The 54,368-nt window shown below is 38.1% G+C and overlaps 1 protein-coding gene across 1 annotated transcript; it reads right to left on the bottom strand.

Annotated features, from left to right (window-relative positions):
• Positions 1 to 11,126: 11,126 nt before the first annotated feature.
• Positions 11,127 to 43,264, bottom strand: LOC117972519 (E3 ubiquitin-protein ligase HACE1-like). Its single transcript, XM_059025655.1, has 5 exons — positions 43,127 to 43,264; positions 42,143 to 42,256; positions 26,986 to 27,131; positions 24,224 to 24,340; positions 11,127 to 13,459 (listed from the first exon to the last, which is right to left on the bottom strand). The coding sequence occupies exons 2-4, from the start codon at positions 42,189 to 42,191 to the stop codon at positions 24,284 to 24,286; spliced, it is 252 nt and encodes an 83-aa protein (XP_058881638.1). The 5' UTR covers positions 42,192 to 42,256; positions 43,127 to 43,264; the 3' UTR covers positions 11,127 to 13,459; positions 24,224 to 24,283.
• Positions 43,265 to 54,368: the final 11,104 nt, after the last annotated feature.

Genomic DNA, 54,368 nt, shown 5'->3' with positions numbered 1-54,368 from the left:
ACTCACATCACATCTTCCCCAACAGCCTGACACCGATCTGCTTTGGCAACAGCAAACAAAATACAATTTGTAGAATGTTTTAATTTCAGTGTTTTCTTTGTTTATGCGAAATGGCTGACTCTAAAAGTTGAAGTGACACTGATAGTGATACGTCGGTAAAGGAAGGACCCTATACAACTAGGCCTACTCCACCACAGAAAAAATGTAAGCACCTGTGCAAATTCAGAGAGTAATGCCGGGTTAGGTTGTTATATTGTTATATATATATGGTTCCTTTTCAGACAGGTAATTACATAGTAACATTTGATGTGAAAAAATGATCTAGTTACTATTTCATTACATTTAAAAAGGTCTGTGGTTAAGGCATAGAGTGGATATAAGAAAGTGATTCATCAGTCCAAGTCAAACCTTACATGTCACAGGAAAGCAGCTTTCAAATCATCTTGCTAGAAAATGGAGTCAGAGGAAGGAACTAGTGGGTTTGATAGCTAGATCTTAAAATAACATTTCGATTTTTAGCATGACCAAAGCGGGAAAAAAAATCTGTTGAATATAAACTGTGCCTGAGAAGCAAGTATTTGTAACTTTAACTATTTTTTGTTTTCAAATTAATAAGTTACTGTAACAAGTTACAATTTTGTGCAAGTAACTTGTGAAGGTTTATTTTTCCCAATACTGCATATACCCCAGGTTTGGATACTCAATAGCTTGTACTGAAGAATGGCACCTCATTATATTATTAGCCAGTAGCCATTTTTTTTAAATCTAATTTGTATAAACTTATTAGAGTTGTAATACATTTTATGAAAATTAAATCTTTATAAATATCGGGTGGGGGGGGGAGTGCAGAGAGTAGTTTCCTATACGGGCAAAATGATACGTATTATTAAAACCCGTAACTTAATATATATACTGTATATATATATATATATATATAGAGAGAGAGAGAGAGAGAGAGAGAGAGAGAGAGAGAGAGAGAGAGAGAGATGTACAGAGAGAGAATGTACAGATACATTCAATTGTAAAGGTTGAAGAATCGGACTATCAGCTTGTACCATCTCAATTGAGATCTATGACAGCCAGCTAATCTTAAAATAGGTCATTTCGCACAGGGTTGGTAAAACACCAGCTCCCCGACTGCGATGATTAGCCAACATTGGGCCAACACTGTATGCTATCTGGAAGCAATCTTATTGGCTAACAAGTGTTCCAACCTGCGTAGATATATCACCATACCAGCACAGCTTGGAACTTTTAAAACCATCTGCCTTATTTACTTGACAACCAATTCTCTTTCGGAGGGATGGGTTAAGGTAGGAAGTTACATCCACACGTCCAGAGGTGTTGTTCCTCTGCGAGGCAAAGGCAAGTTCCACTAAGTTACAAGTTGTTCTTTAGATACGCATGTGTGTAAAAAAAATAATAATTGTGAGTATAATGTAGGTTTAATCCCGTCATGTAAAACTGCCTGGACATCACTTCCCTCGTTAGTTACCTTGGTTACTGAGCTCCAGTTTCATTGATTTTACCATTAAGTGACCTTAGCTGTATAAATACACAATGCCCTGTCAATTTCAAAAGCAGACTGTGGGCCTCAAAGGAGAGGTGTTTGCCACGAGTTTCCCCAAAAGATACTGATGCACTGACCCCCCTCTATAGTGACCACTATGCATAACGCAACTAAACAGGCATAGCTGCATTTTACATTAGGTTATTCATAATGTAATAGTGTAATACTGTCTGGTGTGAGGTAAAACTGTCCAGAATGGTAACCATATCCCTTACAGCCCTCAGTGTAAAATAAATAAAGAGGCTAACTATATCAAATACATGCAGTCTTAATTTAAAGCCTAATCACCATTATTATAAATTGAGAATGATAATAATAATCCAATATAAATTCCTAAAAAAAAACAAAAAAAAAAACAGGACATTTCAGAGTGCCTGTGACAGGAAAAGTTTATTTTTCACTCAGTTTATAGAGCTACAGTAAATGTGTGAGGAAATTCATACTGTAAGAAATAGCAAAGACTGAGCTACTGGTTACAGGCAGTAAAAAAAAAAAAGATTATCCGAAAGTGGTGTCAAGAGCAATCAATGTAGCCAGGCAATTATTTAATATTTAATACAGGTAGGAACAAAAACAATCTGGAGCCGCCCCCCATTCCCCACTAGAACTGGCATACTGAGTGAATTAATAACCACTTCCCAGCAACTTCAGGGACTATACTTATAATCAGAATGCCGCAGCACATTAGTGATAGCACCACATTTGAATAACATATTGTAAACCCTGCTGCCTGTGTAAATTAAATCTGCTGTCCTATAATGGCAACTGTAACTGCCCACCACAGCTGGGAGGAGGGGGATAGTGCAAGGATTCTAGGACTGCCACCCTGCATAACCTGACACCTACTGTATGTTTCATTACATAAACTGTTTAAAGTAGTTTTAAACCAGGTTTAATAACACAAGTAATATTATCGCCATATCCTGGATAAAACATCTGATTCTTTTCTAATCTAACCTATGCAGCTACTTGAAATACAACACTATAGAAAAAAAGGTTGCTGCTTCTTCCTTTACCTAATTGCTTTCTGTGTTGCAGTTAAACTCTCAAATTAACCAACCAGAGTATGTACTTTTTAGCAAGGGTCACTGAGATTTTGTAATTTTAAACACAAACATTGACTTGAGAGCACAACAGGAACACATTTTAAGGTACCTGTGTTTGAACAAATATCCGAAAGGTGTGGCAGCAAAGCAAGGTTGTGGTCGTGATCTTCCTTGGCTGCATTACACACTGAAGAATGGCCACTATTCAAAGCTGTTATGAATCCCCTTGTTGAAGCAGGGCAAATGTGTAACCATTCAGCCAAGTTGATCCTCAGTGCAATTTCACAGCTATACAGTTTTGTAAATACAGAGGGGACGGCTGTGACTGTTAAGCTGCTATTTCTTACAGAAAACCTGACAGAGCTCTGGGAACAAGGCACACAGGTGCATGGAAATGTGTCCTTCAAGTCTCTTTGTATCACCTTTCCCAGGACCTTTCTGAATATTTTTTTTATTAGTTTTCCTGATTAAAAAAAAAAACCCCTTCTCTGGAATTAAAATACACCACATTATACATTTCAAGGTTTATTAATGGTAATTCTTCTACAACTTAACAATATATCACTGTCTTTGAAACATTTGTATTGCATATGCCTTTGACAACTTTAGATGTTCTTTTAGGGCACTTTGTTTAAGGGTCACAAGCTGATTGGATAAAAATCAGACCTGCCAATGACCTGAAAGTAATATAACCTACTGTGAACGTGTGGGTTGCAGTGCGTAGGTGAAAGGGTGATGCAGGTGCTCCAGACAACGACAAACACAAAGTTCACGGTTCAAGTTCTTTTATTTTCCTTTTGGTCTCCTTGACCGTTTAAATAATAATGCTGGCTCTACCCAACTATGGGTATTGCCAGCGTCAAAACCAAGGGGTTGCAGTCCCGAAATAATAATAACAAACACAGACACAAGACACAAACACAGACACATCTCTGGACAGTGCGTGCTCTCAGTGCAGGTGCAGTGCTGGAAACTGTGGTGCTGGTGTGTGTTCAGGTGCATTGCTATAAACAGTGGTGCTGGTGTGTGTTCAGGTGCAGTGCTATAAACAGTGGTGCTGGTGTGTGTTCAGGTGCAGTGCTATAAACAGCGGTGCTGGTGCGTGTTCATGTGCAGTGCTATAAACAGTGGTGCTGGTGTGTGTTCAGGTGCAGTGCTATAAACAGTGGTGCTGGTGCGTGTTCAGGTGCAGTGCTATAAACAGTGGTGCTGGTGCGTGTTCAGGTGCAGTGCTATAAACAGTGGTGCTGGTGTGTGTTCAGGTGCAGTGCTATAAACAGCGGTGCTGGTGTGTGTTCAGGTGCAGTGCTATAAACAGTGGTGCTGGTGTGTGTTCAGGTGCAGTGCTATAAACAGTGGTGCTGGTGTGTGTTCAGGTGCAGTGCTATAAACAGTGGTGCTGGTGTGTGTTCAGGTGCAGTGCTATAAACAGCGGTGCTGGTGCGTGTTCAGGTGCAGTGCTATAAACAGCGGTGCTGGTGCGTGTTCATGTGCAGTGCTATAAACAGTGGTGCTGGTGTGTGTTCAGGTGCAGTGCTATAAACAGTGGTGCTGGTGCGTGTTCAGGTGCAGTGCTATAAACAGTGGTGCTGGTGCGTGTTCATGTGCAGTGCTATAAACAGTGGTGCTGGTGTGTGTTCAGGTGCAGTGCTATAAACAGTGGTGCTGGTGTGTGTTCAGGTGCAGTGCTATAAACAGTGGTGCTGGTGTGTGTTCAGGTGCAGTGCTATAAACAGTGGTGCTGGTGCGTGTTCATGTGACATATCACACCGCTCAGAGTGGAGCCAAAGGAACACTCGGCTGAATCTACCTTGCCGGATTTTGGTGATCTTTCCCTGTACGGTGTGTCATAAAATACATGAAGGGTTGTAGCGCCAGATACCACCAAGTTTTCCAGGCGTTGCTATCCTTCATGATGCTTAACCATCTGAGTGGGGTGTGGTCAGTGATGAGATTGAATGAATGTCCCAAGAGGCACTAGCGTAAGGTCTGAGTGGCCCATTTAATGGCCAGACATTCCTTTTTTAGGACGGAGTAGTTGCGCTCCAGAGGGAGCATTTTCTTGCTTATATTATTTATTTATTATTATTATTTATTTCTTAGCAGATGCCCTTATCTAGGGCGACATAGAATTGTTACAAGATATCACATTATTTTTACATACAGTTACATTATTTTGTACACATTATTTTTTACATACAATTACCTATTTATACAGTTGGGTTTTTACTGGAGCAATCTAGGTAAAGTATCTTGCTCAAGGGTGCAGCAGTGTCCTGTCCCCCCTCCCCCGGATTGAACCCACGACCCTCCGGTCAAGAGTCCAGAGCCCTAACCACTACTCCACACTGCTGCCCTATATACAGGATAGGGTTTTCTACTCCATCGACCTGCTGGGACAAGACCGCCCCCAGACCAACATCTGAAGCATCGTGTAAAGGAGGAATTCCTTATCAAAATGTGGCGTGATCAGGACGGGGGCTCGGCAGAGTTGTTGCTTAATGGTATCAATTGCCCCCTGACATTCCCCTGTCCATTTAATTAAATTTGGTGCGCTCTTTTTAGTGAGGTTCACTAGAGGGTTCACCACTGTGGCGTACTGTGACCCTAGCCAAATGCTCTCGCCAGGTGGAGCTGTAGATAACAACATTATCAATATATGCTGCTGCATATTCATGATGTGGGCTTAAAACCTGGTCCATTAGTCTCTGAAAGGCAGCGGGCGCACCATGTAGCCCAAACTGCATGGTTGTGAAATGAAACAGACCATCAGGGGTAGAAAATGCAGTTTTCTCACGTGATCTGTGGGTTAATGGGATCTGCCAGTATCCCTTTGTCAGGTCCAAAGTTGAGATGAACCTTGCCATTCCCAGTCTGTTGAGAAGCTCATCGACCCGAGGCATGGGATATGCATCAAACTTGGCAATAGTGTTTACCTTGAGGAAATCAACGTAGAAGCGGTTAGTGCCGTCCTTTTTGGCGATTATCACAATCGGATTGCACCACTTGCTCCTGGAAGGCTCAATTACCCCAAGTTCGAGCATCACCCGTACCTCTTTGCGAACGCCACCTTGTCGACTTTCCGGGATCTGGTAAGGTCTCTCCTGAACCATGATACCTGGGGGAGAGATAATGTCATATTCAACGAGATTAGTTTTGCCGGGCACATCAGAAAAAAACATCCTTGAACTCCTCAATTAACTTGCTCAGATTTCTCTGCTGATCTGGGAGTAACTGCTCCCCCATCGGAATGTTCTGTATGCTAGGAGCCTCTATACAGGGTCCAAAATCATCCTCTACCTCGCCTGGGGCTATAAATAAGGCCTCCCTTAACTGCCAGGACTTTAATACATTGATATGGTAAATTTCCCTTTCATTGTGGCGATCAGGCTGCTGAATTTCATAATTGACTTTCCCTAATATGGTCCCTGCCATTTAGCATATAGCTTGGATTCCGATATGGGAAGCATTACCTTGTCCGAATTCATGCATTTTGGTTGTAATGCTGCTGTTGCCAGTGCTGAGCCAATTTTAGATTGTCCTGGGCCAAACGACCGACCAAATCCAGGCGATCACGGAGTAGGAGCACATGCTGCATTACATTTTTGGACAAGCCTTTGTGCTCTTCCCACCCCTCTCTCAACAGATCAAGGATGCCGCGAGGCTGTCGGCCGTACAAGAGCTCAAAGGGGGAGAACCCTGTTGAACTCTGCGGCACCTCTCTCACTGCAAAAAGGAGGTAGTGAAGGAGCGCTGCCCAATGTTTCTGCTCTTGATTCACAAATCGTCTCAGCATCTGCTTTAATGTTTGATTAAAACGTTCCACCAGACTGTCCGACTGTGGATGATAAACAGATGTCCGGATGGGACATATTTTTAATATTTAATACACCTGCTGTAGCGTTTGAGACAGAAAGTTAGTCTCATGATCAGTCAGTAAATCTTTGGGGATCCCTACTCTTGACATAACCTGCACTAGTTCTTTGGCTATTGCACCGTTGCATAATCCACCACTACTAATATATGCATATACCGGGAATCAGAAGGTTGCAAAGGGCACACTATGTCCACTGCAATGCACTCAAAGGGAGTGGAAATAACTCTCTTTGGTCAGTGGGACCAAAGGGGTGGGGCGCACTCGACCCAGCGCTACTCGCTGGCAGTCTGGGCATGTGGCTACATATTTCGACACTTCATTATGACGCCCTACCCAATAAAATTGAGCCAATATGCGTTCCCTCATCAAGTGTCCTGCAAAGGGGATGTCATGCGCCAGCCTCATGACCTCGGGCCGGCACAACTGGGGAACCATCAATTGTGTTACAGGCTGTCCTGTGACCGTGGCAGGGTTTACCCGATATAGTAATTGCCCCTTGATAATGAAGTGCGGATATACTAGTGCACCAGCATCTTCAACACCCTTACCTTCAATAGACCGGACCTGTCCCGAAGCGTGCACCAGTGTGGGGTCGTTTTTCTGGTCCCACACTAGGTCCGTGCTTGAACCCCACATGTCCGGTATATTGAGAGTGGCCGGAGTAACATCTGCCCTGGATGGCCCAGTAACCTTGCCCTCTCGGTCACAATGCATACCGACTCCCTTTGAGTGGCGTTTGATACCATCCGTGCTCTCTCCCACCAGTACCCAGCCTCATTTCAGAGATGCACCTTCCCATTTTTCGATCTGGTTCTCTTTATTTGTTATCCTAGGACGAAAAAGGGAAGAAAACAGGTCAGCTTGCAGGGGGAAAATCTCACCAATCATTTCCTCTGCTCTGTCTGCCACGGTTATCTGTGGGGTCGGGACTGCCAAATATATATATATATATATATATATATATATATATATATATATATATATTAGGGCTGCCAATCAATTACAATTTTTGATCATTTAATTTATGGGCATTAGTTGATTAATCAGTAGATTAATCCGTGCACTTTGAAAAAATAGCTACAGCAGATTACCATTTTTTAATTTAACATTGTTTTATCAGCTAAGCAGAGCATTTTATATTCATAAAATTACATTTTTAAAAGATATTGCAATTTAAAATCATGAATTAGCCAATAAAGATCAAATGAAAATCTACAATATACTTACACATTTTTGCAATTTATATTTACCCTCTGGTGTATGGATAAAAAAAAGCTTACAGAAAATAATTTTTAGGAGAACAAGAATAGTGTCAAGTTGTTTTGTTTGCTATTGCACACAAAACAAAGTTGGTGTCTGTTTTTTCTTGCCATGTATATTTACTGAATAAAAAGATAATGATTACTGTGTATATATATATATATATATATATATATATATATATATATATATATATATATATATATATATATATATATATTATAAGACAGCAGGGAAGGGGTTAAAACCTCCCTGCAGAAAACATGTGCGTGGGCACATTTGTTTCGTTTAGTTGTTTATTGTTTGATTTAATTTGTTAATTGTTTTATTGTTTAATTATCCCCTGCACCTGGTGATTATTATTAAATTAGAGCCAGGTGCAGGGTATAAAACAGAAGCAGTTATTTTGCTCAAGGTTGTTGAGTAGAAGGAGGTAGAACAGGTGCTCTGCTTCCGAGCAGTCGAGAGGAAAGAGTGTGCAGTTTAAACCTGTGTGGTTTGGGTGAAGCTTTTTGGTGCTACAGGTAAACGGCCTAGCTGTCCTGTATTAGTTAGGTTCCTGTGTGTCTAGTTAGTGCTCGTATAGAGCTAGGTGTTTATTTTGTGTTTTGTTTTGTTTATTGTGTTTGTTAAATTAAAAAATAGCGCAACCGCGCTTGGAAAAAACTCCATTCCTGTGTCCGGGTCTATTCTTAAAGGGGCAATGAACGACCGTGAGTGCCGGCCGGTTCATTATATATATATATATATATATATATATATATATATAGTATATAGTGTGTGTGTATATATATATATATATATATATATAATTATACTAAAACAGTAACTTGGAACAATTTGCAGAAAAGAAAAGAAAAATAAATAACTGGAATAGTTAACTGTTAAATAAATTGTTAACAAGTTTAATAAATTGGCTAAACACAAAGCTTTTCAAATAAACAAAATCCTATGGTGTATATGCCCCTTCAGTAGTAAAGTCACCCCACTATTAGGACCACATTTTGTTGGTCCCTTGCCTGTAGGTTTCACAGCAAGAATATGCCACTAGTCTCGCCATTAATATAACATTGTAATACAATTCTATCAAGTTATAGATAATCAAACTGAAGTGTGACAATTACAGTTATAACTCAAAAAGACAGATTCTGGTCTGGTTTTGTAATAGTTTCTTTACACTTTCTGCACTCCAGATTGCCCAGTGGATGTCTTTAAATTAAGAATGGTGTTTATGACTTTCCACCTCTCCAGCATATGCAGAGGACAAATGTATTGCAGGGAACATTTTGTAAACAGACCTATATTCTCTTTGCTTCATGTCATTCTGAGGGATGGTACAATTAGCTTTGGGCCAAAAAATGGTGCGACTCATATTGAGTGTGCATATGTTAGTTTTGTGTCCCTGTATGGAAAAGGCCTAAAAAACGAGACACAAATGTCACTAAAACAGAGGAAGTAGCAGCTGCATCCACAGCATCCCTATTATCCTAGGGACTCTGTCACCATGGTTTTGATGTTTTAATGCCTGCATAAACACTGTGTTGAATCACTTAGGCTCCACTGTACCAAAGGCAAGCTGTCACAGTGGAGTCACTTATTAGCAAAAAAAAAAAAAAAAGGATTGTGCAAAATTTTTCTTCAGAGGCAAATATTCTTCTTTTTATTTTCTCAGCAAGCAAACAGCTAGCCAACAGTGCCTGACCACTTTATTAGGAACTGCAATACAACCTTCACACAGTGTGACATAAGGTGCTGGAAGGTGTCATTCAGTCTATACTATTTTATGCACAGAGGCAAATATGCTTGATGGGATTGAGATCTGGAGATTTTGGTGGCTTTGGATCTGTCATGCTTCTTAAACCATCCACTCACAGTGCTAGCATGATGCTGGGTGTATTCTCTTCTTGAAAGTAGCCATCGCCATCAAGGTACAAGAGCAGCATTGTTGGGTGAACTTATTCTGCAACAATATTTGATTAAATTACGGCATTCATATTGCAGGACCAGATTGAGTAGCCCTGGTATATACCATCTGTGGGTGAGTAAGGAGAGGAAAAATGTAGTCCATGGGTTTGCTGCAGGACTACATACCCCAGATTTCAGTGGGGTTGGAGTAGAGCCAGAAGTGAAATCACCTGGCTCTACTTGATCAAGCAGGCAGGTGTGTAAAAGCAGGTCAAAAATGTTTGTCTGTAGTCTGTGTTAAGGCTGAAGCCTGCTGCACACAGCCCGACTCAAGCCGTCCTGACTGGCCGTACACAGTTTGGCTGAATCGTATCAGTGTGCATGCCCCTAAAACCAAGATTATCCAGATTTCAGTCAGGGTGGCTTCAGATTTGAAGATTGAACATGCTGAATCTTTTTCAGTCGCAATTTCGTTCAGATGTGATCAGTCTGTCTGTGTGCGGCGGTTGCCGACCAAGACTGTCTGAGACTGATTAGTCATAAGGGCGTCAACCAGTGGTGAAGCAGGTTTAAGTGACGTAGCTTGTCATGGGACTTGTCATACAAGATGGCGGAATATTGACAGCTTTAGTTCCACAGGTAAAAATAAGTGGACGTAAGTGGAGGATGCACACAGGTTTTGCTCACACATAAGTAACCAGGAGAAATTGCATTGGAGTATAGTTTAAACATAGTACTTAACAATAAAGACGATTTGACAGTTGTTTGGAACGTTATTTGCAAGTGGGCAGCAGTGTGGAGTCGTGGTTGGGGCTCAGGGCTCTGGACTCTTGACCGGAGGGTCGTGGGTTCAATCCCTGCTGTACCCTTGAGCAAGGTGCTTTACCTAACTTGCTCCAGTAAAAAACTGTATAAATGGGTAATTGTATGTAAAAATAATGTGTAAAAAATAATGTAATTGTATGTAAAAAATAATGTGATATCTTGTAACAATTGTAAGTCGCCCTGGATAAGGGCGTCTGCTAAGACAATTAATAATAATAGTGTATTCTGAAGTACTGTACAGTAGCTGTAACCACCTGAATTCACAAACCCACAATGCAGTTTATCAAACATTTTTAGTAATAAATACAATCTTCATGATACTTTACAAACACATTTAGCTCGTGTATGATTAGCATATGCAAAGTTCTCGAGAAGACGAAAAAAGTGGGGTTATCTGCAACATCAATCTGATAAAGGAAATACTGCAAACGAAACATTAATTTCCCTGCTGCCATCTTTGCATCATGGTAACTTACATATTCCAATGTGACTTTTATAGCAGCTTTAGGAAAGGACTTGAACAAGCTAATTAACATTTTCATGAGAAACTCGTGTTTACATGTGTAAGTGGGCATTGATTTCACAAGCTTTTCCTGGAATCTCACAAGAAATGGAGACTTTCACTGTAAAATATTGAGACCGATTTTTGGAAGACTTTCATAAGCATTCCCTGCCAAGTTTCACATGTATTGTCGATTCACGTGAAATAATCACACATGTAACCTGGCCTAATGTTGATGTATCTGTAATTAATACAGTTCTTATAATATTAGAATTCACAGAAATAATTCTAAAGTCAAGGTTAACAGTCAAGAGCCTTTTGGTATTTTTTGGTAAAATACATAATTTCATGTATTTGTATCTGATATACAGAAATTGCATATAAAGAAACAGTAGCTGTGTACAAATGCAGAACAAATATACATCTAAAACAACATACCGCTAGGTAGAATATAAATTGCAGCAAATCTTGATATATTTATATATACACACACCATTAAAAAAACACAAATATTTTACATTAATTTAATATAATGGCCTTCAGACATTTGGAGCCAAATTTTGATCACAGCGCAAAGTGAACACAAATGCTAATACCATAAATAGCACTTTCAGCTGGACCCTGCACAACAGGTGTTCCAAATTTGTGTTTTTCTGGCATCTGTGTTGACCTGTATAAAAACACCAGTACACAAGACATTTAAGGTCGGCTCTACTGAGTGAATGTTTTGAAAGTTCATGTTTTTAAAATATATATTTAGTTTTAAGAGGCCTATATACAACTTTTTGCAACTGCTATATATTCTTGAACACAAATTTGGCCCAGTGTCTTTCTTTCTTTTTTTTATAGCATTACATTTGGTTTACTGCATTCTCGTTGACAATATGCAGATATTTTGGTGTATAAATAAAAAAATAAAAATAAAAAATAGGAATATGATTCTGGTTAAATAAGACAGAATTAGGTTACAGGTTAGATATATAGGAGGCAGTGTGGTCCAGTGGTTAAAGTCCAGGGGCTTGTAACCAGAACGTCACCGGTATCCAGTAATCATTATCTTTTTATTCAGTAAATATACATGGCAAGAAAAAATAGACACCAGCTTTGTTTTGTGTGCAATAGCAAACAAACCAACTTGACACTATTCTTGTTCTCCTACAAATTATTTTCTGTAGGCTTTTTTAATCCATACACCATATTTGCATTATTAATCTTGTAGCCAGAGGGTAAATATAAATTGCAAAAATGTGTAAGTATATTGTAGATTTTCATTTTATCTTTATTGGATAATTCATGATTTTAAATTGTAATATCTTTTAAAAATGTAATTTTATAAATATAAAATGCTCTGCTTAGCTGATAAAACAATGTTAAATTAAAAAATGGTAATCTACTGTAGCTATTTTTTCAAAGTCTTGCCCTTTTAAATACACTGCATCACAACAGTTCTACAAAGTCCTGTATAATGTATAAACTCTTGTGCTGTGATAAAAATGTGGCCCATGATGTATTGTGATATATGATATGATTTTTGGCGTATTACTTTTCACACTCTAGCATGATATTTTTTCTGTCAGAATTAAAAAAAAATAAACCATAAAAAAATTAAATACAATAAAATAAATTCTAAACAATTAAAAAACAGAAATTACAACATGTATTTTTGGCACAGCAATCCCAAAACTTGTCACCTTTAAATATTGCTTATGCTCCTTTGTTTTCCTAAAATATTTCTTATATATGACACTATGTAGACAGTGCAGTCAAAAGGGTTTGCATCTCTTACAACAATGCCACGTCCCAATCAAAGACAAGGACTTCATGATAATGCTGATAACAGCATTCAGGGCACTGCAAGGAACACACTGGACTACTTCACAGGAAAACCCCCACACACTTCCTTCTGTATGCATAGTCTTTTATGAAATATTAATTTAACTCGTTCCACTTTTCCACAAGCGTCGTCCAACCAACCTGAATAACCTGGAGCAAATCTGCCAAGAAGAATGGGCCAAAATCACTCCGACACTGTGTGCAAAGCTGGTACATACTTACCCCAAAAGACTTAAAGCTGTTATTGCAGCGAAAGGTGGCTCTACCAAATATTAATGTGTGGGGGTTGAATACTTATGCAAGCAAGATATTTCAGTTTTTTATTTTTCTTAAAAATATTTCCCAACATAAAACCAATGTCACCTTACAATAATTGATTTTGAGTTTCAGTGTTTTAAAATAAAATATCAAACAGAACAAAATTTCAATGTACCATTTGTAATTCAGTAATATGAGAAAATTGGTCAGGGGTCTGAATACTTTTGCAAGGCACTGTATATATATATATATATATATATATATAGTCTTATGCAAAAATAGAGTTGGATCTGGTCTTGGAATTCACTATGCCATAGCGTATGCATAGCTCTCACAATGTAGCTTCTTTGCTTGGGTTTTCTGGAAGTTTTAGCATGTTGATGCTTGAAAAGGAGAGAGAAAAACAAAATCTAAATGTTATTTATTTCTATTTAAAAAAACAAAAACAAACAAAAAAAAACCAGTTGGACTTACAGTTAGATGGTCTATCAAAAGTCAGAGCTTCAAATAAACCAACACTTCTTCAGTCCAGAGGTTCCTATATTAATTAACTATACAGAATACATTTTATTTTTACTGTAAGGCTCACGGTTATAAAATGAAGGCTCCACCTGGAGGAGTTTCATGTATTAGGTGGGTTCCTGCTGTGTTGTGGTGGGAGGTTAAATGGACTTCACCAGTGAAGTCTGTAAAACTCAGATTTTACAGGAGAACATGAAAGAAAGTTATCACTCTGATGTGAGGTCAGAGGTCAAATATTTATAAAGGCTTGTTTATTACCCCATATAACCACATCTCTTTTTGTAAACAGTCTGCTTAGACTTACCAAGTACTTGACATGGGGAGCAGGTTTGAAGACCAGAGAGGGGGGGGGGGGGGGGGTAGTTTAAAGATTTAAATGATGGCACAAAATAATCCATTGTTGCTGAGATCATGGCAGCCCAACGGATGTCTCACTAAGCACCATAATATGGGTCTTAGCACCATAATATGGATTTAGCGTTGAAAAGCTGGACATCAGCAGTTCTTAGTTAATTTAGATCATGCAATGCAAACAGAAATCTTAATTTAGCCTGATGCAGAGCTGGAAAAAAATGGCTGAACCTCTTAATGTGTTGTGTAATGGTGTGGCCATGCCGTGTGTTATTGGGATGATAAACAATTAGAAAGTGGAGATGATATTCTATTTTTCTTTTTTCTTTTTTTTGCATCAGCAGCCTGTAGGTGGGGATTAAAAACAAGATTAACATTGCAAGCACCAATTTGTTTTTGTGCCAATTAATTTAAAACGAGCTTGAACAGAACCTGGGGCTATTTTATGTAAATATATATTATCATTTTTAATTATCCAATAAATATCAGTGAAGCTTATACTGACTCCCCTTAAACACTGCAATATCTCCTGAATTTCCAAATGCAGCCTTTGACAAGCGAAGTAACACTGGACTAGGCACGGCCTGCCCTGGGAGAACTGCCTTCCAATTCCCACTCCAGAGCAGCAGCAGCAGCCACATTTGAGGCCTGCAAAGGACAATCATTATAATCTGTTCTGTTTTTCATAGGGATGCACCGAATCCAAGTTTTTGAGATTTGGCAGAATATAGTTCCGGTCCCGGGCTTCAGTCAGAGTGCTGCATTTCTGTTCCTTCTTGAGTTTCCCTTTTTTAAAATGAATAAACACAGCACGCTGCCATCGAGACAGAACAGCAACTACCTTGACAGCCAAATAGTCCATAACAATAAAAGCTACAAAAACAGACAAAGGAAAAACTAGCTCACAAATATTTTATGCTGATTCCATTTCTAATCATTTTACTCTCACAATCACTCACAAAAGATTCGGCCGAATACCGACCTACAAAAACTGTCAAGAAAAACTGAACAAAACTGTTGAATGAAAAACAGACTGGCAGCGCAAAACAATTACATCCCAAAGGTAGACAATTCTAAATCTAAAACAAAATGGCCAAAATGGTTTAATAGATCAATTAAAAAAAAATATTCAGCGAAAAAAGGCACTTTACAGAGCGTTTAAAATGGACCAAAAACAAAGTACGCAGAAAGAGTACTTGGAACTGCAAACACAAGTCAAAAAGGAAGTTAGAAAGGCCAAGAGAGATAGAAATCAATATTGCTAAGGTGGCTAAAACCAATTCCAAAATGTTTTTCCAATATTATAACAGCAATAGAACATTCAAAGAGGAGGTTAAATGTCTAAGAGACACAAATGGCAAAATCATAGATGAAGAAAAAAAAATAGCAAATATATTAAATGATTACTTTTCACAGGTTTTTACAAAGCAGGACACAAACAACATGCCCCACATGTTGACCTGTTCCTATCCAGTTTTAAATAACTTTAGCATAACAGAGGCAGAAGTGAACTAGGAGCTCTTAAAATAAACAAATCCCCTGGGCCGGATGATATCCTCCCAATAGTACTCAAAGAAATGAAAGAAGTTATTTAACCAAGATCATGACACAGGGGTTGTACCGACAGACTGGAACATTGAAAACGTAATACCGATCTACAAAAAGGGAGACAAAACTGAACCAGGTAACTACAGACCAATAAGCCTGACTTCTATTGTATGTAAACTTATGGAAACTATAATAAGATCTTAAATGGAAAATTACCTATACAGTATCTTGGGAGACAGTCAGCATGGTTTTAGGAAAGGGAGATCATGTCTAACTAATCTGCTTGATTTTTTTGAGGATGCAACATCAATAATGGAAACCTTTGCTATTCCTAATCTATATTAATGATTTAGATTCTGGTATAGTAAGCAAACTTGTTAAATTTGCAGACGACACAAAAATAGGAGGAGTGGCAAACACTGTTGCAGCAGCAAAGGTCATTCAAAATGATCTAGACAGCATTCAGAACTGGGCAGACACATGGCAAATGACATTTAACAGAGAAACATGTAAGGTACTCTCCCACAGGCAATACAAATGAGCATTATAAATATCATATGGGAAATACTGAAATTGAAGAAGGAATCTATGAAAAAGACCTAGGAGTTTCTGTTGACTCAAAAATGTCTTCATCTAGACAATGTGGGGAAGCTATAAAAAAGCCAACAAGGTGCTCGGATATATTGTGAAAAGTGTCGAATTTAAATCAAGGGAAGTAATGTTAAAACTTTACAATGCATTAGTAAGACCTTGTGTTCAGTTCTGGTCACCTCTTTACAAAAAGGATATTGCTGCTCTAGAAAGAGTGCAAATAAGAGCAACCAGAATTATCCTGGGTTTAAAAGGCATATTGTATGCAGACAGGCTAAAATAATTTAATCTGTTCAGTCTTGAACAAAGAAGACTACGTCGTGATCTGATTCAAGCATTCAAAATTCTAAAAGGTATTGACAGTGTCGACCCAGGGGACTTTTTCGACCTGAAAAAAGAAACAAGGACCAGGGGTCACAAATGGAGATTAGATAAAGGGGCATTCAGAACAGAAAATAGGAGGCACTTTTTTACACAGAGAATTATGAGAGTCTGGAACCAACTCCCCAGTAATGTTGTTGAAGCCGACACCCTGGGATCCTTCAAGAAGCTGCTTGATGAGATTCTGGGATCAATAAGCTATTAACAACCAAACGAGAAAGATGGGCCGAATGGCCTCCTCTCGTTTGTAAACTTTCTTATGTTCTAAATATATCCCTGAATAAGATTTCAGTTTGAAACGTACACAATTTACTGCTAGCCCCCTCCCCCCACAACAGAAACGTCAAAATCCAGAACTGTTTATCTTTACAAGAAAGGAGAGCTGCATCTGTCCCATAACCCACTATTTTTTTTAATGACGTTTCAACCTGTGTCACCTGATCTGAGAGTAGGGTTGCCAACAGGCTCCAGAATCTCGGGACACTTTAAGGAAAGTCAAGTTTTGTAACCCACCTCTCTAAACTGCAGTGTATTCAGTAAAGTGAGTGTGAATTGTGCGAACTGTCGCTAAATTAATTGAATTGTTTTACTTAGTTACCAAAAGCACACACCTGCCTGCGAGGATCGTTTCCATCAATCAGACCTATACAGCAGCTGATTGGCTTTCTGAGTCTCTGACTGGGCCAGACTGTGTTAAGCAAGAAATATTAAACAAATAGAAACTTTACCTGCTGCCACAAGGTTAAATGAAAGAGTGAAAGTGAGTGCAAAGTTATCGATAATAATGGTGTTGAGCTATTTTGATAGATATTGTTTGTTGTATGCGCTTGTTACAAGGCTCTCTGAATAGAATCGCCACCACAATTAAACAATTAAATACATTTACTAAACTGCTGAAGTAATTCACACTCACTTTACATGTCAAATACATTGCAGTTTAGAGAGGGGAGTTAAAAAACCTGACCTGCCTTAAAGTGATTCTGGAGCCTGTTGACAACCTATCTGACAGCAATGAGGAAAAAATTACCGCGATGAGTGACCGGATCTCCCTGCAAAATAAAACCCACGTTGATAAATTTATTTATGCTCTTAATTGTTTCAATACTTGTACTGTGATTCTTGAAATGTATTTTTGTTTACGACTGTAAGTCGCCCTGAATAAGGGTGTCTGCTGAGAAATAAATAATAATAATAATAATAATAATACAGCAGCAGTATCCCCCACCTGGGATTGAACACACAACCCTCTGGTCAAGAGTCCAGACCCCTAACTACTACTCCACACTGCTAATAAAATAAACATTTCAAAAGAAACTAGTGTGTAAACAGTAGTGTGCACATACAAAACTAAAAACAAAAGTAGTTTTTAGTCAAACGTAAAGTAACATATGATTTCTCTTGTGTGTGTGTGTGTCATTCGCAGAACAGAATCCAGCTTTGCAGTTTTCTGATCTTAATTTTTCCGCTGAAGTGCTGAAGATGGAATTACTACATAATTCAGCAAAAATGAAAAAAGTATTTCTTAAGGCCCCCAGTTGTAGCATTCAAAAGAGAAGCTAATTTAGGTGATATTTTAGTTCACAGTAAACATAAACGAATAACTGACAGAATAGGTTCTACAAATACTTGCACTAGTACATGTAAAGTGTGTAAATACATGGACAAAAGTAAAAATATAATTAAACATAAGAACAACACATATCCACTAAAAACTAATACCTACTGTAAAATAGCAATGTTGTTTATGGAATAGCCTGTGACAAATGTGATTAAATAAAACATGTTGGAGAGACTGGAACAACTTCATATAAAATAATTCAGAACCACCTTTCATTAATTAGAAATAAAAAAAAAGGAATGAACCAATAGTACAGCACTTCACCAGTCAAGGGCATGACATAAATGATGTCAAGTTTGTAGTATTAGAACAGCTAAAATTAGGCAATGTGACATATAGAAGAATAAAAGAAAGTAAATGGATAAATAGACTGAACACGATTATCCCAGCGGGACTCAACAGAAAAGAATGAACTAATTAACTCCAATAAATATATAACATTTAAATAAATAAATAAACAAAATGAATTCAAAGGTTGTGTATGCTGATGCACTGGGGAGGGCAAATCAAGGCTGATCCTCAGAGCCAGCATTCATGATAATATAAATATAAGTTTATATAAAATAATGTTAATTACAATTAATACAGATTTAAAGATAGAAGTAAAAATGATGTCACAATATATAGAACGCCATTACATCATGTAAGAATAAATCATGGATTTGAATATAAACAACAACAAGTAGTTGTCATGCCTTCAAAAACCTATCAATACCTCCAATGTTTCGATTCAAGCACATGCTCCCTTGAGAAAGATATGTACAACATATCAAAACGTTGGGCAGCTGGCTCTTTGAGCTAATATATATATATATAGCATTGTCTAGAAATTCATTGGCACACTGATGTGTTATGACTTACAACCACAAAATGGAACCATCATTACAGTTATGTTCAAAAGACCTCGTTTACATAAAGTGATCTTTTAAAGTATTTTTAGAAGAGTCAGGAGACAGCAGAACAGCCTGGTTTAGAATGAACCTCCAGGCAGTTCAAAATCTATCAACTGAGGGAACTTGACAGCGGGACAGAAACAATTAATAACAAGAAATAAAGTAAACTGACACCCCTGCACATTTCAAATGCTAATAATGATGAAACACAGGTCTCAAAATACTTGTACCATACTGTAAAATCATTCCTTAAAATGGAATAAACCATCCAGGGAAGAGCAGACTGTAGTTACTGTAAAATATGGGCCATGATAATCAGATTAAAAATGATGATCTAAGCACAATATTAGCAGGCTCATTTTTGAGGTTACACACATTTTAGTTAGCCGCGCATCTCTAATAATTGTAATTGCTGCATTATTTTCAAAGGGGGTTTCACCCTTACCTGCCAGTGACAAACTGCAACAGCAGAATTCGCTCCTCCAGCATAAGGCTCTCCACCTCATCCCTAAACCACTGAAAATCATTTCAATTCCTCACAAACTCTGATACAGTGATCAAACTTTGCAAAAATGTCTACCTCCACTAGTAAAAAATAAAAGAATGTCATGCTACTAAAAATAACATTAGGAATTATGTCAACTTATTTAGCTTCCAAATAAGATCAGTTTTCCAAACGTTTCTTAATGAGGAACAGTTTTATTTTGAGTGGTTTGGGTTCTGTTGTTCCAATATTGAGTTACAATATTTTGTTCTCTAAACCCTTTGCAGCCTCCATCGGCTACGTTCGACTGCCCTAGTGGTCTTTGGGTAGACGTTTGTTTTTGCGCTATACGTCCATTCTTAGCTATGTAACTACGGCATTATGTTATTAAACTCCACCAAACTTTGTATAAAGACAGTCAAGCCCTTTGAGAACCTGCCAGGTTTGTCTTGGTTTACTTACATTGCTTGACTGACAGGCTGTTCGCTTTGAAGATAGTGGCTTCCATTGGTGTTGCAGCTGTCACTCTCTCACACACCCACATTCCCAGATTTTTATTTTGGCCCAACAAGTACTTTCTATTTTGATTTTCTATTTCAAAGGACAATGAAAACATTTAATACATGTAAGTAATTAATCTAGGGATATTCTAAACTTTAGAAATACGCTTATTTCGAAGTATATGCGTGTATAATCTAACATCCCATGTACAGTAATCTCAGTATTTTACTGTATATATTTATTCATTCTGTTTATTTATATAATCTGTGAAAATAACAGTAAACTTTGTTATATGCTGTGTTTTTTTTTAATTTATGTTAGTTTGATAGTGACAAAGTTTATTATACAGACAGATCAGGGTTGTGCCGTCAGGGCCTTCAAGGTATTCTCTGCTGACCAGACAGCACCAACTAAACTGTTGACAGCAGTCTATTTACAGTGCTCACTTATATGCAGTGAAATGTACTCTGATGTTTTCCTGTAGGCCTGTGATGCGATCATCCAATAGAAGATCTGTATTTTCTACACGGGTGTCCAATCATAAGTGAGCGGAGGCAGGACATAAACAGTTGAAGGTCCAGTCGGCGCCACCTAATCGGGATACTGATAATCGGGATTTCTGCTTATATGCGATACAACTCTGGGAAACGGTTCTTCCCAATGATATTTATGTCTTAATTGGGACGTCACTTTGTTTAATTGGGAGACAGTATTTTCAAATGATGAACAGAGATCGCATTTCAGAGTAAGAAAGGTTCGTGTAGCACAGTGCAGTGAGTATGTCATTGCGCTGTGACTCTGAACTCTTGAAGGAGTTTGGAGTCTCCTGTGGTTTCTCAGGCTGCTGATGGAAAGAACGTTGTCGTGTCAACATCGCAGGTGCCTCGCCTTGTGATAAGATGTGATTTCATTATTTTTCATTTCATGTAGAAGTGAAAAACAGTGATTAATTTTGTTTAGGAATAAAAAACAATTGACTCAGATTGTAAATTATGTATTAAAAATTTAATCAAAATGTGATGTGATTTTATTATTTTTCTTTTCATTTAGAAACAAAAAAGTGACTACAGTCGTAGGAAATGCCTCGTTTAATTGGGAAAGCCGCTTATTCACTATATTTGTACTTTTCCTGAGGCATCCCAATAAAGCAGTGACTGTATTCCCTGCCTCGGCTGAAGGTCTTGAGTAAGTGTAACCAATGGGAGAGTCAGAGATCTGCCCATTGTTATGTAGATGTCCAATCATGAGTGAACAGAGGCGGGACATAAACCGTTGAAGGTATTCTCCATTTCAGTTGAAGGTCTTGGGAGTTTAACCAATGGGAAAGTCAAAGATCTGCCCTGGTTTTGCAGCTGTCCAATCATTAGTGAGAATAGCTGAATTACGCATGATATTGCTTATTATAGAGACCATTATTAAAAATGATATTGAGAACTTCAAAGTAATATTTCTAATTGATTTTTACACTTTTTTTAATGTCATCATTCAATGGTGACATCATAGTCGATTTGGTTTTGAATCAATTTTCAAGAAGAGCTTTCTCCGAAAAATTGGAGATTGTTAAAAAAGGGAGGTATACACCACCAATGCCTGAACTGACACAGGAAGGGAGGGCATATACTCGCCACTTCCAACATTCAAATTTTGAAAGGTATCTGTGTCTTATCAGTAGCTGTCAATTAAAAAAAAAAAATACTGCTGGAACTGTCTTTTGTTCAGTACAGAAAAGGTGATATGGAACAGCACTGGCTACAGCAATCTAGGAATCTAGTCTAATGAAGTGAGCACAAAAACACGAGCGTTCCCAAAGTCACTTGCGAGCCATTGTTACACTCAAAACTTTTGGACAAACCCGGATTGATGTCCAACTGGATGAGCAGAAGCATAGGGATACAATACATCACATTCTTAAACGCCTGATTGATTCTTTTGTTTACCTTGGCAAGCAAGAACTGGCATTCAGAGGGCATGATGAAGGCACCAATTCCTCAAATAGAGGTAATTATGTGGAATTACTTTCTCTGATGTCCGACTATGACAGTATGTTAAGCAATCACTTGTCAACAGCCACAGTATTCTTTGGTAACAAGACTCAGAATGGGGGTGTGGGCGGGTGTTGTCACAGCACGCCACAGGGACATATACATGTCAAACGCAGAATGTAATGTTAGTAAGAGAAGACACTACGAATTATTCATATTTCTTTGTGCTTCTAAATCTGTATTGTGGATGGACATATAACATAATAATCAAATGTATAAAGTAGGGAATTACGTTGTTTATATATATATACTGTATATGTATATATATATATATATATATATATATATATATATATATATATATATATATATATATATATATATATACACATACATACAATACAATACAATTTGCTCTTATATAGCACTCTTCATGCGAAGCATCCCAGGGTGCTTTAAACAAGACCCAAAAACAAATGGCTAACAGCCCAGCCTAACATTAAGCACGTGAAAACAAATACGTCTTTAAACCTGACTTAAAAGATTCAATTGTAGCTCCACCTCTAATATCACTTGGAATTGAGTTCCAGAGACGGAGCACGCAACAACTAAAAGCTCTTCCTCCTCCTGATTTTAAGTGACTACGAGGGATAACCAAAAGATCAGGACTTGCTGACCGTAGAGTGTGACTGGCAGTATAAGATACAATCAGATCCTGCCGATACAAAGGCCCAGATTCATGAAGGGCTTTATAAGTAAGAAGCAGGATCTTAAAATCAATCCTGAATTTAACAGGAAGCCATTGCAGTGACTTGAGAACAGGAGTGATGTACTGTGAGCGATGCGTGCTAGCAAGCACTCTAGCTGCCGCATTCTGAACAAGTTGGAGCCGCTGTAATGTAGAGTCCGGTAGGCCAGAAAACGGCATTACAGTGGTCCAATCTACACATCACAAAAGCATGCACCAACATTTCAGCATCTTTGCCAGACAAGATTGGTCTCAATTTAGCTATATTACGCAGCTGAAAGTATGACGTCTTAACTACTGAACTAATGTGGGCATCCAGACACAATTCAGAATCCATGATAACTCCCAAATTTTTCACACTCTTGGAGGGATTCAAAAAATTTAGCCAAACTGTGCCTGGAGCCAACCAACAGCACCTCTGTCTTATACAATGTAACTTTGGCTGGGATGGGGTTAAATCTATCCCTGACAACAATCACATGGGGAATGTGGCCATTATTATTATTTTGTTTGAACCGTTTTTTTTTGGTTCTCGTACCCTGTTTTGTTTGTTCCAGCTTTTCCATCTCTGGGTCTAATTCCTGCCGGTAACTAGCCTTGGCCATGATGCTACCCTTTCACAATGAGCTGCACCTATTTTGCAACTACTGAAATTCAGTAGGTCAGGCCTAGCCAGTCAATGGTACATGTGCATCTTAACATTAATTAATTGTCAAAATAAATAAATAAATAAATAAATAAATAAATAAATAAATAAAAAGATTGTGTTGGGAATTTAAACTGATGGTGCCGCTATTACATTATTGAATTACTTCACATATACCTTATTCTATTTATCTACACCAGACACACAGTGCCTGCTGGATAGAACTGGAGTAGCTGCAAGGTCACCTACAGTCAGTGCCCATCAGCGCCTGCATCTTGGCCAGCAGCAATTGCTGGCTTACTTGGATTACAATATTACAAGGTCTAGTAAGGTTATCCCTTCATCACAGCAGACAAGCACCCCCTAGTGAATGCAATCAAAATCCAGAAATGAAATTCTCACCATAACTCAGGGGTCGGACCTTGGGGCACCGAGTGTCTATATACCAGTCTGCTGCATGGCCACACTAGTTGGCCTACAAGTTATGCAGTAATTAAGCAGAAATAATCAATCTATTAAGCTAATTGTGTGTGTGTGTTTTTTTTTTTTAATCTATAACTATAGGCCCCAGTCTTACATTATAATTTAAGTTAATACTTTGTATGTAGGTTGTCTCTCATTGTTACAACAGATGTCATTTCATCGAGTTTGGGTTTTGGCTGCTCAAACTGTGCAACGTTTCTTTGATAATAAGAGATGTCCTACATGAGAAATATCAACTTAATTCAAATCACAGACGCTAAGATTTTATTCTTTAACTACTATGAAATGTAAAAACTTTAGAACTATAAACCACATGTTTTATGTACAGGATGACATACACAGGATAGGATGTACTGGAATTTTGTATCGGTGACTTTCCAGTAGCTTTCATGGACTTACCCATTCATATTCCTCAAACAACTGTACCAGAGAGGGTGGGATGAACATGTGGAAGCCCTGCTATGGCTGAATAGCTTGGGTCATCTGAAGTTCAGTTACAAGCTGGACATACTCTGCCTAAAAAAAGAATAGAAACTGAACAGCCAGCAGGTATTGTAGAAAAATGAAAAGCAAACTTAGTGATTTTTCTTTTGTACCCTACACTGCACAGCTTTATTCCATTTCTCAGAGAAGATATGCTTCATGGAGTGAGTCTACCGACTCAGCAATCGCACACTCTCCCTTCCTCCCTTCAGCTGAATTGAAATTGCACCATGCATGTCTCAAGTCTCCGTGCAGCAACACAATGGGAATTCAATATTCTTACCACAGTATGAAAAGCATAGTTCAGTTACAAGCTGGACATACTCTGCCTAAAAAAAGAATAGAAATTGAACAGCCAGCAGGTATTGTAGAAAAATGAAAAGCAAACTTAGTGATTTTTCTTTTGTACCCCACACTGCTGCCTAGTGGTTAGGGCTCTGGACTCTTGACTGGAGGATCGTGGGTTCGATCCCAGGTGGGGGACACTGCTGCTGTACCCTTGAGCAAGGTACTTTACCTAGATTGTGCCAGTAAAAACCCAACTGTATAAATGGGTAATTGTATGTAAAAATAATGTGATATCTTGTAACAATTGTAAGTCGCCCTGGATAAGGGCCTCTGCTAAGAAATAAATAATAATACCGCCCGATAAAATACTGAAATAGAAACAGAATCCATTTATTTCTTTCTCAGTATGCATTACATTGACTTTGCATATAAAACACTAATGATCTCCTTGCTTATCTTTATTTATTTAATAGACTAGATACAACCCTATTTCAGAGAAGTGAATCTTCTTGCAAAAACCAGGGCCCTAGGGTAAATAACTTTGTCATTCTCAAGTCAAGGTGAATTTTAGTTCCCCTAAAGATTTGTGACAACAGAGACACCCTACCATGCTAAACAGTTTACCCAAGCAGCATGTAAACCTGTTACAATCTTGTCCACTGCTAACTACCAAGCCACCAACAACAATTGTCACTTACTACAGTATGTTTTGTTTAACTGGAACTTGAGATTGATGAACTTGAGATTAAAAACCCATAAACTGTACAGAAGATTAATTCCAAGTACAGATGTTATGATTATTAAAGAGTGACCTCTACAGCTATGACCAAAGGTTTTGCATCACCTAGAATTTTAGGATTGAGACATAATAAAATAAATAAAAAAGATATATTGCAAATGATATCACAAAAGTCTACCAGAAGCCATAATATTAGTACAGTATTGCATGTTTAGAATGTTTTCAATTTGTCCGTTTTTTGTGAAGTATATGGAAAATGACAAAGCGGTATGTAATTCAATATGTTAACGTAACACTATTCAGCAGGTTTCATTCGACTTTATGCAGCACAATGTGTTAATTCTATATATATAAGAACATAAGAAAGTTTACAAACGAGAGTAGGCCATTCGACCCATCTTGCTCATTTGGTTGTTAGTAGCTTATTGATCCCAGAATCTCATCAAGCAGCTTCTTGAAGGATCCCAGGGTGTCAGCTTCAACAACATTACTGGGGAGTTGGTTCCAGACCCTCACAATTCTCTGTGTAAAAAAGTGCCTCCTGTTTTCTGTTCTGAATGCCCCTTTATCTAATCTCCATTTGTGACCCCTGGTCCTTGTTTCTTTTTTCAGGTTGAAAAAGTCCCCTGGGTTGACATTGTCAATACCTTTTAGAATTTTGAATTCTAGCTAAGTACCCGGCGTTGCCCGGGGAAATTCAATATTTCAATATTTCATGCATGACAAATTGGGGAATGGTAGCCTTATGGTTTCCTAAAAGTTACCGATCTTAGGTGTGGCACGATGCACTCGAACCCCTTTCCCTTTTTTTAACATTTTTTTTGTTGTTGTTTTTTGCCATTTTTAATTTTTTTAAAAATGTTTGTTCTTTTTATTTATTTATTTTGGTTTTGTTGGTTTCTTTAATTTGAGATACATGGCTACTGTAGTGATCCAGCAATGGGGCTACTAAATAAAGTACCCCAAACATAGCGCTCGACCTTCCCCTGGATGAAAGAGGAGGCCAAGCAAAGTTTGGTTGTTCTGGCTCCTGCGGGGTCCAAATGCATAAAGGAACAGACAGACAGACAAACTTTCTTCTTTATATATTAAGATAGATTATATATATATATATATATTATATATATATATATATATATATATATATATATATATATATATATATATATATATATAGTTCAGGTAGTAGAGAAAGAAACAAGTAGAAACCAATACACAAACTAGTTCCAGTAGAGCAGTCCACAGAGGAATGCATCTGGCTGATCATTTATGTATTGGTTGCTGCTTCATCTCCGGAATTATTTTTTCTATTTTGATCGATACCAAAATTGCTCCAAAATGTCCAAATTCATTCCTATCAAAACACAGTGAGATTAGATTTTGGAGATGATCTGATCAAAGGTGAATGACTAGCGGCTGAAGGGTTCATCATTTTGTACCCTGCTGTAATACTGGGATATAATCTAAACAAAAACAATATTTCCACTGCCTTAACATAATACATGCAGTAAGAATATCCAAATTATGAATGCAGATTAAATGCTAAAATATTGTAATAATTAATTACTGTACTGTATGTCCAATTCTGAAAATGATCTACACGTCTCCTCATTTCAACAAGTATACTGATTCCACCACATTCCAAAGGCACCTCTTCCATGGTGCCAAAAACATCTGTCTCGACTGAGAAGGTGAGCTTCAGACCAAGGTCACTGATATCGTTGTCCAAAGTCCACTGGAGGTTTTTAGCATATTCTGGGTCAACAGAGGCCACATCTGGGTAGTTAACAGGAATCCCTGTAAATGAAACAGAAAATAAGATTAAAGATAAGGCGGAGCCACTTAGATAAATGTATTTTATTACAGTGTGATTGCAGATTGATTCCTGAAGTTTCAGAGGCCCTTTTAAGTGCTCTATATTCATTTCTATTATATTCATAATTGTAGGCAGAATCTCATATCTGCAATATTTGCAGAGTGAAAACATTAAACACAAGAACCTTGGGACCATCTTTGGCATTTAGGGGTCTGTTTTACTGGGGGAAAGAAGCACAATACAGTATAAAGGCTTTGGTTTGATAGGAAAGATCTTGCCATCTGGTTGATTAAAACTGTTCAGTCTTAAAGCCTGACAGCTGAAAGTGTTTGATGCCAAACAAATGAGCAGACTGGCTCTGTGAAAACGAACAGACACTGGATAATACTGCATGGTAGAAACTGAGCAGGAAGCTGTTGAAAAAAAAGTTAGAACATGGGAATGTGCTAAAATGAACATGATGGGACTAGAAAATAGAGTTGTGTTCAAATCAGATTGACCTGTGCTGCAACACAAAGTAATGTAAAAATTAATGGAACGGAATGAAAAATGCAGTTGTCTGTCTGTGCCATTAACACACACTCTCATCCTTTCTCAGAGCACTGCACCACCAGTTTGCACACTGAGAATAGCCAGATCCATGAGGCGAATCTTCCTTTCTTAAATAAAATGTGATGTTACTTAACAGATGGATTGGGAGTAGTAATGATATAAACACCCTTATTGTTAAAACAGAGGTTTATTTGAAAGTCCTATGAATAAAGCAGACCAATGAAGAATATTATCCCACGTTTCCATCTGCACCATGAGTCTGTACAATTCAATCCCATTATGATTCCAAAATCAAACAGGAGCTCCAGAATACTCGCCAGTCTGCAACCGGAATTTAAACAGCGGTAAAGGAGCGCCCCCGATACGCATGCCAGTAGGCACTGAGCGCTTTTCACCTCCAGCGACAGTGTGTCACTGACCCTGGCATGGGTATCGGGTGAGAAGCGCCTACATGTAAAAATAAATACGCCCAACATCCCCAGTTGGTAACAGTGTTCTTGCATTTTCAACATCATTTCTGCATGTTTCACAGCCACCACCGGGTCACCACCTTCATCAAACCTAAATAGTTCTGTCTAAATAATTCTACCTAAAACAGACTGGTTTGATCATGGTTTGTTGCCACAGCAAATGAAAGGGACTGGTTTCAAATAACTATGTAATTCACTCCCAGTGGCAGATTTCTTTTTTAGATGGATCTTATAAAATGCTGCATAAACAGGTCACTAAACATAAAGTGATCACTTTTGCATAAAGAAATATGTTGATGCCGTTTTTATGGGTAAAGTTACCCTATTTTAAAGATAAACAAACAAACAAACAAACATTCTGATGCTATCACAGACCATGAAAGTCCTCAGAACTTACGGTGACCAGAAATCAGTAAAAGATCAGTATTGTAGTATTATGGTTAAAGGTTTGAGTTCATGTACAATAGCTGATCACTTCCACAGCTCTGAATTACAACTTTTTTTTTTTTTTTAATGGGCTGAGCTTGGGTTACAAAAGATATACCTCTGTACCAATCAATAGTAATTTAGAGGTATACTAATCTAATGTTAAAACACAATACATCTGGTACATTTATAGATTTCTTTTAATATTTTAAATCCCTGAAAGCAATTTTTAGCAAATGCTTCAAGTCAGCCAATAAACATTTTAAACCAGTTGTTAGCTAAGGAGAGAGAGACCTCTAGTGGCAAAATAGCACCTGTGTTCCTGGCAGTGGCTCTCAAACATTTTCCAATTGGCATTCCTTGTGAGTCTGGCACAAACCCTTTGCAAAAGTCACTGCCAGTTTGAGTTATGTACGCTTTAAACACTGCTACATGTCTCTACAGTACACACAGTAGTTAACAATAAAAAAGGTGTAATTTTCTTGGGTTTTTTTTTTTTTTTTTTTTTTTTACGAATTTGAGCCATCAAACCCAAGTGTACATTTTATGAAAAAATGTGACTTTTCTAACTTGCTACTGCCTATGTAATGTATATTGTAAATGTATTTTATAAAGGAATGAGAAGCACGGCTTGAAACAAATCTTTAAAGGTGTTTAGCTTTAACTACCCCTCCCCACCTTAGTGTTTTATAGATATTATAAGATGTTAACATTAATTCAGCATATTCATTATTTACAGTATTTATATTGTTCTACTGAACGCCAAAAGGTTTAGGGGTGGAAAGAAGACCCAATCGAATGTCAGTTTAAGCTCACAGTAAAATCTGAAATGGCTCAATTTGTCACCTGGTTAAACACAGAAATGGAGAAAAGCAGCTTGACACCACAGTCCAAAAGCCTATACTTGGACTCACAAATTCCAACAGAGAACAAGAGAGTACAAATAATACATTCTGTATCTTACCAAGTATGTGCTTGTGGATGAAGCGAGTGAAATATATTCACCAGCTGCCGGTGATAAAAAAACACAAAGAGACAAAGTGAATATATGTAAGTCTACTGGTTCTACATGCATAACACATAGGGGGGAAAAGGTGTACAGGCACAGAAAAACAGAATTGCATGTTTTTCAATATGGCAGTCTATCAAAATTTCAGGAGGTGAAATGCCAGTACTACCCTTAAGTTGCAACAGATTGTTCATGGCTTGTGTGGAATAAATAACTAAGTATCAGAAACGTATGATAGGGCTGTATTTAAGAAGCACACTGTGCGAGGTTTAGTGGTTTAAGAAAGAAGACTGGCTATTCCAGTCACCTTGGTGCAATATGTGAAATCATTAACAAAAATGACCTTCTGTAACTCATGTGTAGCATCTCAGTTGGGGGTTCATCTTCTGTTAGTTATACAACCCACTGGAAACACAAATCTAACGAGGAACATGTCAGGTACAGTCTCTAAAACAGGAATGAATTGGATTACGTAAAACTGATAAACAAGCAGTGTCGGCACAGATTATATATACCATAAATAACACATTATTAAAATCTGTGGTGTGGTCTATTCTATATAGACACTTTAAAATGTTTGCTCAAATTCAGGGTGCTGATATTCCATATGAGTCTCTATTAGATTAATAATAATAATAATAATAATAATAATAATAATAATCTGTGGTATAAAATGTAGGTTAAGGAGTGGTTCTGGAGATATAGGTACGTATGACTTTTTAGTACATTTGGATGTAGTATGCACAGTACATAGACTTACAGTATGTTGAATAATATGCATGTATACAAGTGCCTACGTTACATGTATAATATTTAAAGGTTTAAACAAATCCGCACACAGAGAAGATATAGCAGCAGAACATGTCTGAAAACTACAGCATGCTTATTGTCTGGTGAAAGCTTGGTGGTTATATAGAGGATACTACATGAAGCTTCATGGAGCACCACAGTTATCATACAAATGAGGCTGAATAACCAATGAGCCCCTGAAGGGAAAAAAATAATTTTTTTACAACAGTCCCCAGTACTGAAAAAGTACAGGCCTCCGTGTACATTCATGAAGTATTCTGTTCATATAACAAGTACTGCATGGAATAGAAAGTGCCCTTAAAAAAAATATTATAACTAAATTCTAGGATTTTGTTTTTCATCTGCTTAGCAACACATTTGTGTGTCATTCTCCGAGTCATTCTATCATTGGATTTGAAAAATTCCAAAATGACATCCTTTTAAAATATATTGACTTGACATTGATAAATTAATACAGCACTTTTTTTATTTTATTTTATTTTTTTTTACTGAAATGCTACAAGCACTGTGTGACACTTGCAGATAGAAAGCCATTGTTAACTATGAACTGACACCAGGGAGTCCTCTCAAATTTGTCTGCACAGGATTACAATTCAGTATGTGAACATCTGCTAAGTTGAATCGCCATCAACAGTACTTTCGTCACACATTCACAGACAACGTGGGGAAGTACCTCTCATCTCGTAGCTCCAGTGGAGAATATGCAATCTATACATTAAATACAACCAGGCTACATACAGGACTTTAATTGAAGATATTAAAAGGTAATAAAAAAGGCATCGCTGACTCACAAGACAGACTCTTGAAGGGATCCTACTGTTTTGAGTACAAAAATGTAATATGCTGGTGGGATACACTGTACTGTGCTGGCTAAGTACCTCCAGTAAGATTGAACATTTATGACACTTACCATCAGCTGACTGAGTTAAGAGCATAGACTGGATTAATGATCTCATTGGAAAGAATGTCAAACCATTCTCTCACAACTCCTTGACCCTGTTCACAGAGAAACGCTGCTAAAAAACAAAAAAAACTGTGAAATCTTATAGTATGGGAGGGTGCCAAACTGCCTAAGGAAAAAATGTGTCTTGCTTTGAAAATGTAGATCGATAATCTAGCTCTATAATCTCTCTCAAGCTCACACACTCACTAATATTATATTCAGAATTACAATACTGTGTCTGCAATATTTACATACCGAAATTTTTTTTACAAAAAAACCTTGGGACCATATTCTGCATTTAGAGGTCTGTTTTACTGGGGTAAAGAAGCACAATACAGTATAAAGGCTTTGGTTTGATAGGAAAGATCTTGCCATCTGGTTGATTAAAACTGTTCAGTCTTAAAGCCTGACAGCTGAAAGTGTTTGACGCCAAACAAATGAGCAGACTGGCTCTGTGAAAACGAACAGACACTGGATAATACTGCATGGTTGAAAATGAGCAGGAAGCTGTTGAAAAACGAATCTTGGTTAAAATGAATGGGAAACAAATAAAACATGAGTTAGAGCGTGGGAATGTGCTAAAATGAACATAATGGTACTAGAAAATAGAGTTATGTTCAAAGCAGATTGACCTGTGCTGCAACACAAAGCAATGCCAAGATTTAACACAGGCTTGTTGGAAAAATATAGTAATGTAAAAATTAATGCAGCAGAATGAAAAATTCAGTTGTCTGTACCATTAACACACACTCTCATCCCTTCTCAGAGCACTGCACCACCAGTTTGCACACTGAGAATAGCCAGATCCATGAGGCGAATCTTCCTTTCTTAAATAAAATGTGATGTTACTTAACAGATGGATTGGGAGTAGTAATGATATAAACACCCTTATTGTTAAACAGAGATTTATTTGAAAGTCCTATGAATAAAGCAGACCAATGAAGAATATTATCCCACGTTTCCATCTGCACCATGAGTATGTACAACTCAATCCCATTATGATTCCAAAATCAAACAGGAGCTGCAGAATACTCGCCAGTCTGCAACCGGACTTTAAACAGCGGTAAAGGAGCGCCTGCATGTAAAAATAAATATGCCCAACATGGTTTGTTGCCACTGGAAATGAAAGGGACTGGTTTAAAATCACTATGCAATTCACTCCCAGTGGCAGGTTTTTTGTTTGTTTGTTTTCTTGGTTTTTTTTGTTTTGTTTTTTTTTAGAAGAAAGAGGATCTTATAATATGCTGCATAATCAATCACTAGACATAACGTGATCACTTTTGCATTAAGAAATATGCTGATGCAGTTTTTATGGGTACCTATTCTAAAGAGAAAAGCACAAATAAATACAAAAATATTATTATTATTATTTGTTTATTTAGCAGACGCCTTTATCCAAAGCGACTTACAGAGACTAGGGTGTGTGAACTATGCATCAGTTGCAGAGTTACAACTACGTCTCACCTGAAAGACGGAGCACAAGGAGGTTAAGTGACTTGCTCAGGGTCACACAATGAGTCATTAGTTGAGGTGGGATTTGAAACGAGGACCTCCTGGTTACAAGCCCCTTTCTTTAACCACTGGACCACACTGTGACCAAAGATTAGTAAAATATTAGTATTATAGTATTATGATAATTTACAACCAAAGCTGAGCTTGGGCTACAGAGGCAAACCAAGCAACTTTTATATATAATCTAAAAATATATACTTTTGTATCAATCAATAATAATTTAAAGGTATAGTAATCTAATGGTAAAACACAAAACATGTGCACATTTTCAGACTTATTATAATATTTTAAATGACTAAAAATAATTTTTAGCAAACGCTGAAGTCAGCCAATAAAAATTATATTTAAAACTAGTTGTGTAGTGTTAGATAAGGAAAGAGAGACCTCTAGTGTCAAAAAAGCACATGTGTTTCTGGCAGTGGATCTGAAACATTTTCCACTTGGCATTCCTTGTGAGTCTCGTACTAACCCTTGGAAAAAGCCTTTGCCAATTTGAGTTATGTACTCTTTCAAACACTGCTCTGTAATTTTTTTACAGTACAGTATACAGAGAAGCAGGTATTTAAAAAAGCACTGAGTGGATATGCTTGTGATGTGGTTCTTTCACAACCTCTCTGAAACCTTCTTGTAACCCCCAATATGAGAATCTCTGGCCTAAAGGGAACAGAAATGATATATTTTAAATACACATATTAAACTTCTATAGCATCCTACCAGAGTTCAAAACTAACAGTGGCCCAGTGGCCTGTAGACACTAAATATTTAGTTGGGTCCCCCAAAAGTGCACCATTAGTTGTCAGACAAACCATTTAAAATGTTACCAGTTTAAGAAACTGAAAAACGGCAGCAATTGCATTCTCTGTTAACTAGGGAGGAAATAATTAAAATGTGGTTCATGACTGTGTGTGAAAGTAGGCCACGTGTTTATAAACATTTTTTATTAATTTTATTAATCTGACAATCCTATAATGTTGTGTTTTACCACCTTGCAAGAGATTGCGCAACTGTTTCTAAAATGGCAGGTAAAAAAAAAAAAAAACAGTCGTTTGCTATGTGGGATTAATATATATATATATATATATATATATATATATATATATATATATATATATATATATATATATATATAATGAGTCTTTGGAAATCCTGGTCTGTGATTGGTTAAAACCTCATCATAGGACCACAAATATATCCAACTATTGCCCTCACATCCTTACACCACCGGTCAATAGTCTCTGTCTGTCACATGATTGGTTCTCATCACTGTCAGTCCCGCCCCTTTTCAAAGGAACGCCTTTCTCCCCTGCACTCTTCACAAGAGAAAATGGCTGAAAGCTGATTTACACTGAACACTGAATTACAAAACATACTACAAAAGAAAGATGCTCCAAACACCAAAATGGTGATTAAAACGTCACTGTCACTGATTTCTGACTTTCTGAAATTCAAACAAATTCTGTAAATCCTGTATATTCTGATATAAACTGTATTATGCAGCAGTCGCAAACCAGATGGAGACAGAGAAAAACGTTTCTAGCTATACGGTATGAACTTCAAAAACATTTTCTGTTTTTATTTATTTATTTGCTTATACTTAGGGCCCTACTTAATTTGCGATATTGCGGAAATTGCGGATCCTGCAATATTAAGTTCCTATAGCAATATCTAGCAATGTACCGGGGCTGCATTGCAAAACACAAAACCTCTGCAATCGGTACCTCTACATGTTACAAAATCTCAGGACTTGATTTTTACTTCATGGCATGCACAATCAAAGTAGCCTGATTATTCTCCCCGACTTCAAACCTTAACTAGTGTAGTAAGGTACACATCAGATCTCGTGCTGCTATTGAGTTTAACAAGGTGTCTGGGATTGTGACAGGCAATGCCACGTACGTGGTCTACTTCCTAATTCGGTGCATATAAGTGCAATGCACACATTGTAAGTCTGGCAATCAGTGGCGTAACATTTTTCTAAAATTGACAAATTCGTTGCTGCAATGAAAAAAAAAAATGAAACATTACCCAGCTCGCAAACGGCGATTTTAAAGCTTTTCTGACATAAAAAAAACAGTAGACCAGTCCAGATCAAGTGCTTCTGTGTCCAAAACCAGTGGTGTCGCGATGGAATTCGTGGTTTCAAGCAGTTCTTAACCATGTTGAGAATGTTAATGTATATAGCGAGTTCACTGAAAATGAAATGAGGATTTCACCTGATACACTACTGGGCACTTTAATCTCACTTTTAAGCAACACATACTTGCCACTTGATATTGAGTTCATTGCTCAGAATGCCAAACCACTGATGAAAACGATCAAGTCTTTCAAGTTGTGTTCTGCTTGTATCCATGAAGCATAGATCACCTGTAGTTCTACAGCGGTTTCCAGAGTTAACAGACAGCAAAGCGACCCCTGTCGATCTTGCCTCATTCTGTAGATGCCGAGCGTGCAGCGTCTCGGTATGGACAAGTCTTCACAAAGCAACGTCAGGGCATGAACGAGAAGACTGCCAGTGGGTGTTCTGCTCTGACCTTCAATGCTTCAGAAATGTAAAGGTCTAAAGATTACTGGACTCGATTTTGTCCAGCACCTGTTCTAAATGACCTGAGAGGAAATCCACTGAAGTCCACCTCACCTCAAGGTCTAATGGGAACTTTCGAGTTACAAAAAACAGCCAGACAACAGTAATCTCTGTCAATTGACCACTTTCTATATTCGTGTCTGTAAGCTTCTCTTCCCTGCTTTTCATCTGATTTAATTCTCCTATCTGTCAAAGTATTTTTCTTTTTTTTTTTTAACAACCATTCCTTCTTCACCATGGAAACGCACTGCTTCAATTTTTCATTACTTGCTTTAGACACACCGTCACAGCTGCTCCAGAAAATGGAACTCAAGTAAGCAAAGTGATTTTTTTATTTTTTATTTTTTAAACAAATTAAGGTGCTTGGATCAGATGACAGCGTTGCTTAAAACAATGGTGATTTTTTTTTCACAAAGTGAAGTGAAGTGTAATCAGTACATTAAAGTGAAATGGAACACAATTCAAGGGTCCCAATTCCCAGTACTGCATGACTAATATAAATTAGGCTTTTCTATTTTGGAATCTCAATTAACATCCTGACTGGGATGATGTTCATTGTTAATCATTAAAATAGCTAATAAGTATTAAATATGCAATCCCTGTTGCTTAAATAGGTTCAAATTTCAACGTGCCCACAGCAATGCCCTCAATGTATTAGTAAAATAATATTTATCAGTTGCATTTTATTTATGTCTGCATAGCCTTCATGATGTCCTACATTTCTCATGCCGAGAATATACAGATACAGGTAATTAGGCAGAAATGTTAATCATGTAATTGATATTACTCTGTATCAGTGGTTCTCAAACTTTTTTGTTTGTGGACCACCTGGATATGTTTTTTTTTTTTGTTTGTTTTTTTGATCTCGGCGGACCACACAATAAACAGTATAGCTGACTGAAAAATAAGCACATAAAAAATCACTATAATACTAAGAATAACCATAGACTTACCTTTCTTTGTTTTAATGCGATAGATGGGCCTATTTCTTTTGAGCAAAGTTATTTTAAAATGAGTTTTAAAGAACAGTTCTAGTTTACTTTTCATTAACATGAATTTACCAAGAGGGGCCATTTTTATATTTAAATTGATAATTATACCAGTGGTCCGCAGCCCACAGATTGAGAACCACTTCTCTACATCAATGCCTACTGCAGTTCATTTAGAAACTCAACATATTTTTCTGTTTCTCCAGCATTAGAACATCAGACTGTGCTGTCTCTTTTTCCCCTCTCGGGATTCCCTCTCACTCAAACATGTAAATCAATCAAGGATTTTATTTGGTTAATCTCATCTTCTGTCTGCTCGACTTGTTTTGGTCCCTGCCGCAATTAACCACATTTTAAAAATGAAGGTCCCTTTAAATACATGCGATTTAAGCTTAATCTCTTGATACATTTCCAAATAGAATTTCAGTCTCATTAAAGAATGAATTCTGTTCCTTTTGATATGAAGTGTTGAGATTAATCCTGGTTTTATATTCCAGAGATCCATTACTGATAATTTGCCTTTTTATAAATGCTCTTTCACAGTTCATTTACATATCTGGATTTAATAAACTTTAGGTTTAGGTTTACAACGCCCCAATTTAACACAAATTTTATAACAACACTACTGCATTTTAATTGAAGTATTTTTTAACCTTATTCAATTTTTTAAAAGTGAATTAAAAAAAGGTGGTACCAATCATCAGATGTAACATTGTGGAACATACAACTCTCCAATAAAGGATATAAATAATTATTCAAATTAGTAACCTTACTATACTACATGGATAGTATGTTCAATTACTTTGACAAAATCTCAAGATAGTCTTCATTAGCATAACCAATTGCAAGCCAATTTTCAAGATATAGGTAATCAGGCAGAAACATAAGAAATTAAACAAGCAGACACATTTTATGACTAGTGCCTTTAGCGGTGTAATTGGTCATACAATGATCTTCGCAGTACTCTAAATGTTAGATTATAACATGCACTCTGTGTGGAACAAGCATGAGTGAATTGGGCTTAATATCTTGTATAACACTCTCTTGTGTACTTGTGTGCATCAAAAACAAAATGTTTCACATTCACAAACCTGTTCTAGGCAGTTGTTAACTTCTTTAACTGTTTAGAAAAGTTTCATTTTTACAAAACTATTAGATAAACGGGGAAGTTGTGACAGAGAGCGAATGAATTCTAGTCAACAATCTCCCTCCCGACCTGTGAGGGCGCTGTATAACAGGAACAGTGTGCCTCGTATGGATGGTCTGGCAGTTCATTCCAGGGTCAGTCGGAAGCCAGTCATCCAAGAAGGGGGCGGAGTCACAATGCTCAAAGTCATTGCCCTAATGCGGTACGCGAAGTGTCAGTCATGGATTGGAGGAGACGTGATTGAACTACCTATTGCAGGGAGCGTGACTAAGGGTATAACAGGGGGTTTGACGATGTAATCTGTTCCTTTTTGATGTGGTCACTGAAAGGACCCGTTAAGGAAACAGTAATTATCGTGAGTGTTTTCTGTTTTGTTTGTTTGTTGTGCTAACTGTTTGTCATTTGTCTTTGTTAGATGGCTAAGCACTAGCCAGGAGCTGTCGCTACAAGCCAGCACGAAACCCGGACTACACTACACCACTGTTTCACGAACTGTTTGTCTTTCACCACACCTGCACAAGAGCACTCACTATCTGGAGAAGTGACCGTGTCTGTGTTGTGTGTTAATTATTAGTGTCTTATTGTTTCGGGACTGAAACCCTTGTTTTGCACGGAGCGATACACATTGCTGTGTAGCGCCCATGCTTATTATTTAAGTGTTGTTGACATGTAACCCAGCCAAATAAAGGTGCTGTTTTATTGAACTTTCACTGTCTTGTGTGTGTTATTCCTGAGCACTGCACCAACTACACCTGCGCACTACAAACCACTTTGCCGCATTGAAACTTTCTAACACATATGTATGAGTAGGCTTCCTAATAAAACCAGTCACCACTTTAATAATTACAATTGTCTGTATGTGACTGTCTGCATGCGTATGCCAGTACGCGGTCAAGTCTTATTGATAAGTATGTTGTGAACCCTATCTTTTCCAATTTCACTAAAAATATAATTTTAGCATAAGCTCCATGTACTTGAATAACATTTATTTATTTATATATAAATTTAGTAGTCTCCAATTGTTTTTACCCCGTTTTTCTCCCAATTTGACATATCCAATTGTATTTTAAGCTCAGCTCACCGCCACCATCCCTGCGCTGACTCGGGAGAGGCGAAGACAAACAAATGCTGTCCTCCGAAGTGTGTGCCGTCAGCCGACTGCTTTTTTTCACTCTGCGGGCCCGCCAGGCAGCCAACCCAGAGCTTCAGCGTCGGAGGACAATGCATCTCTGGGCAGCTTACAGGCAAGCCTGCAGGCACCCGGCCAGTCTACAGAGGTCGCTGGTGCATGGTGAGCCGAGGACACTACTATTGTCCTGCATAACAGTATTTTTTATCCATTTCAGACTTTGACAAGGCTCTGTGCGAAGATGTGAGGTTTGTACATGGCAAGTCTAAAACTAAAAGCCTTCACTTAAAATAGAATCAAAGTAAGATGATACTAAATGAACCATAAAAAGGCATCTATCAAACTGTATGTTGCAAGTGCTGGTTTGGCAAGCCTTCTGTTCTTGCTCTAGAAGACAGCAGCTGCCGTGATCTAATTCAACCAAGCTGCCATAAAGTGAAACAAACTGTGATGAATGCTTGTGGAAAAGGGAGCTGCACATTCCTCCAGCTACTTTGTATGCAAGCATTTACTCTATCTAAAAATAAATAAAAAGTATAGTCGGAGAAATGTAAATTAAATAGACAGTTGACAGTATATATTTCTTATCATTTATGACCAGTCCAGGGTGAATCTTTCAACTGACTTTTTCTTATAAAATAAGCCTGACTGCTGTAATGAAGACACCACAGCAAATGTGATATAATCCTGGGCAACTAAACCAACACAGGTTAGTACAAATACAGTTGTAATTTAAAAAAAATAAACATAAATTAAATAAATAAATAAATGTATCTTTATACAAAACTTTTGGCGAGAAATCTTTATTAATGTTTAAATGTATTACTAATGCCTCTTTTCCACTGCTTCCGGCTCCACTCTGCTCACTCCACTGAAACCGCCCTCCTGTCTGTCACCAACTCACTGAACTCTGCCCGAGCTGCCTCTCTCTCCTCTGTCCTAATTCTCCTCGACCTCTCTGCTGCCTTTGACACTATCCTCTATCGCTGACCTGGGAATCTCTGGCCCTGCTCTGGCCTGGTTCTCCTCCTACCTCTCCAACCACACTTACCAGGTAACCTGGCGTGGAGCTACCTCCACACCTCGCCCTCTCTCAACAGGAGTCCCCCAAGGGTCAGTCTTGGGTACTCTCCTGTTCTCTCTCTACACCCGCTCCCTGGGCCCCCTCATCGCATCCTATGGTTTCTCATACCATTTCTATGCTGATGATGCTCTCCTTCCCCACCTCTGACTCCACCATCCCCTCCCGTATCTCTACCTGTCTGTCTGCTATCTCCTCCTGGATGCACTTGCATCACCTCAAACTCAACCTCTCTAAATCTGACCTCCTTTTCATTCCCTCCTCCTCCTCTGCTCTCTATCTCTGTTCCTCTGGAATCTACCACACTCTCTCCCTCTTCCTCCGCTAAGAACCTCGGAGTCACCCTGGACCCCTGCCTCTCTTATTCCCGGCACATCTCCACTCTGGCACGCACTTGCCGATTCTTCCTGAGCAACATCCAAAGAATCCGACCCTTCCTCACCAACTACTCCACCCAGCTCCTGGTCCAGGCCTTGGTACTCTCCCGCCTAGGCTACTGCAACTCCCTCCTGGCTGGCCTCCCTGCGTCTGCCACCCGTCCGCTCCAGCTCATCCAGAACTCCGCTGCTCGCCTGGTGTTCTCTCTGCCTCGCTTCTCCCACGCAACTCCACTACTCCGCTCACTCCACTGGCTCCCGATCACCGCTCGCATCCAGTTCAAGACTCTTGTACTAGCCTACAGATGCCCTGACCAGACTGCACCCAGCTACCTCCAGACCCTCATCTCTCCCTACACCCCGACTCGACCTCTCCGCTCCGCCTGCACTAGAAGACTGGCTCTACATCCTTTACGCTCCCCTGCCTCCAGAGTCTGCCCCTTCTCCACCCTCGCCCCGCAGTGCTGGAATGACCTTCCTACAGATGTCAGGACTGCCCAGTCCCTGACCACATTCCGGTGCCTCCTCAGAAAGCACCTGTAGAACTCCTCTGTTTTTCCTCTGGGACACTGTCACACGGTCAGACCCAGGAAAGGAAACACACACAGGACGGTGAAATGATGAAGGCGCTTGCTTGCGCCGGTTTATTGTAAATAAAAAGGTTGTACAAAACAGAAAACACAGACTGAACAAACAAAACAGCGCGTTGGCCAAAGTAAATAGACAAACAAAACAGATTAACACTTAAACAAACGGTGGATGCACAGACAAACAAACACGGTGAGTTTAAACACTTATTATTATTTTTATTATTCTTTTTGTTTATTTTACCTCTTCTCCACACCCGTTCTCCACTCACCGAACACACAACCCCGAGTGAGTAAAACGTGCATCTATATATACTGTTGTGCCGGGATTCAATTACTAATTAATTATTCACTTGAATCCCAGCACGTGAATTAATTATGTGCAACCTCGTGCTCACATATTAAATACTTTAAATGCACGTGAAGTGATGTGCCATCCTCGTGCCTAAATACAATTCTACATCTTAAATAACTCGTGCTGCACACACCCATTTATATCCCGTGCAGCCATCTCTATACACCAATATGCAACATACAACACAGAAATGCACACAGGGGCGGGACACATTGCCACAGACACTTATCACCCTTCCTTAAATGCGCTTTACTTGCTCTTATCTGCCCCCTATTTTACTGCATTTAATCCTGTACTTTAGAGTACTGTAATCTGCCAAGTGTTATTTAATCTGTAGTATTTTGTATTTAATTATATCCTGGTGTAACTATCACTGACACTGTTATCTGCTGTATTATTGAATCGTATTTTGTCACACTTGTACTTGCTTGAACCAAAGTCATTGTATTTATCTTGCTCTTAATTATATTATTACTTGTACTGTGATTCTTGAAATTTATTTGTTTACGACTGTAAGTCGCCCTGGATAAGGACGTCTGCTAAGAAATAAATAATAATAATAATAATAAAAAAAGAGCATTTCTGTGCTTTTTTTCCCAAACTTGGCTGGAAATTCTTGCCGTGCGTCAAAGGTCACTGGGGGACTTTGGGATTGTATTGTGTTTTGTTTTAAAGAAGCCGGCAGTAACAAATACATTTAACCATAGGCTGGGGCATAAGTTACTTTTTAATTCTACTATGGCTCCTATTCGCCCATTTGGTGCCCCTCTTTGATGACACAGACACTTTGGAATTTGCTGCCTTAAATTTATGTTAAAAAGCCCATATTAACACAACAACTATAGCTTTTCTGTGAAATGTTTACCTGTTACTTTAAGGGTTTTTTTTTTTGCCAAATTCCTATCCTTTCAGCCTATCTGCAGTATCTGAGTAATTAAATTAGTAATGAAATGCATTTTAGAAACCTGAGGTTTCCAGCCATTTAGCCTTCCTCACGTTAAGCTGACAGATGACAGCACAGTACCTCTGTGAATGACCAGGATGTCATTCTCGTTGACGGGCCTGTCGACCATGTCGGAGTCAGGCTGGCCTGCGTGGAGGTGCTCGTAGAACCAGTCACATTGGTCTTTGAAGGGCTCTGCAGGAAACAAGAACATGGAAAATGACAACTCCCTAGCAAATGCTAATTACAGAACCGCTGTAATTAGCATTTGGGTAAAATACCATTTCACACAGCATGAAATTGCGCAATCTATGCCGGTGTAATACCATCATCATAACCCTTCCACACAGCCAAGGAGATTGTGCGAGTACAACTTTCAAACCTGTCAATCAACAGATTGTTCGCATGGCAACAACAGACTGTTCTCGTGCAATCTGAAACACTGACAAGACCTAACACATGCATGCAGTGCTTAATTTGTAAAGAAAGAGGTGCCGGGGTGCAAGCAATGAATAATACCGTCCTTAAGAAGCGCAGATTCAAAATCATAACATGTTTATTTGAAAGAGTATTGTACGTACTAGTGTTAGCTGTTTACATTCACGTATTCAACATCATATACAAAGTAGTAGTATGTGCAGAAAAATGAATTAAAGGCAACCACAGAACACATAATTAAAAATTTTAAAAAAGCCTGTATACATGACTTGTTATGATTTTGCATTTAAATTGTTTAAAAAAACAAACAAGTTAAAAGGGATTCAGAACACTCCAGAAGGATGACATTATATTCTATGAAAAAGGCAAGAGAACCAGATCGTTATTAATTTTATTGTTTTGGTTTAATATAATATAGCAGGCTAATGTTCCTATTGAAGTAGGCTACAATATATTAACTACTCATTTAATAAAACCAAGTAGTGTAAGAAGTTGCTTGTATCGTTCATGATGTTTTTCAAATCAAGTAAGCTTATTTGCATATAAAAAAAACGACAATAGTTGCAGCCAGTGTCATCTTACTTAAGGCACTCAAGCTGAAATCGTAATTTAAAGTAGGCTACAAACCTGGCAGCGGACTGTCTCTCTTTAGCGCGCACGCAACAACTTGCAGACTTAATGCAATGATTTTTAAAAGAAAGCATTTTATGAGATTTTTAACTAGAGGTACCGGCACGCCCAGAGGTTCCGGGGCTATGCCCCAGCAAGCCCCAGCACAAATTAACCACTGCGTGCACGCCCCTTACCTACCTACGCTATAGTGACGTGCCATGTTGACTGAAACCACACCCACTATAGCGCTTCAGTGGAGGTATAGCCTTTCACATAGGCAGTTATGACATTTCAGTGCTGTCTCTGAACCACCTCCCATAAAAGATGACGGTTCTGTGGCGGTATAGGCAATTCACAGACCTATAAGCCACTTCAGTGGCAGTTTTGAACCATCATAACTCTTCTGTGTGAAAGCACCGATAAATATAGAAAAATCCTTATAGGCAATAGAAGGGTTTCTTTAAATCAACACATTTACTTAAAATATATTATAATTTGGGCTTCTGTTTTTCAGTTTTTATTAATTTCACTTTTCGGTGCTTACTTTTAGCTATTTTCGAGTTTTATGTAAATCTTTTTTTTCGGGGTTTTCGCTTTTTATATACAGTAGTCTCCGGATAAGAGAACACCCCTTGGGAAGCAAGCGAAGTGTTCTTATAGCCGAAGTGTTTTCTAAGACGGAGTTGACCACCAGACACAATATGAATCAATCAATCAATAAATAAATAAATACATATGTGTTATTTGTCGCACATGCGTCAACATATGAAATTAACTGAATAAGTAAAAGCAAAACAATAGCAATTGTATGTTAATAAACTATAATAACAAAGTAACGTTAATAAAACTAAAGCAAAACATCATGGTCAAAAAGCTTAAATCGCTATGTACTATGAAATTAGCTTGTGGGTGTGTTTTGGGCTGTCACAATGGCAGAGGCAAAACTAACGGTTGTTACTTAGGGTTAACTTAACGTTAATAAACTAACTGTCAGAATAAATTAACACAGCACCCTGTGACAGGATTGAAAGGAGTCCCTGTTGTAATTCGCCCTCCCGACCACCGGCAGTGCTGTGTAGGTTTGATCGTGATTGGGTCAAGAGGCTGAACTCTGACCAGACAGGAAGTTCCGGGTTGGGCAGCCATCTTGGCCCAAGGTGGAACCATGCGGCCGCCGAATCCCATCATTGCAATCAGCTGTGCTGTGCTCGTCGATTGGCTGACGTGGGGCAGCGTGCTGATTGCAGGGGCGGGACTTGGCAGTATTTAGGCAACGTGGTTTTATCATTCGGTCCTCCTGTCCTGAATTGAAAACACTGAAGAGACGCGCTGTGCTTTGTTGTTTTACTTTTACCAACCTGCTGTAATTCAAGGAAACCTGAAACTTTGGAAAACCTTGGTGGATTACCATGGTGGGGAAAAACCCAGGACGAGTTGTTATTCCTTGGAAGGGAGCCAAGAGACGGTGAGAGGAAACCCACTGCAGCAGCACAGAGCAACCCTGTGCTTCCTTTGTTGTTGTTTTTGTAACCGCGGTGTTTCTGTTTACTCTTTTTATTTGAAACCTGAGTTTACCATCGCTGGTATTCCAGGTGGTTTTCTTGTTTATTTTCTGCAATACTGGACTGTTTATTTTCATTGTGTGTTAAAATAAAATCCTGCCCAGATACCATTGTTGGTACAGGGCTCCAGGACTAAACGTCACTTCCGGGTCCTGTGTGCTGTCATTTCTGTCACTGGTGCAGTCAGAGCATGGTTCCAGTTTTTAAAAAGTAACAGACCATCTCAGGAAGTCGCTAAAGTTAAAGAAACAGAACTGTGAGAAGAATATTTTCTAAATGAAAGTGCTGGTAAAAGTGTGTAATCGTATGTAAAATGAAGTGCTGTTTTACAGCTGATTGTGGGATCATTAAAAACAAATTGAGATTGGTCTGTTGTAAATCCGTACCGTATCCGTATAATTTACGAACGCGCCCCAAGCTAATAGCAGGAACCACACATGCTGGTTTTAAAACTTATCTTGCATCCACTAGGAAGAGTAGCAGATGGGTTAAAACCGATAATATAACACTGTGGTTGTTTGGGCCAAAAATACAAAACAGGTGTTTTTTTAGTTTCTTTATTAGCGGTGTTTTTCTTTTGGAAGTGGATATTAGGACAGCAGGCTGCACAGGGGAACTGGCTGCACTTTAGTTCATGCCACAAGCAGAGGGCACTCTTGTAACCTGGAAAAGAGAACATATAGAGCAGTAAAACACTACTAACAGTAAACTTGGACATGTGTAGCTCAAGCAATCTATGGTACTTACCTGATCCTGCAGGAACACAATCTTCATACCACAAAAGAAGTATAGGACCAACCGGTGGACTTACCTTTCAAACTGCAAAGGAATACAAATACAGTTACTAAACCTGTTCCTAAAGGATTACAATAGACTTCATTACTGATACTCACCAGAAAGAATCTCTGACCAGCAAACCCTCTTCTGGGTCAACTGCAGCCAGTAAGCACTGCCAGCCACTACTGGACTTTTCTTTACTGCGGTAAATTTACTGCGCATTACCACAATGACTGTGTTGAAGACAAATGGCCTGTTTTCACCTGCTCGGAGGATAGCTCCCGCAGGGCTAGTTAGGGGAAAGAAGAAAAGTGTAGACAGAGCCTAGAGGGCAGGTTTTCTTTTATTCTTTTCAAAAGCCGGATTCTTTGTCACATCAATAAAACTTAACTGTTTATTGTGCTGCTGTCGTCCTGTGTGCTTTCTCAAGTTGCCAATTTGGCTACCACACCAAACAATTGAACACAAATAGTTCACATATATATATATATATATATATATATATTGGAATAAAAAAGATAGAAGAAAAAATGTCACAATATATAGAACACCATTAAATTATGTAAGAATATATCATGGATTTCAACATAAACAATAAGAAGTAGTTGTCATGCCGTCAAAAACCAATAAATACCTCCAATGTCTTGATTCAAACACAGGCTCCCTTGAGAAAGATTTGTAGTCAAACGTTTACATACCCCAATGGAAATTTATATATTCTAGAAATTTCTCAAAAAAAAACATTTTTGGAAAACTTTTAAAGCAAAAGTTTTGCTTTTGTGAATGAGGGAAAAAAAAAAAATTTGTCTACAATTTATTTATTTCAGCATTTTTTTGCAAAACTCCAAAAATGCAAATTCAAAAGTATTCATACCCTTTGATGCTATGATAGTATTGTCTATAACAGGGGTGTCAAACTCCAGTCCTCGAGGGCCACAGTGTCTTCTGGTTTTCATTCCAACTTAAGCTCTCAATTAACATAATTGATCTAATTATTTGTTCAATTTGACATATTTAATATTTTCAAGGTCTTTTACAGTTGATGGTTTTAAAAATGCACTTGATTCAAGGTACACTACCTGTGAAACATTTTGAGGCCTGAAGAGATGTGTTAAATGTGTCCAGTTAAATAATTAGACCAATTAAGTAATTGAGAGCTTGGGTGGAACGACAGCCAGAAGACACTGCGGCCCTCCAGGGACTGAGTTTGACACCCCCGGTCTATAAGATGCTAGAAATTTCAATATGATAATGCAGTACCTAATTCTAGAAAAGTCTAGAAAACGCTGGATTGTAGGTGAACATTCTTAGAGAGTATAGAAGGGTTAAGCATAGGATGATTGCTGTCATTACCAATACGTCAATATGGGGAAAAAGTAAATAGCTATCTGAAGACCTTAGGCAGAAAATTATTTATTGTCATAAAGCTGGAGAAGGATACAAGAAGATTTACAAGCATCTGAGTATCCCGATTTCAGCTATTGTTTCTATTATCTCATGGTACTGTCACAACACTCCCTCTGTCTGGAAGAAAGAAGGTTCTTTCACCAAGAACAAGTAGAAGAATTGTGAGGAAGGTTAATAACAATCCGAGATTGACTGTCAAAAATATTCAAAGTGAATTGGCTGCAAGTGGGACCGGGGTTTCCATTTCAACTATAGGTCGAGTATTGCATGGTGAAGGTCTCAATGGTCGCAAGACAAGGAAAAAGCCACTCTTAGGAAAACGTCACAAGGACAATCGCTTAAAGTTTGCAAAACATCATTTGAATGATGGATATGAGTTCTGGTCAAAGATTTTGTGGAGTGATGAAACAAAAATCGAGCTATTTGATCACACCGATAGTCGTTACATTGGAGAAAAGCATACCATTCTCATATCCACAGCATACCAAGAGATACTGGTCAATTATCTGAAACCCTTCGCTACAAAACTTGGTTTAAAGCGCAACTGGACGTTCCAACACAACGATCCAAAGCACACATCAAAATCTACTTCAAAATTGTTAAAGAAGAATAAAATCAAGGTTCTGGAATGGCCTAGTCAAAGTCCCACTCTAAATGTGAATGATAGGTGTTGAAGAGTCTGTGCACAAGAGAAGTCCTCTGAATTTCAATGAAAGAATTTGAAAGAATGGCCAAAAATCACATGCCAAAAGCTAATTGACAACTATCCTAATTGTTTAAAAGAGGTTATTATTGCTAAAGATGTCTCAACTAGCTATTAATTTCATTTTCCTTGTCAGGGTATGAATACTTTTGCAAAAAAATTGCTGAAATAAATAATCCCCAAAAGCAAACTTACTACAAAAGATTTTTCCTATAATTCTTTGTTTTCAAGAAATTTCTAGAAATCATAAATTTCCATTGGGGTATGTAAACTTTTGACTACAACTGTACAGTATGTGTATATATATGATTATGTAGTGATATAGAGCAATGTATGTATATGTACTGTGTAAAACAAATGCGAAAAAATATTTATAGAGGATATAGGCTGTGTGGTCCATGGTTAAAGAAAAAGGCCTGTAACCAGGAGGTCCCTGGTTCAAATACTGGCTCACTCACTGACTCACTGTGTGACCTTGAGCAAGTCACTTAACCTCCTTGTGCTCCGTTTTTCGGGTGAGATGTAGTTGTAAGTGACTCTGCAGCTGATGCATAGTTCACACAACCTAGTCTATGTAAGTCACCATGGATAAAGATGTCTGCTAAAATAAACAAATAATAAACAAATAAATCATTGACAATTTGACTATAATACCGTCTGCAGCAAATTCGCGTCTTGACATTTAACTCGCAAGTATTTCTGAGGAAAATCGGTAATATTTCCTGCCCAACTCACATGATAACTCGAGAAGCATGGAAACATCACATTTTTCACCAACTCAAGTTGTCCATCAACTCGGGGTGAATTCTGGGTGAATTCAGGCCAATTCAAGCACACTCGAGTTGGCTGTCCATGGAAACAAGGTATTAGTAGAATTCTCTCAAACTCTTGTTTTTTTCTGTCTGCATTTCGTTTGTTGACTACCATACCACTGTTCTTTCTCACAACTGATAGGGGACTGAGTTATAGTAGTTTTCTGTTACCCAGTTTGATACAGTGCCTTGCATAAGTATTCACCCCCCTTGGACTTTTCCACATTTTGTAGTGTTACAACCCGGAATTAAAATGGATTTAATTAGGATTTTCTGTCACTGATCTACACAAAATAGTCCATAATGTCGAAGTGGGGAAAAAGATCTACATATTTTTCAAAATGATTTACAAATAAAAAACTGAAAAGTCTTGATTGCATAAGTATTCATCCCCTTTGCTGTGACACCCCTAAATAAGCTCTGGTGCAACCAATTGCCTTCAGAAGTCACATAATTAGTTGAATGGAGTCCACCTGTGTGCAATTAAAGTGTCACATGATCTCAGATTAAATACACCTGTTTCTGGAAGGCCCCAGAGTTTGTTAGAGAGCATATCTAAACAAACAGCATCATGAAGACCAAGGAGCTATCAAGACAAGTCCAGGATAACGTTCTGGAGAAGCACCAATCAGGGTTGGGTTATAAAAAAATATCCCAAACTTTCAACATCCCCCGGAGCACCGTTAAATCCATTATTATAAAATGGAAAGAATATGGCAAAACCGCGACTCTGCCTAGAGAAGGCGGTCCACCAAAACTCAGTGACCAGTTAAGGGGGGCATTAGTCAGAGAAGCAACCAAGAGGCCAATGGTAACACTGAAGGAGCTGGAGAGATCCACAGCTGAGATGGGAGAAACCGTCCATGGGACAACTATAACCCGGACGCTCCACAAAGCTGGGCTTTATGGAAGAGTGGCGAGAAGAAAGCCATTGCTGAAAAAAAACCATATCAAATCCTGTTTGGATTTTGCCAAAAGGCATGTGGGAGACACAGCAAACATGTGGAAAAAGGTTCTCTGGTCTGATGAGACCAAAATTGAACTTTTTGGCCTTAGCGCAAAACGATATGTGTGGCGCAAAGCCAACACTGCTCATCACCCTGAAAACACCATCCCCACGTTGAAGCATGGTGGTGGCAGCATCATGTTATGGGGATGCTTTTCATTGGCAGGGACTGGAAAACTGGTCAGGATTGAGGGCAAGATTGATGGAGCCAAATACAGGGAAATTCTAGAGGAAAACCTGTTTCAGTCTGCAAGAGACCTGGGACTGGGGCGGAGGTTCACCTTCCAGCAGGACAATGACCCTAAACACACAGCCAAAGCTACACTGGAGTTGTTTAAAAACAAGAACATGAATGTCTTAGAATGGCCCAGTCAAAGCCCAGACCTCAATCCGATTGAGAATCTGTGGCAAGACTTGAAAATTGCTGTTCACCAATGGTCCCCATCCAACTTGACAGAGCTTGAGCAATTTTGCCAAGAAGAATGGGCAAAAATTGCAGGATCCAGATGTGCAAAGCTGGTAGAGACTTACCCAAAACGACTCACAGCTGTAATTGCTGCCAAAGGTGCTTCTACCAAGTATTGACTCAGGGGGTGAATACTTATGCAACCAACAAATGTCTTTTTTTTGTTTAATTAACTTTTGTGTCACAATAAAAAATATTTTGCACCTTCAAAGTGTTAAGTATGTTGTATAAATCAAATGGTAAAAATCCCAATTAAATCCATTTTAATTCCAGGTTGTGACACTACAAAATGTGGAAAAGTCCAAGGGGGGTGAATACTTATGCAAGGCACTGTATATGGCACTTAACAGCCACACTCCAAAAAAAACATTTTGGTAACATTGGGGCTGAGGACTGTCAGAAACAGAATATTTTCAGTACAATAAATAATCAATAAATTATGGGGGCTCCCGAGTGGCGCATCCAGTAAAGGCACTCCGCCTAGAGTGCAGGATGCGCCCTATAGCTTGGAGATCGCCGGTTCAAATCCAATCTATGCCACTGCCGACTGTGGACGGGAGTTCCCAGGGGGTGGCACACAATTGGCCAAGCGCTACCCAGCGGGGTAGGGATTAGGTCAGCTGGGGAGTCCTTGGCTCACCGCACACCAGCGACTCCTGTGGCTGGCCGGGCACCTGCAGGCCGGCCTGTATGCAATTCAAAACTGCGCGGTCCTCCGACACTGTAAGTTCTGGATATGGCTGCACGGCGGGCTTGCACAGCGAAAAAAAGTTAGGTTGAATAATAATTGGACATTCCAAAATTGGGAGAAAATTGAAAAATGAATACAAATTTGGGAGAAAATTGAAAAATGAATAAAAATAATTGTTAAAAAAATACTAAACAAATTATTAATACTATCACAACATTATTGTTTCAACTCTATATTCTTATTGTTCTTTTCTTTGATGAGGCTAAGGAGATCAGAACAGTATGATGTTACCTGGCTAGTGCCTGGCATCTACACTGCTACACTGCAGCCCACATCTCTAACCAAAGAGTTACTGTGTTCATTATGTTTTCATTCTGATAGGGACATACACATCTCCACACACACACACAATATATAAAGGTATTATGATTGGTGAATCCTAGCAATACCTTAAGAAAGTGAACTGTATAACCTACCCCTTTGAGATTTAAATAGATAGCCTTTTGGAAGAAAGGTGACAGCTTAATAACTAATACTGCAGAAAAGTAACATCAAGTCTTTCAAATGCTACTGTGAAAAACTGGGATTATTTGTTCAGCATTAGCTGGCTCATATACCACTGTTTTTTTTTTTTAAATTACAACTTTAAATAGAGCTGTTGACCAGAAAAAAGAGCCAACATTACGCTTCAATTTTGATAAACGCTGTCTATAGATTTGTCTCTTTACCCTTAAAAAAATGATAAGCAAAAAACGTTTTTAGATTAGAGCCGTTTAATCTCAAGAGAAATTTGACTTATTCAGCACAACAGATACTGCATTCAAATAAGGATGCCGTACCTGGGCTTTTATGATATGCATTAACCAGGACATAAATTCAGGACACTCCAGGAGGAAATGAAAATGGTTGAATATTATTTTGGGGTTTCTGAAAAACGAACAAGAAAAAATGCAAACAAACATGCTTTTTATTTATTCGTTATTTCTTGTTATTGTTACAACAAACAGAAAAAAGTTTGGTTTTACGTTTATGGGTTGGATACATTTGTATCACCTGCCATAGCACAGTCAATAAGGTGTAGGGCCACTGTGGGCATGAAGGTTTGCAATGAATCTGTAAATTACTGTAAATTGTTCTGGAAGGATATATTGGAAGTTGGGGAGGAGGGTCTCCAGTCTTTTCTACAGACCTTTATATAATTGGTTTGCAGGTTTCCAATTTTGCATTATGGTTTTTGCAGGATTCAGAAAGAGGCGAGGCCAACCTTGAAGAAGGCAGGTGGAATGTGGAGTGGGTGTGGTCACACCAGGACTGGTCTGTGTCAAGAAACAAGTTTAAAATGCATTTCCGACATGGTGCAGTAGCACATTTTAAAATGTTTTTGGTCCTGCTCATTTTCAATGCGACCGCCTCCCATTTCCCAATATTTCCTTGTATATATGGGAGATCTGATGATGTACACATACCTGGTAACAAAACACTTCAGAACTTCATCATGCCTGCAGACAAATTCTATAAACCGCAGAGACGTCATTCTATAGATGAAAGCACAAGCAAGAAAATCATTCATAATGCTAATAAAACCGCATGTCAAGTACTCTTTAGATTGAAAAGCATCTGGAAGTAAAAGTACTCAATGCAAAATGAGAATCAAAGTCAGAATTGTTATTCCACAAATTTAAGGAAATCTAGGGGAGATTAGTTTACCAGTCTACACCAGCTTAGCTCATACCTTTTACATCATTTTACATCATTCATTTTATCTTCGTTTAGGCGTCATAATTACTTGATAAACTAACGAAAAGGAAAATGTCAGCACCATCACTTCTAGAGTTAAAGAGTAAGTAGCTTCCATTTCTTTGGTCTCCTTATGATTGTGTGATGTTTACAATATTTCTGCATGGCTCTTCCTGCAATTACTGAAATACTGTTATTCTGCATTTTTTAAAACTGTCATAGTGCTTTAACCTCAGTTCAAGAGCTGTTCTTTAGTTCTAGTTGTCATACTGTAGACTACATTAGCCAAAGTGCTAAGTTAAGAGCAAGCATCCTCTAGAGATCAGCTGTTTTGGATCAAGTATTCAAATATGTAACCAGCAATACACAGCTGACCACAAGATGGTGCTGATGCTTAGTAATATAATATACACATTGGCCGATTACACTTTGAAACAGCCAAACACATTCTAAGTTCTATTTCTAGAAACAGCTGAACAAGTATGTGTACAATGACCTGAAATCCACATTTCAAATATCACCTAAGGTAATAAAACTATTGCATCAAGCTTCACAAATGTGTTTTCAGACATCAAATCCCCTAAACGAGGTAGCTGCCATCTGTGACAGATAACCTATAGGGATAACGGTTCTAATGCTTTCTTATAGGCAAGATGCTCTTTAAGGTTCTTATTTTTAGTCTATCACATGATGTCACTGCACAGGATGAAACCAGAACCCACTAAAAGCCAACAGACACCATTTTCTCTTATATATGCCAAAATATTCTAATGAGCATACCGATTTTTGGTTTAGCTTTGTATACTTTATTCTCACTTTGACTATAAATATTGCCACTGTACAGCAGGTATCAGAACCCCACCTTAAGTGTGTAGCATCCCAGTACTTGTTTTTTTATTATACCATCCATAACTATGTGTAGTAATAGTTATATATATATATATATATATATATATATATATATATATATATATATATATATATATATATATATATATATATATATATATTACAAACTTTAACCTGGAAGTCTTTCTCAAACGTTTTGACTAGAAGCATATCTGGACTGTTGAAAGTTTGCTTTCCAGGAGGTAATGGGTTTGAATACAATAGGACAGAAGAAATAAAAGGTAATTAGTTGTCTTTGCCAGAAGGTACTGTAAAAATGAATGTTTAAAACAACACTGTTGAGGCAATGCCATAGTTTAACTGGAAAAACACTTATTTTTGCTACGCTAGTCAGTTTTTAGTTTTAGAAGATTACACCTTTTGTGGTTAGTCAGAAATATAAATTTATAAAATTTGTGTTTGTGACTTTCACGAGACCACTTGGCTCTTTACCCAAAAAGGGAGGACAGCTGTGCGGTAAACAGACATCTTTCATTGTAAAATTAAACCAGATTACAAATTATTTAAATTAATTTCTTACCTCATGAGTTTGTGCCCATTTGTAGTGGCTACTTAAAATCATAATTTTGTGTCATCTGGATGAGGCACTGGAATAACCTTCCGTTATGCTGTATTAAAATCTCACACGTCTCTCCATAGCCCCATAAAGGGAAAGCAAAGGGTTGAGGCTAACATGAAAAAAATTAAAAATGTAAATGCTTCAATGGCTGCCTTATTTCCCTGCCTCCACTACAATTGTATACGTTTGGAATACCCTACTCTGTTCACCCAAAATTATTAATTTACTAAAAACATATTTAAAAGGTGTTTTATGTATATCTTTTATTCATGTATGAGCCTAGTGTACTGATTGAACCAGTTTGTGTCTTTTTTTTTTTTTTTTTTTATTAAACAGAGGGCTATAGATCAAAGTAATACACTTATAATATCCTTAAACAGGTTTCTGCTGCAAACTCTACAGCCAAAAAGCCATATTCAAACCCAACATTTAGAATTAAGGGCTCACTGGAGTGTTCCAGATGACAGTATAAAGTACACACTTAGAGATGTGCAAAAAAATGTTCTAACCCTACATTAGCATATTACATTACTGTCACATATACACTACTGACATTTCAATCATATTATTACTATAACTGTTAAAGTGGTTCTAGCTGAGAAAATAAAACCCTGACCAGTAATGTAAC

Source organism: Acipenser ruthenus, chromosome 6 (assembly GCF_902713425.1).
Source record: "Acipenser ruthenus chromosome 6, fAciRut3.2 maternal haplotype, whole genome shotgun sequence".
Taxonomy (NCBI): domain Eukaryota; kingdom Metazoa; phylum Chordata; class Actinopteri; order Acipenseriformes; family Acipenseridae; genus Acipenser; species Acipenser ruthenus.
This window is presented reverse-complemented; position numbering and strand designations above follow the sequence as displayed.

Bases quoted from the DNA above. Each gene is read 5' to 3' on its own strand.
- LOC117972519 (XM_059025655.1), bottom strand. From the start codon at position 42,191: ATGGTCGACAGGCCCGTCAACGAGAATGACATCCTGGTCATTCACAGA. The intron at 27,132-42,142 runs GTACTGTGCTGT...TTTCATTTACAG, and splicing joins CATCCTGGTCATTCACAGAG to GGATTCCTGTTAACTACCCA. The intron at 24,341-26,985 runs GTGCCTTTGGAA...TTCTTTTTTTAG, and splicing joins TTTTTGGCACCATGGAAGAG to GCAGAGTATGTCCAGCTTGT.